Raw genomic sequence first — 71479 nt, 5'->3', positions numbered from 1 at the left:
AAAATAGCAGGTGGGAAGAAGGTAAAGTGTTGGCGAGTCTCTTCAGGAGGGTGCTTCCAGAAATTAGCTGATTCCTGGAAAAAAAGCGTAGGTCTGTAGATACGGTCACACAGTCCATGCACTCCCTTTTTTGATAATTCAAGTCACAAGTAACATTGAACACATGTACAACCAAAGCACTTTGTACGCCTGATTTTTCTTTATACATGCATTGTCATGTCACATTCAATAAATGTCACGTTTATCCAGGTATTGTTTCCTCATTTTCATTTATAAAATGAATATACATTGGCACTTTATCATATATATTCATTGCAATCTTAACAGGGTTATAGTTTATTTCTTCCCCCTCCCCACCCACTAAATTATGCACTTGAAAATAAAAGTCAAATTACCAGAAAGCATTTGTGCATACTGGTGTATCAGGGAACGGATTTTTGTGCATGTAGGGCTCTCTGACACCCCAACCCCACACATAGTAAATGGATTACTGGAACAGCATTATGGAACTAATAATACAGAACCCAGACCTCCCTTACCAAGAGAATACATAGGAAACATTTTGGATATGCTAATATGAACATTATTGTTACAGAAATTAGTATAAGATAACATTGAAAGATGGGCAGGAAGTGTTTCACTAAAAAAAAGGTGGGCATTGCATATCCTTTATTTTTTTTGGAAAATATCCAGTTGAGGGAGTATGCCAGCATTAGCAACAGCCAGAGAAAGTAAAAGTTTATTGGCTTATTCTGCATCCTGATATAAAGTAAAGCTAGGGTGGAACTCCCTGTTACACGTAGCTCTGTTTTAAAACAGAGAGAGAACAAAACATGTTGTAGCCATAGCCATGGCCAGGTTGTTACTTAAAGCAGAGACTGGCATGGTGATAGATACTTTGACATAACTTTCCTCTCTTGCCATTCTCTTGCTGAAAACTGCCACTGCCCTCCCCCGCCGTTTTTTAACCCCCTGGGGAAAATTTATGGGTAGTCTATTTTTTCCTTAGTGCAATTTTTTTTAAAGCCTGCCAATTTCTCCCCAGTGACACGAGAAAGTCTTAAATAGATCCTCTTTCCCCTGTGCCAGTCTTCTCCACATCTGTAAAATGCTTAAACTCGTTGGGGAAAATAACAACAGGGTTTACACTCAACTGATCTTAAATTAATATAGACCTTCAAGAGGCAAAACCATCTTGCACAGTTTCAGGTACAGTTTTATATAATTTATTAACGTAGAAGGAACATCGATTAGCTATTACCATTCAGCATACTTTGTAACTGTTCTTCTGGAGCTGCTGATACTGCATATCCACCGGTTTCAATTTGGGAATTTATCTGAACATTTGGGACATCTGTGCTTTATCTGAACATTTGGAAGTTTTCGAGTGAGCGGGTTGGGTTTCATGGAAAATAGCTGACCTTCAGGTTTATACGCAGATGATGATAATCAAAATCAGAACCAAAACACACCCGTTATTTAATATAATTTAATGCACTGAATCTGGCCAAAATAATTTCCGGCCCTCAAACTGCTGCAAACCTTTTGATCTGAGTTATTCTGACACATCACTGTCTGTTGTCATTTTCTCAGGTAAAGAGAGAGGGTGACAGCTACACTGTCCAACCAGAGTAGTTGGCTTATTTTCATACGAAATAGGATCTATCCCAACTGGCATTTCTGGACACAGTGTTTCCACCTTCTCACTGGTTTTCCTAATTCTATACAAGCGCACGTTTTGTTTGCACAAGCAAAACCTGGTCTTCTTCCTTTATCCTCCTCCTTCCCACTTCGATACCGCTTACCAGATACAGCACTGGTTAATGGAATCGCTCACGGAAGCAAGAACCATGCTATTAGAGAATCAGAAAGCCCCTCCCCACCAAGCCACTAAAATTGGTGCGATGAAAGGAAATGTTATACACTAAAATGCCGATCTGGAATATAATCAATAACATTTAATTGTTTTGGTAAGGCAATGACCCAGTCAAGCACATTTCTGCCGAGTCACTCTCTTCCCAGCAGCACCTCTTGCTGACTAGGGAACTGGAACCAGAGTTTGCCTTCCGGGCTTTTGATCCTATTTCCAACTCCTTGTGACAGAATTTTCCAGCGTAGTCTTTGGCACTGGACAAATTGCTCAACTGTGGCTTTGAGCCTGTAATGATATGAATAAGTAAATAGCCTCCTTTACTATCTATCAAACGGTAGATGTCTCCCTTTGCTTGTGATTATGATGCGTCTCGCATGTGTATGTTAGGCAAACATCGGCAGCCAGTATTAATTTTCTTTTCCCAGGCTAACGTTCCCATCATGCTTTGTAGAAAATCCACAGGGGAGAGAAGATAACATTGAGTACAAGCACAGAGAACAGAGCACCATGAAAGCAACAAATTAGAAACTCCACTGAAGAGAGAGAAGGGCGTCTCCCCCCCCCTCCCGCTCAGCAGCAGGATCAGAGGCCTGTTTCCTCTGCCAGCAAGTTTGACAGACTCGTCTGCAAGTGCAGAGCGGTTCCTTTCAAGCAAAGGTTCTCACGACAACAGCAACCAACCGGATTAAGGGCACAAACGCTGGGAGAAAAAGCCACTTCAGATAATGCAGCCCAGACAATGGGGTTACCGTTCCAGTAGCAACGTAAAGTACAGGAGGGGATTGCGATGAAAAGGAAGAGCGCAGTATTTGCGCACCTTGGAGAGCTCTCACGTGCTGCAAAATTTGGCAGGAATTGTGTTTCTCTTGCTTGTGGGTTTTACCTCCCGAACAATGAGGCTAAACCCCAGGTGTGTAAGAGCTGGTAACACACTGGCAATTGGCCCCCCCCCACCCCCAGCTAATCACTCTGCATACCAAAGCAAGAGAACAATAGGACCGAGCAAGGCTTCTTTTACCATTGGGGAGGTAATTAAGGATGAATGAAATATTGTTACGTGGCTTCGAAACAAATGCATAAACCTTCTTAGAAACAATTCTTTTGGCTTCATTTGGGTTTCCTTCGCTTATGCCATCCCACCTCCAATTTTTAGTGGGGGGGAAACATAACTGAATTCCCTGTGCAATGGCAAACTTTGCCTAATAAATGCACAAAACTGCTCTCTCCTTTTGTCCGTGATATAATCCGGTATCATATTTAAAAGGGACACATTTTAAGGAGCTAAGCTTCTCGATCCAAAATATTGCAACATATTACAGATGTGCTAGAGAATTTAGTAAGGCATTTACACACACACACACCCCATTTTGGTCCACTGTAATCTTCTGCAAGTGCAATACCAAAATCATTCTCAAAGTGGACCATTAATCCACACTGAACTGATGCTACAAATCACATATGAGATTCACTTCCCTGTGAACACGTGAAGTTGCTTTCGGCTGAGTCAGAGGCTAGGCCAATATTGCCACTTCGTGACTAGCCCGAGATCACACAACAAGCTTACATAGCAGAGTGGGAATTCAAACTTGGGTCTTCCAGATCTAGGGATACCAGATTCCCTACGCTCCCACTGGGATGTGGTGCTTACCCTTGTCGGCATTCCTTGCTGCTCCCACACCTATGCAATGATGCCACTTCTGGGAAGTGACATTCGGCCTATTTGGGGCAGGGGGCACTCTCAGGGGCGGTGTGATGATGTCACTTCCGGAGGTGATGTCGCGCTGCCCCAGGAGCGTACCTGGGACTGGGAGGCCCATTCTTCCACCTTTCCTCTCCACCGGCCAGGTGAGTGGCGGGGGGCCAAGGGCAAGGTGAGGCATCCCCCACTGGGGGAATCCCTACCCAGATTTTAGTTTGACACTGACATACTACACCATGCTGCCTTCATTTACATGAAGTACCAGTGGAGGTGAAACTGTCTCCTCACTGTCACTAATAAGAGAGAACTTTCTCTGATCATTCTCTTTTTGCACTAGTGTACAGTCATCTTTCAGGGTTAGTCACGTTGGGGTCGTTTCTGAAGTCCAGACACATAGTTTTTCAGCAGCATTCGGTGGTCCTGGGGCACCTACATTGGACGCATCTCAGGCCACTGCCAGTGCAAGGAACTGGCTCGCCTCTCCTAACCCCAGTAAGAAGGAAGTGCCACCAAACACACAGGAAACAAGCTTACCCATCTAACCCAGTGGTGGGCACACAAGACTAATGCCACAGGCTTGCTCTCCTAACCTCACAGGAGATAAATCTGGAGGTTTATTTTCCTCTGGCCCAAATGTCCCCATAACCCACCCTATTTATGTAACCTACATTTTGCGTGCTCCTCTCCCTTCACTGTCAGGTAAGATTAATGCAGTTGTGTGTTGTCTTTACATTCACAGCTGTTGCTACCATTTATTTATTTCATTTATACCTCATCTTTCTCTCCAACAGAAACCTAACATGGCTTACGGAAAAACATAATCAAAAACAAAAAAAACCCCAAAATAAATGACCTCCGTTTTCATATGGAAATCTACATGCTAGTAATAATGCTAGTTTGTGGAGAGGTACTTGAAATACCTGGTTCTACTTCGTAACTGCTTGAGATCACTAGGGTGTGCTAGAGCTCACGAAATGCCTCCAAAGAGGCCACTGTCACCTTAGCCTCCCCCCCACCCTTCATTTTTTAAATTCAGTGAAAACCAACTTCAGTTGAACAAAATGTAAAACTGAAAGCCATGCATGCGATCTAGAAGGGCAAGATGATACAACTTATTTATCAGCACAGACCACTCTGTTCATGGATTTTATTACAGAATATATACCACATTTAAGTGATCAAAGCATTTTACCAAGAGATCATCAGCATAGTATTTGTGCAGAATTTAGAGATTCAAAGAGGTTTAAATTTAAAATATTGCTAACCTTTACAAAGAGCCCTGTAAAGTAGGCTAGTATTATCCCTGTTTGGCCGGTGGGGAGGGTGGGGGAAGGAAAATGCTGAGAGAAAAGTGAGAAATACCCAGTCTTGTTCTCACTAAGATACGATACCAATTTTCTAACCTAAGCCACTTTTCAGGGGCTCACAGAGCAACAGGACAGCAGAAAAAAAGGCTAGCCTACAACTGCTCTTCTTGACAACTAGTTGTCTCTATGCAAGGAGTTTGTTGCCTTGATATACGCTCCTGTGGTCTGAAGAAGTACAGCACAGAGTCCGATTTACAACTTCAGTTAATGCCCGAGGAATAATGTTACATAGTCTGAAGAACAGATTGGAGAAAGCACTGTTCACAAAATTACCTGCTAACATCTTCTCCACACATTGACACTGAGAGATCTCTGTCTTTCAGTGCTACACTTCTGAAGATGCCAGTCACAGCTGCTGGTGAAACATCAGGAACTACAATGCCAAGACCACGGCCATACAGCCCGGAAAACCCACAACTAACGTTCTCCGGCCGTGAAAGCCTTCAACAATATACTGTTCACAAACTTCATCGAACACACTCCTGACCTCCTCAAGCGAGTGTGTGCACAGAATACAAGCTATAGTGTCGTTTCATTGCTCACTCAGCTTACAAACTAAATGACAACTGGAAGAACTGTGGCAGGAAGATCAACACAAATTTCAGCTGCAAGCTGGCTATGTGACAAAAGAATCAACGTTTTTATAAAGAGAATAGGGTTGTAGTTGATTGTATGTATTATCTTCTTTCTACTTCTGTAACCCACCTTGTATCTCAGGGGAAAAGGCGGACTATAAAGTAAATCAACGATATTATTTGCTGAATCCTTCACAAATATAATCAATCCATATTAATGAACACATGCCTTCTACAGCTGGCAGAGAAAAATGGATATGAACAATCCTTTCCACCCACCCAGGACGAACTACAGGGCTCCTCTCCACAAAATCCATTTGGCATCGATCCCTACCATGTGTGCTATTTAAAAATGAAAAAAAGTAGTAAGAATAATGATAAGGTCGCGAAATGCACAATGGAACAGTATCTAGAAGCAGGATGGAATACCTACAGTAAGATTTACATACAAAATTATATACATTTGTATGTGTATAATAACAGATTATATCTGTGCATATGTACATACACACACACACACATTTCATTTAAAAAACCACTAGATCGCATGTTCTTGGTAGACAGTGTGGAAACTTATGGACAGTTTATGGCAAATGATGAAAACCCAAATGATGTGTGTCAAAGATTAAGCAGCTTAAAGTCATGAGAGCAAAGGACTCTTGGACTGTTTAAACCCTCCCCAGTGTTCCTGACCACATTTTTTTAAAAAAAAAACAGATTGCTGCATTGCTTTGTTATGGTATTGCTCATTCTTCTTCATTTTTTAAAAGCCACTTTCTATCTTAATTTATTGGAAAGCTAAAGATGTTTTCTAAAAATAACTTTGGAACTGCTAAAAAATGCAGGCATTTCACTCACAAGCGTGTACCAGCTGGGGCCTGTCTGCTTTAGAACTGACACCCTCGAGAGTCACAAATCGGATTTTTTTTTTAAATTAAAAAAACGGTTTCTGCAAGAGTGACAAACGGATTCTTTTTAATCTCCACCGCACCAAAATATTGTACAGGGCCCCCTTTCTTTATCGAACACCTGCACTTTGATTGTTGTTGACTTTCTTTCCTGGATATTTTGATTGATTGATTGGATAGGAAGGATGCCACATAATTATGGTTTTGTATTATGGTTTTATTATGGTTTTATACAGTTTATATAGTTCAGTTCTCCAGCCAAAGCAACTGACTGGCTGTACGTTAAAAGACAGGTAAGAAAAAAATGGAAGTGTTTTTCACATAATGAATAATTAACTTATGGAATGCTCTGCCACAAGGCCAAGGTGGCTTTAGAGGTGGATTGGAAATCCATGGACTATCAACAGCTATTGAGCAAGATAGGTAAAGACCCTCTAGACTGAGAGGCCAAATGCCACAGCATGCTAAATGCCAGGGAGGGGGTAACAGCAGGGGATGAGTGTAGGTGGGTAGCCATATTGGTCTGCAGTAGATCAACAGGATTCGAATTCAGTGGCACCTCAGAAACCAACAAGATTTTGAGAGTGTAGGCTTTCTCATCTGAAGAAGGGAGCTTAACTCTCGAAAGCTGACACTCTCTAAGGTGCCACTGGACTCCAATCCAGCAGGGGATGACTTGCTTTTATTCCCTGCTCCTGAGCTTTCCCAGGAGATCTGGCTGGCAGCTGTGGGGACCAGGTCACTCAATTAAATGGACCTTTGGTCAGATCCAGCAGGGTTCTTCTTATGCTCTAAGCAGGGCTTATTATTAGCACGTCTGATGGATTGGCCACACCTTTTGTTTTTAGTGCAAAGGCTGAAATAAAGCAGAAATTGCCTCAGTACCTAGGCTGGTTTGAAATTTCCTTACCATTTATTCTTCAGTAGTTGGAGGTGGTATTCTAGAGTCCCATAATTGCCTATAGTACACATGCAACTCCCCCCCCCCCCGCCCGCTTGGCAAAGTGGTTTCAAATTATTCAAGCTGTACCTAAATCTTTGGGGCTGGTTCACTCACAGCAATGCTTATTCTGTGAAGCTAGGCAGATCATGAGAGGGAGGGCGGGAAGGGTTACATCAGTGCTTAGTTCTTGTGGCCCCTTCTTACACACCCAGGTAAGGCCAATCGCTTTCAGCTGTCCCTGATCACACGCAGAGAAATCCAGAGACGTATATGCATTTGCGAATCAGCCCTCACTCCCAAAGATGCAAGGAATGCCAATGCAGTAGGTCTGGAATGGAGTTTGTGGGGCACCATGTAGGATTTTGTGATACACCATGCTCATTCTCCTGGCCATGCCCAGAGCAGTTTTAAGGACCGTTTTTCCAGATCATAGTAGCAACACAGATGAGTCCTTTTCCCTTTGAACTCTTACATAGACTGATGAAAAGGAGAACAAGCTATTTACAAGAATGGAAGGCTAGGGTTTTTTCCACATGTGCCATCAAGAAAAAGCCTCATAGACCGAGTGTCGAGACAGCGAAGGCCCCCTGAACACCAATTAAGTGTATGCTAGTCATGAGAATAAATCATAACTACACCAATTTCTTCCCATCTTGCATAGAGTTAAACCTTCCTACATCCACTGCAGAAATAAATCAAAGACATTAGCGAGGATCCCGCCAAATGAAAACAGCAGAAGTCTTAACAGTTATCAGGCCAGTTAACAGAATAAACCTATTAAATAAATAAATTTGCTCTCCACCAATTTATGTCAACGCTGTACTTAAAGTGAAACCTTTTAAAGGAACAGATTTACTGTGCCTGGAGATCTCCATTGGGCTTGGGTAATTACATGAAGGCGAGGCGTTACTTTTAAAGGGGATGAATGGGTTGGATACTTTTTTGATTTACTGCTTGAAAGAGGGGGAAATGGTAATGGCACAAAATAAGCTTCTGTAAAATCCTTTTGGCAGAGAGAAAATGTTTTGATTTACCTAGGGCATCCATCAGGGTCCTGCATTTTAGATCAAGGCAAAGAGATACTAAGGCAAACAGATATTATTTTGTGTGCATGCATGTGCGAGGCAGGGACCTCTGCTTTTCTATTAACATTGCAAATTAAATTAAGGTTGGGTATGAAAAAAGGGGAATCCTATTGTGTTGATGGGAGGAAGCCAATCATGACCCACTGGATGGTCTAACAAATATATTTCTATAGCTCAAATTGGGGGGCAATCATGTAAATTAAGTACACAGCATCATTAGTTTTTCTTTGAGACTGATTTTAGGGGTATATCCAGAGTTTGGAAGAGGAATGCTCCTTGGGCAAACACAGAGGTAGAGCAAGCCCTCTACCTATGTCCCACACCTGTTTGCATGGCAGGTGTGAAAAATCCGGGGCTTGGTTTTGATGTTAGAGTCAATGTGACATTGTTATGAGAAACCCTGAATTGAGAAGTCTTCTTGCAGTTGGAATGAAACAGGGAGAAAAGCCCAAAGTTGTTAAGTATATTTAAAACTATCCATTTTGACGTACAATATCTTAGATCCAAATTTTTATGGTAATGTTTCTTGGGATGAAGCCCTCCTTATTTGCCATGCCCCAAGGATAACTAACTTTCAAAGAACAAGATCCGGGTTTAAGTCTTTAACATGCTATTGGACCTGTATCTTGCTCTTCGACTGCAGACCAACACGGCTACCCACCTGAAATTAATTTTCAAAGTAAATATCCTATCTATAAGGGAGAAGGCACTCAACAATACAATGCAGCTACCATAAAGAAGATCTGAGCAGCTAAAAACAAAAAAAAATTGCCATGGGGTGGCTTTAATATGTGCATCAGTCTAGAGTGAAAAAGAAGAAAACACAACCGTGCAGAGATCGATACACATTCCACTTGTCCTTGAATGGCTGTATTTTTGCATGTTCTACAGACTTGGAAGCAAAGCCCTCTTGTGATTTGGAGTCATGAAAAATTCTGCACCGTACCCAACAGATTTATGTAGTTGAACACGCTAACGTCCTTTGACCCGCTTAAAAATAAATATGATCTACCAAATTGTCATTTTTATGGGTATTTACAGCTGAGGCACTTTGTAAACTTAAGAACTAATTTTCCCCAAAGGAAATCTGTACTCTCAAATCTTGATAAATTGCTGGAAATACAAACCACTACCAGACCTGCAGTTTTTCTTTCCAGCATTCGGCATTTGCAACAACGTATGAAGTTTTGTGGGTACCAAATCTTACAGATTATGAATTTGTAAAGTTGGGTATCACTAAAGACATCGGCTGTTGATTCAGATGAAAGGAAACAATGCCCCATGTACTGGTAAACTACTGCATTTTGCAGCTATAAATTTCTTTAAGGGCAACACATGACAGCACAAATGCAACCTCTTCCCTCACCCCCAGCCCAAGAATTTCATTTCACTGGCTTGAAATCCTGATTTTTCTTTTATTCCTTTTTCAAAGTGCCTAGTTTTTGAGACTAATACAGAGACAAGTTGCAACTCTGGCTCCAGATTTGGGGACAGAGGACTTGAGTTAGGTTGTGCTCAATTTGCCCCAGTGCCTGAGATGGCTTCCCTTCTTGCCCTTATTCACCACTTTTTCCCTCTCCCTCTGGTTTTAAATCTGCTTTCCAGAAGGAACAGTGAGTAAATAGTAAGAGCAAAGAGAAATGGCAAAATAATAGGGCTGGGGGGGGTAGTCCCCCCCCCGTTAAGGTGCTGAGTCTCAGCAGCTCTCTGACAAAGCTGAATCTTGATACTGAGCTCTGACATCTTGCTCAAAAAAGCGAAGTAAACCAGAGAACAAATATGATTCTCAGGACTCAAAACTACATCTTTAGGTCAGGAAAGAGGTGGTCAGGATGCAGATAGAAAAAGTATTTAAGCACAAGTGGCCCTGCCCTTCTACATCTAAGGGGATTTCAGAACCACCAAGGAAACCTGGACTTCCATAGTCCTTGACTCATTGCACAGATGCAGCACCAACTGCAAGCAGGCTGCGACGCTATACATTCATGCACAGTTCATCAGAAAGAAGTTTGAAGACCCAAAGATTGTTGAGAGAATAAGGTTATTGGTTTAGAAAACTAAACATGTTGTGACACCTGGCAAAAGTTCCAATCATGTCCAATTTGGGATCCCTAATCTGCTAATCCCACAAAAAGAACTCTACACAGTATAGCCATGGAAACCTTGCTCAGCCTAAAAGAAACAAAAAAACTTCAGGATAAGGAGTATGCCTTGTTTGATGCTTTTACCAACTCCATCCATAGTAGGGAATCCAAAGATGAACCCCTCCTTGTCTAGGCCAGGCACCCATTGGCACCAAAACTATGGTTTGTGATCATTCGCACTTTTATGACTTAAGCCTGACCCTCTGATACCTCCCTTACCAGGTGTCTCACTTCAGTTTGGACCCTGTGTTACACTTGAATGGCAGCAACCAGGCAAGACTGAAATGCAAGAACCAGAACAGATCCTACCAGACAAAAGGCAGTTATCTGACATTTTAAAAAGGACAAACTGAACACAATCAACACCCAACTAAATACTGGGGTGATCGACTGAGGGCACTATAGCAAACCTAGCAAGTGCTGTAGTGTTTTAATATAAATTAACATGTTCTTTGCATATTTAAGCAATGCACTTCAAATTAATTAATACATATTTAAGAGCTGTCTCCTTCAACAGCTGTTATTTACTTCCAGAGTTTCTCCACATTAACACTGCTTTCTTTGTTCCCCTCTGAAGTTATTCTGCCTGCCACAGCACTTTTAAGAACATGCAATGGTGTAAAACTGAACATTCTTTTCTCCCAGAGAGAGAGGAGTCCTTCTGATAACTTAATATTTTAACATTAAACATTCAAGCAATTTTCCAAAACAGAAAGGTCAAATCCTACTTACAGCATCTGCTTCCAACAGACAAGCAGATGCTTAACGCAAACTATACAAATACTTGCAGCAGCAAACATGATAAAGGAGAGGCAATCAATCTTCCCCCTGTGGATTTTAAAATCAGAATTACTTTGATGCTAGCCCACTAAATCCCACAGTTACTGTTTTTGTGTGCACGCACCTCATAATTTAAGGCCAAATTATGGCCCTTTCTGTTGCTTCTAAAGTGCTAACATCCAATATGCGGAACTGCTGTAATGGAACGGAGATGCTGTGAAACATTTGAGGTGCATTCTAAATACCTTGCACGTCCAGGAGATGGATATTGTTCCAGGTGTTTCCTTTCCCCTCCCTTCACTGCAGCTCATGGAGATGTTGCTGCAACAGGAAAAGGCCTTAAGGAAAAAAAAACCAGCTTTACGCTACAGGTTTAGTCATTCTACTTCTACGGGAAACTGAAGATCTGTGAGAGGGAAGCAAGACTCTCCACGGTCACCAAAATACAGATTGTTGGCTTCTTTGGGAGAAGAAGCCATTTAAGTAAAACCGGAATTAAATCAATATAATTTGGCGATGGAAAAATGTCATGAGTGTAAAAGAGCCTCAAAAAGGATAACATTTAAAGCCCTTTACCATACAGGTCCCTCATACTTAAAAGACAGCCTTCCTTTCCTAATTTAGAAACAGACCTCAAGATCCTTACAAGGTTTTTTCTTTATCCTTAAAGGTGATATCCAGGGTTTTTTTTCTGGGAAAAGAGGTGGTGGAATTCAGTGGGTTGCCCTCGGAGAAAATGGTTGCATGGCTGGTGGCCCCGCCCCCTGATCTCCAGACAGAGGGGAGTGTAGATTGCCCTCTCCGCCACAGCATGGAGGGCAATCTAAACTCCCGTGTCTGGAGATCAGGGGGCGGGGCCACCAGCCATGTGACCATTTTCCGTTCCACCGCGTTCCAGCTAAAAAAAAGCCCTGGTTTTATCTGTGACTGCCAGTCTTGCCCCCATCCTTAAGCAGGCTGCCAACTGAAGTAAGAGCTGACTTTTGTCTCATTCAATTCAGGCGGGAACGTTATGTATTGTTTAGCTGGGCCTTTTCCTGATTAGTTGTAATCAGGGCTTTTTTTCAGGGGGAAAGTGGGGGAACGGAGTTCTGGAACCTCTTGAAAATGGTCACATGGCTGGTGGCCCCGCCTCCTGATCTCCAGACAGAGGGGAGTTTAGATTGGCGCGGAGGACAATCTCAACTCCCCTCTGTCTGGAGATCAGGGGGCGGGGCCACCAGCCATGTGACCATTTTCTCCGAGGGCAACCCACTGAGTTCTACCACCTCTTTTCCCAGAAAAAAAGCCCTGGTTGTAATGGTGTTTAATGATGTTTGGTCAGTGTTAATTTACTTGTTTTACTGTAAACCACTTTCAGCAGCAAAGAAAAGTGGTACAGAAATAATAATGAAATCCCAGCATTGTGCTCAAAGGTAAAACCCCTTCAATTTAACTTTCCTTGAGTTGGTTCCAGCGCAAGACAGACTGAAGAAGCAGTTGCGTCTCATAAGCAAATCTGGGGCACTATTGGGGCATGAGAAATTTTTGCCCAGTTTTTGAAGTATTCACAGAGTACTGAGTAGTAGAACAAATTTACACTTGCTTAGTCATCTCTAAATGGCTACAATAGCAGGTGATAAACTGCATGTGTGGAATTTGTATTACCAGTCACTAGATGTGAGATCTGGGGCTGGGAGGAATGAAAAATTCAGGACAATCTTTTTCTTAGACTTTTTCTTTAAATTTTTCTGATGAAAAAAACAGAAAATTTTAAGCAACACTGAAAAGAAACTCCTCTGAAATATTTTTAGAATTAATAAAATGCTTCCTCAGGCGAGGATTTTCATATTCACCATATACAGCAATGACAAAATTGGGCAATAGGGATAGCACTGGGGGGAAAAAAAACCTCCTATGAAATATTTTCTCTTTTTCAGAGAGAAAAGCTTTTTCCTACAAAGCATTTTATTCATTCCAAATGTACAGTGTGAAAAGTCTGGAAAAAAACTCATACTGCAGACATAAAGAATATTGACCATTTTTTCTTGTTTAAATGTAAATAATCTGGCGACAATTAATGTTATAATGTCTTTAATGATAATTCATTATTAAAGAGTTCAGTGTTTTCAATGTTGTAACATTTAATGTAATAGTCAAACAAACTAGCAGTCCTACCTATGTGACTATGAAAGAGTTTGTCCAAATAATACACTTTTTGTTTACTACAGAATTTGTTTTCTACTGTAACCTTTACTTTTTCCCAACCTCTTAGTGGGAAAAATTAAAGATATGTCATGTGTGCTATGGCACAGCACAATACTTTCCCAAGTGTTGGGTATAATTTCAATTTTTCTTACAGAAACTGCAGATATTTATACTTTTAAATTCCACAGATATACCAACCAGTACAATTATATATGCTGATGAGTAATAAGTAATGTATTTTATGTTATTAAATTAATAAGAGTCATTTTGGTTTGATAGGAAAGGTATTGCACATATTTCAGTTTTCTCTAAAATATCAATTTCTCTCTTAATCATTCTCTCTTAATCAGAATGCTCAAGCGGGAGAATATACAATTGAACATTATTAACAGTCCATAAAGTTTCCTCAGCCCAAACACTGGTTGTTGCAAGTCCTTTATGAGAAAATGGAACACACGAGGTCTCACAGTAAGTCAGAAATATACACAGACACACCCTGCACAAACGTTTTAAGTGCTCAGGCATAAATCTGCACATGGTTTGCGCTTGGATTACCAGCAACTGTCCATCACCTCTGTCATTTCTCTTTCTGGAAAACATCTCTAAAAAGCCCTTTATGCTCACAAAAATATTTGACTGCCATTTCTTTCACATATTTGTTATTCTAGCATTCAATAAACCCAACCATTTCATTGTCTTTTTAAAAGAGTCATATTTGGTTCTGCAGCGAGACACATTGCAGGCCCCTGGTAATATGTAATTGTATGCTAGGATTCCTGTAGTATTGGGGGTTAAATGATGAGTGGGATATAATTTTTAATAAATACATTATTAAAATTTGCAGCCCAAGTGAGAGCTCAGGAGACGGGCTGTATGCTGCACAGTGCCCTCCTTGATAGAGGTGAGCGGATTTCTGGACACCTGTTTATAATCAAAACTGATTAAGACACTGGGCTCTGCTTAAAACATTTTACCTTGACACAACTGGCACCAGCAGCGATGATACTTTTTTAAAAATTAAATGAGTGTAAAGGAGAGAATCAAGCAATCTTATTTTTCCCCCCTGTTAACTTGCATCACTGCAGTAACACATTATAGTTTCACCTTCCCAGTAATGAATGAATGCGACTCCTAGCAAGTCAGACTCCGTAAAAACACAACTCTCATCACCCCTGAACAGTCATTATCAGCGTCTCTAATGCACTTTCTAAATGCCTTCCTAGAATTGTGTTTGTAACACTTGAAAAACATTAGACTGTTTATTAGCCGATGTTCTGGGTTCTAACGGCATGGATTTCTTGAAATGCAATTTCAAAGCTGGTGATGATTTCATTAGAAAATGTGCAGCATGACAAGAATTAGTAACTTTGGAAGTGGCTGGAAAAAATCTCTTGTTGCAAAAGGGTGTTAAGTTCCTTATCTTAGAATGCGAAGACCAGTGTTTTAAAGAACACAAAACATTGCTGCTTTGTAAGCTTTCCTGATAATGCATTTTTTATTTAAAAGCACGGACTATACAACACAAGTGTGATGCTGGACTGAAATGCTTGAATTTTCTGTGTTTATAGGTATCTAACCATTTTTCATTTCAGTGGCTCCTCTCCAATCAAAGCCCAAAAAAATGTTTAAAAATCACACAGTAAAGTTAATCCCAAAAATTTAAAAGACAAACCAACAAAGGCCTAATTTCCAAAAGAAGAATCACACAGAATTGTCTTTACCTGCTTCTTGAATGACATGAAAGAAGGAGCTAAACAGATCGTGGGAGAGAATTTGAAAGTTCCAAGAGGACCAGATGACCCTCCTTAGTTTGGAGATCAATCTGGCTTCTGCTTGAGGTAAAATTCATTCATTCATTCATTCATTCATTCATTCATTCATTCATTCATTCATTCAATTTGCAGTCCACTCTCCCCACAAGCAGGCTCAGAGCAGATCACACCAACTTGAAAAACTTCAATGGTACTGTTCAGTACAACCCAATTAGAATATTAATGGCGGAAGATTCTAACAATTTCTCTCTCTGAGTTTACCGATATGATCCATAAACCTCTTCACGCGATCTGAGTCAATGTCATTTGCCCAGTAGCCTTCTTTCTTAAAATGTGAACCAATGATCAAGGCATTCGCATCCAAGTAGTCTTTCACGTTCTCCAGAGTCACTCCAGATCCAATCAATACTGGAATCTTCACAGCATGTCGGACTTCTAGAGGAAGTTAAATAGGAAACTTATCATCAGCCTTGTAAAGCAGGCAAGTCGGGGGGGGGGGCAGTAATCACAGTTTTTATAAAGTAACAAAGTGCACTGCATTGCCGCTAAGAAATTATTTTACATATATGCTTCAAAGATTCAAGATATAGAAAAGTGGTTTTATGACTTATAAGCCACCATTGAGCACTCCAAATCTTAAAATTAAAACCTAAAGAAAATAAATTTTATAACTCTGCAAATTCTCCATACATTGCTGAGGATAGCGGTAGATCCTCTATTGCTCATGTCCCTGAAGAACATATTGAAGAAGGTGCTGGTTTTCATCAGTCTTTGGAGGTAGAAGAATTGTTTTCTTCAAGGGAAAGGACGTTAAACAGATTCATGGAGGAGAGGTCCATCGATGGCTACTAACCGTGGTGAGCAGGGGTCATTTTGTAGAAAAAGAGCTGGAGGAACTCATTAGCATAACTCATTCGCATATGCCACACCCCTTGCCATCACCAGAAGTGTTATTAGCACAACTGATTTGCATATGCCACACCCCCTGACATCACCTATCCTAGCAGTTTTGGACCCAATCCTGGCCATTCAGGGCCGAAATTGGGCCCAAAATGGCAAAAAGGGGCTGAAAATGGCCCAAAAGGAGCCCAGAATGGTCAGGATCGGGCTGCTGCTGAGCGGGAGAGTGATCCACCACCCATCAGAGGCCTGATCTGGGGCGTTTCAGCCCCAATCCAGGCCAAAATGGGCCCAAAATGGCTGAGAGTCAGGTGGGCGGGGCCACCTGCCATGTGACCTCGTTGGGGAACTGCTGGAACTGCATTCCTACGCGTTCTCCCTCAAAATGAGCCCTGGTGGTGAGTAAAGGGAACTGCCATATGCAGAGGCAGCAACACTCTGAGTACCAGTACTGGGAGGCAGCATCTATTCTGGCATGACTTCTGTGCCATGTCTGTTGGCTCTCCAACACAACTGGTTGACCACTGTGTGAAACCGTATGCTGGACTAGATGGATCCAGCAGGCTGTACTTATGTAAAGTCTCTCCATCACAGAATACAGCTCTAGACATAATTCCTGATACTTCAGTGCAAAATACTGAGAAGTTCTACACAAACACAGTCGCCAGCCAAATTTACTTGACTGAATTCCACCCTGATATGGTTGTTCAACGAACAACTTCAACTCAAATGCCGTGTTGAGCAGTTTTGGACTTGCACAGAAGCGATGTGTTCTTGGGCCATACACAGCCTTTTGTGCATATCTTTCCCTGAAACTGAGTATGTGTGAGCTGCTGAGATGATGTTGGATAGCAAAAATGTTTAGCTCCAATGATTGCTACCTGTGAGCAGGATGTTAGCCATGTTGGATTGCAATCAAGCCACCTGGTTTAAAGTACCCAATCGATGCTAAGGAATTGTAATATGATGATCAAATAAGATTTTCAAAGATCATTCTGAGAAATGCATATGAATAGTGGCATCTTATACTGTTGTTAATTCAAAAGCTCTCTAACAGCCCCTCCCCCCCCCAAACAAACCACATATTCTTTTCAAGCAACTCTGAAAGCATTTGTAATAGACTAGCAAACTGGGACTCTTGCTGGTGTCCAGCATTTATTGGTTGCACTCTGCTGCTGCAAATGTTTTCTCTGCTGGAATGTCAGTTCACAAGCTAAATATCCTGCTCCCTCCCATGTTAAGAGTTATGTTTTTAATTTACCTTCATTAGTAATAACCTTTAAAAAAGGTTAGGAAGAATGTCATCATTCACGAGCTACAGCTATACAAAAAATGAAGGCTTTCCAACTTTTTAAAAAAAAATTGGAAATGAGATGTCAAAATGAGAAATATCATGCACATCCGCTTACACGATTATCTGCTTACTATGACAGCTACTTATACCAGACAGTGGTTAAATGGCAGTGGCACAGAATAGTACCCAATAAAGTCCACACGCTACACTACATGGAAAGGGTAGAGCATGATCAGTTTCACATGAAATGTTTGGTAGATTTCTGCAACCCTTTTGACACCGTAAAAAAGAAAGGAAAGCTCCAGTGAAACAAAAGGTGCAAGTGAACACCCAAACAAAACCTTGAACCGTGGGTTTTCAGGGGTTGATATCCCAGCTCATAACCCAAACAAGGACATCTCTTCTGTAATGACAGTGTATCTTTAAGCTCCCAAAGTCTCACCTTCCAGTTCTTTGGGATCTGCCTCCAATCCTGTTGCGGTTCCTGTCAATACAACTCCATCAGCCAGAAAGAATTCAGCAGCCTTCGCAGTCTCTGCTACGCTGACATCAGCTGTCAGAGCATGCGCACTGTAAACAGCAGGGACAGAGTTTGTGATTTGGGGCATTCATAGCTGTAAGTCTTCCGTTTCAGTTCACAGTACTGGCAGAGCAGCCTTAGGGTTCTGCCATAGTGCTTTGGGGATACCTGTCCATTAAGTGACAGTTACCTTCATCACTGTACTTGTAACAGGCATTCTTGTAGCCTAGTACAAAAGGAGTACAAAATATGAGGTGATACCCAGGGGGTATCTCAGAAAGTACTGTGCATTCATATGATTTATTTATTTACAGTCTGCTTATATAATCCAAGGCGGATTATATAATGTGAGTGAAAATACAATATAATCAACAGTTAGGACATCCACTGAGCAAAGTACAGTAATGAACAACAAGTTAAGACACTAAGTGAAGGAGATAAACTAGGGAATGGTAGCAGAAAAATTTGAAAAACAAGCATACAACCAAGCACAGAGATGAAATGTTTCTGAAACAAAGCATAACTAATTTACATGGCATGTAGAAACTTCCTAGTAGGCACATGTCTACATCCGAAGACAATTCCCAACAGAGTAGTGTATAGTCCCTGTCCCTACCAATGCATCCTCTGATCCACTTGAGAGCCAGTTTGGTGTAGCGGTTAAGAGCAGCAGGACTCCAATTTGGAGAGCCAGGTTTGATTCCCCACTCCTCCGCTTGAAGCCAGCTGGGTGACCTTGGGTCAGTTACGGCTCTCTCAGACCCACTCACCTCACAGGGTGATTGTTGTGGGGATAATAATAACATACTTTGTAAACCACTCTGAGTGGACGTTAAGTTGTCCTGAAGAGCAGTATATAAACCGAATGTTATTATTATTATTTCTTCTTTTGACACAGCCCCATAGAAAGCCCTCCTGAATAATTCAGTTTTGCATAGTCTAAGGAAAGCATTGGTGACTTTTTATCAACTGTGAAAAAATAGTTTGTGGCTAGGGAAAGTTGGATTGTTATTGCTGAAGCCAGCTTCGAATTTATCCCTTGTTGCTGTAGCATAGTGGTTAATGGTTGGACTGCAAATCAGCACTCAGCTGGTTTGACTCCCACTACTGCCATGAGCTCTGCAGGTAAGCCGCTCCTCTCAGCCCCAGCTGGTATCAGCACTCTGCTGGTTCAAATCCCACTGCCACCATAAATTCAGCAGGTGGACTTGGGTAAGCCACTCCTCTCCGCCCAGCTCCCCAGCTGTATTGTGGGGGATAATAACACTGACTTTGTTCACTGCTCTGAGTGAGGCACTGATCTGTCTAGAAGAGTGCTATATAAGCACAGTTATTATTATTATTTAAACTATGTATCCGATAAAGGTGTAAACCACATTTTAGAACAGCTTCTGTTTACCTGTGTTTCTTCTTAACATCAGCAAAAATTTGAATGTGTTCTGCTCCTATTTGCTTCCGGTATCTTAATAAATCTCCGGCACACGCATTTAGAATCCCTTCATCCGCCACGTGAGAAAAAACAAAGCCTTCAGCTCGGATAAAGTCAAGACCTACAAATAAAAATAAGCCAAGATTACAGTGATAACATTCAACGAAGGCCAGGGAGAATCCGTTAATCATGGTTCGCGACAAGATGATCCCTCAAAACGGAAAGGGATATTTTATGAAGGGTTAGTGGTGCGTGGGTATGTTGTATGTATACTTAAAAGATTCAAAATTTAAATGACTGCTCCACTACAGTGTTTGCTGATTGACCCAGTTGCCATCTTTCCTCCTAATTTACCATGCAGTTTTCTTTTAGGGATAATGCATATGCTAATTCCAAGGTCCTCTTTCCAATTCTAAAAAAGTCACTCCAGCATCTGACGCAATGATGCCACTCCTCTTGTTTTCCAAGGGAAAGTCACCCCAGATGAGAGAAATATCCCATCACTGGGATGTGATGGGCAAGTAAAAAGGAAAGGAACTGTGTAGCAAACAATGCCTTAGATGCAGGAAATCTTGTTGGTTTTTTCCACCTTTAGAGTCTCTGCAGGCCCATCGGCAGATTTCCACCCCCCCTACAACTGGCTACAGTTACACTTGCCAGTTTTTATGTTATATTATTATTCCTTGATATAATAGATGCTGCATTGTAAGAATAAGAATCTCTGCCCGGCGAGATTCATCTTCTCACTTCTGTTGTCATATTCCACCAGCGGATGAAGACTTTTTTGTTTCAGTTGGCTTTCTCTGAGCGATCCTTCCATTCTGCCCCATGCTCAATTGTTTAAAAAGTTTTAACTGTTGTTTTTATGTCTTTGAAGGTTTTTAGCTCTGGTTTTGATGATGATGATGATGTTTATGCTGATTTTAATTATTTTAAAATGAGATTTTATTATGTATTAATTTGTTAGCGCCTTGGTGATCCTTATGATAGAAAGGCAGAATATAAATTTTGTTAAAAAAATAAATAAAAATAAAAATAAAAAAGGAATTATTTTCTAAAGAGAGTCAGGCCATTTGTTCCATCTAATCCAGTATGGTCTGACTCGCAAAGTCTCTGCAGTTTCCCAGAATTGAGATCTTCCACTGGTGAAGCCAGGGATTCAACCAGGGGTCTTCTATAAATAAAGCATGTGCTCTAATATAGAGTTAGGACTGGAAGCAGAACTCCTTGGAGACCAAACCAATGACTTAGCTTTACCAGCAGCACACTACAACTAAATGAACTAACCAGCCATATGGGAAGCACAGTGGAAAGGGCTGAAAGGATGCAGAGCATTAACTTCCATGCTAACTGTTATATAAAGAAATTGGATACAAACGAAATAAATCTAGAAAAAATATAACCCCAGGCTCCATGTACCATGGACAGAGTGTTCCTGAATGCCAGAAGATGAAGCGATACCTGCAGTGTAAAAAGCACCCACATTTGTATCTTTATCACCTCTATAAATGTTCCAGAATGTCGGTAATATGCATCATTCGGTGCAGCCTCAAACAGATGCAGTTAATTAAATCAGGATCTATGCACAGGAAATTATGCACTACCAAAGAACACACGGTACACCTGTTAATAATGAAAGCAGTTGTGAACAAACCCTGGCAAACTGTTTTAGACGAGAACACTGCTCTTCTTAACCAGAGGAAAAAAGGAGGACACAAGAGGGCACCTGGTTCGAGCCAAGAGAAATTACATAAATTATTTGCTATGCCATTCACAAAACAAAGACATGTTCTGCTATAAAACAATCCCCCGAAATCAAGATTGTGCAACAGCAATGTGTCAAAGTGCTTTCCAACTTACAGACAGATGTTCATAAAACAGGGGGGTTCAGCTGTGCAGCACTTCTCATAACCGGTTTTATGATGCTAAATTTCAGTTTCTTATATTCAAAGGTACACAGCAGAAACATTCCACTAAGAATCATCCTCAGTATCTTTAGTCCCGTTGAGCATCATCAGCCTACAAAAGTATTGGCAATGGGTGGCATGGCGGTCAGTCCAAAATCTTTGATGGAAGATTGTATAAATAGAAACTGAAATGAAGTTGTTGTGATGGCTGTGTGCATGCCCCCGTGCTCCATGCGGGGCCGATTCTGCCCATTTGGGGCCAAAATCAGCCCCAAACGAAGTGCAGGAGTGCTCGTGCAGCTGGCATGACAACATTACTTCCAGGAATAACGTCACTGCACTTGCAGGGAGCACACATGCAGTGTGTGTTCCTGGGGTGCCTGCTGGTGGCAAGCAACCTCTGGGAGCTTGCCACCTCCTGCCAATCACTGGCGGGTCAGTGGGCAAGGAGGCAAACCCCCAGGAGTTTGCCCACCACTGGCGGGCACCTGGGAACCCTAGCCGTGACTCGTTTGTAGAGTATCTGCTTTGAATGAAAAAGGTCCCAGGTTCAATCTCCAGCACCTCCAGTTAAAAGCATCCAGCAGTATGCGATACGAAAGACCTTTGCCTAAGGCCTGTACGACTCCTGCCTGTCAGAACAGACAATACTGACCTGTACAGGCCACTGGTTTGACTCAGAAGGCAGCTTCAGGTGTGTCCCCACATGGTTCCTGTACACTTCTCTCCAGCAGAGCAAAGAGCAGTTTTGACTTGTAAAACTTCTCCACCCTCAAAGCCATCGTACCAATCAAATAGTTTCCTCTCTTTGGTCGCTCTTAATTTTAAAAACCATGAGAGATCCGATCAGAGATCTCCCACAGTCAAGCCTAGTTTCTCCCTGAGCTGTTATCCTCATGCCTTTATTTTCTTTCATTTTCCTCTGCCATCACAGTCCCTCATAAGTATTCTTGCAAGAGATATTTTTTAAAAAAGCAGATGTAAAGGTAATAAAAACACAACTATTTACTTTTATGCCCAAACTTAGAGCGGAACCACAAGTGACAAAAGGCACAGGTTGGACACTTGTCGGCTTCCCTCAAGTTTTGATGGGAAATGTAGGCAGCTTGGCGGAATGTTGGACAAGTGACAGTTGAAAAGTCCATTGGACAGCAGTCGGAGAGCCAAGCTGCAAGACCAGGACGCCTACATTTCCCATCAAAACTTGAAGGAAGCTGACAAGTGTCCAATCTGTGCCTTTTGTCACTTGTAGTTCTGGTGGACTAGGAAGAGTCTAACCAGTGGAGAAGCAGGATGTGCATCTGATCTAGGAGCACTAGAAAGAGCAGAAAACCAGACACAACCATGCTGAATTTGAACTGGGGGCCGATCTTCCTCCAAGAAACATATTTGCCTGCAAGAATGGTGCAAGCGTGGTTCAGGCTCTTAGCAACAGGCAACATCAACTAAGGCTGACATTCCATAAACACCTAAAGCAGTTTAAGTGGTACTTGAACACCCACAAGAAAACTGGATTTTTTTTCAGAGAAGATTTTTACAGCCGTAATAGTTTTACATTGAGGCTTTACTACAGCAATGAAACGGGCTTTGCTTGCCAGTTAACCAGACGGCAGGATAGCCTTTAAACAGGCCGTTTTGCATTTTAGAACCCTGAAAACAAATCATAGTTCAATAAAGATTTGTTAATACAAAATTCTCCTCTTTAAGGGAAAAAAAGCCTCAGTCAAGATTTTAAGACCCAATTTGAGCTGGCATTCCTGAGAGTAAGAGTAATTCTTCTCATGAGTCAAGTTTATACAAGTTTCTGTTAAGAGGAACAGTTTTAAAAACCTGTAATTTTTAGGTATTCTTTCAGAGTTAGGAATAAAATAACGCAGCTGCGCGTGGCTAAATTCATATTTAGAGACCATTGGCCCTTATACGCACATGCAGAGCTGAGTTATGGCAGACTCACTGTTTCTTTTCTAAAAGGGGGTGGGAAGGAACAGGAGAAAAAGAAGGAAAATGGCCATGCATTGCACAAAAGAATGGGCCCCATGCCTCAAGCTGGGGGAGACAGGTGGGCCCGACGTTTTGAAAGGTTTGAGGCTACAGGCTAGTGCTACCTAAGATCGGTTATGTAGCCTTAGAGCCAAGCTATAAGAGACACATTACATGAGGAGGAGCACATGAAGGGAGTCGCAATGTAAAGCTGAGTTTTAAAAGAGATGGGAAGGCTTTGTCAATTTCCCCTCTCTACAGAGCCAGGGAGATCTCTGCTCAGAGGGTTTGTTAATTTCCTCTTTGCCTCTGGAAGGATCTGTCAATTTCACCTCCCCTTCTAAGAGGCAAAGAGGAAATTAACAAACCCTCTGAGCAGGGATCTCTCTGACTCTGTAGAGAAGGGAAACTGACAAAGCCTTCCGATCTCTTTTAAAACTCAGCTTTACATTGCGACTCCCCTCATGTGCTCCTCCTCGTGTAATTCGCCTCTTGTAGCTTAGCTCTTAGACAGGCTCTGTTAAGGTTCCTATTTATTAGCACTGTAGGTTTTGAATGAAGTGAAAGAAGATGGAGTTGGGTGGCTTAATCCTCACACTTCAGAATAAAGATGTCACCCTACTTATAGGAAATGGGGCACGCCTTTTTCCAGATCTTTTTCACCTCCCTAGCCAGTGCGTACCGGATATGATACACAGGAAGGCTTATTGATAGCCACAGGCTGGGAGTACTTATACCAACAAATCTTGTAGCAATGGGTTATGGTTTGACTTTTGACACAGAAATCTAATGCGTCTACCAGACTCCTCCCAACCTCCGAAAATTCATTCTGCTTTTCTAACGGTTGCAGAGAAAAGCAGCTTTAAGTGACAATTGTAATCACTGCTTTAAAAAAAAAACTTCTGAAACAGGGTGGATTCTGGGTATGGTTTTTATTTATAGGAACCCTAGAAATATATCCAGAGGAGTTAGCTGTTAGTCTGTAGTAGCGAAACAGAAAAGAGTCCAGTAGCACCTTTAAGACGAACCCACTATACCGTAGCATCAGCTTTCGAGAATCACAGTTCTCTTCGTCAGAGAACAAAGAGAACTGTGATTCTCGAAAGCTTATGCTACAGTAAAGTGGGTTCGTCTTAAAGGTGCTACTGGACTCTTTTCTATTTTGCTAGAAATATATATAACAATATATATTCCTAGAAGTATATATAAAAATCCGAGTTATGAGAAACTGCATTGATATTGAGAAGTTATTCAGAGATCAATTCAATTCAAAATAATTGGAAACTAGAATGCTATCCCCGAGAAGAAAAAGGACAAAATCATTCAAAGAGTCTTTTCAAAAACCATAGGAAGAATGTTAAAGAGAGAGAAGAGTAAATACGCTTTAAATTATGGCGTGCTCCTTAATCTGAAGACAGATCTGCTGTCTAATCAATTTTGCTTATTGACTGAAGAGCCTGGTAGTTTAAGTAAAGCAAAGCATTCATCTGCAAAAGTGAAAGAAGAAAAAAAAATAGCATTATAGTTTTCTGAAAATAAAATATCATACGAAAAGTAGTGCCAACTCTACGAAATAGATGTTAGGCATATTAGGCCATTCATCTGTCACAGTTTGCATCTAGATGCATTAAAGGGATTGTATAAAAGTAACGTATTGTTTTTAGTATTAATTACCTATCTTTCTTAAATCAGACACACTATAAAATGAAACGCTATAACTTTTCAACCAGAATTTCAGCAGACTAAAACAAAACCCTGCTGGCATACTTTCAGAACAATCTTAAGGGGCGGGGACTGAACGTGCTCAGGGAGCCGATCAGCCTCTCCGTCGACATATCTGGTACTTCTATAGTCATAAACCGGAGTTATGCTGGGGGTGGGGGTTGGGGCTGCCATGACCTGCCATTGGTAGACTTGGAGCATAAACCCCTGTGAAGGCACAGGGATGGGCAGGCCAGAGAGTGGGGCTCGAGTTAGTCAGATCCCTAACCTGCTCCAGGCTGGAGAATGCCCCCAATTGTCATGGAAAGTTACTGTCCGAGGGGCGGCGGTGCCACGCCCTCGGACTCCGCGACCCCCACCCCCTCCCTCGCCCCCGCCCGCGACGAGGCCTACCTGCGGCCCCTGGAGACGGCCGGGAGATACGCCGGGAGGAACACCGGCGCGGCCACGGAAACGCCGCCCAGACGAGGAGGCCCCTTCAACCCCCCGGCGGAGCTGACGGCCGCGGCCGCCGACCCGCCGAGGCCAGGAGCCCGGCGCCGAGCAGCAAGCGGCCGCGGAGGGGGAAGGCCGTCCTCTCGGCCGCAGCCGCAACCACGGCAACCAGGGCCCGCGCCGGCGGGACGCCGCGGCCATGGGCGAGGCCGAGAGCGGCCGCCCAGGAAGCCGGGCCGCGGCGGGACGCCCACGCCGGCGCAGAGCCCCGAGGGGAACCACAACCCCCAGCAGGCCAAGGGAGGGGGCGGGCACAGCCAGCGGAGGGACAGCCCGGGCAGCCATTCAGCAAGGCCAGCTAGAGGGGGAGGAGGAGACAGGGGGCAGGGCAGAGGGAAGGAAGGGAGGGAACAGGGACAAGACAACCAATGGGGCCAGGGCGGATAGGGCAGCAGGATGTGGCCACGCCTGGCCCAGGTGGTGGGGATGGCACTGGGGGCGGGCACTGGAAGGGAAGGGTGGGGTTGGCCATAAGGGGCGGGGGTATTTAGGGAGGTGAGCCCCGAGGCCGAGGAGGAGAGAGTCGCATGTGACTGGGCCAGTTCATCCTGACATTGAAGGGTGACTGGCCGGGTGGAGCTAATTGCTGGCTGGCAACGCCAGACCAGACGGTGGCCGCCCATCTGAGGCCTTAAGGGGGACTCGCCCAAGGGCCAAGCCGGCCCTCACCCAGGGAAACCTCCCCCCCACCTACTGACAGGGACCCAGCACGGACCCGCCGGGGGCGTCCCGCGCCGACCCGCCGCCCCCCCCCGCCGCAAGGGGGCGCCCACACACCTGACAAAGTGGTGGAGAATGCAGGCACTGATCCTGCTGTGAAGCGGCCGGGGCCACGCCTACCCGCCCCGCCAGGGTGGTCCCGCGCCCGGAGCTACCTGCGCCCGTCGACTTTCAGGCCGTCCCCGCCAGGAACTCCCCTCCGGACCGACCCTCCAGAGCCCATGGATCAGGCCGTCGCCGGCGCTGCTGCGGCCCCTGGGCCCACCGGTCCGCCCGCCCCAGACTTAGGACAGCTGGGCCAATGGATGGCGGAACAGCAGGTGCGGCTCCTACGAGACCTGACGGCTCAACAGCAGGAGTCCCAGGCCACCCTCCTGCGCGGGTTGGCCCAAGCCCTGGGCGGAGGAGGGGCCGGCGCACCGCTTGGCCCGAGTCGAGGGACTCCCTTCCAGTTGACGAAGCTGGGAGAGACGGACGAGATCGATGCCTATCTGGAGGCGTTCGAACGAACCGCGGAGGCCGCCCAGTGGCCCCAAGCCCAGTGGGCCTTCATCCTCGGACCCTACTTGACGGGGGAAGCCCAAGCGGCCCTGCGAGCTCTGCCCAAGGAAGAGGGCGCCGATTACCGCGCACTCAAGGCTGCCATCCTCGACCGTTATGAAGTGACCCCAGACTCTTACCGCCTCAAGTTCCGCGCTATCACCTATCGGAAGATCGACCGGCCGCGGACCTTGGTCAACGCCCTCCGCGACGCTGCTCATCGCTGGCTGCGGCCCGCGACGGAGGGTGAGAAGGGGATTGTAGATCAGGTAGTTCTGGAGCAACTACTGAACATCCTCCCGCCGAAGGCCCGACAGTGGGTGGCCTGCAGCCGGCCGGCGACCCTGAAGGAGGCCACCGCGCTACTCGAGAACTTCACGGCAGCAGCCGATCCCCAGGACCCCCCCGCGAAGTGGGCAGCGGAGGTCGCCCCCAGGGTCCGAGCTTTCGGGGCCCCGAAGCCCCCCGTACAGGAAGGGCCCGACCGGGCAACCGAGAAGGCTCCAGCGGTCCCAGCAGGCCAACGCCGTCGGCGCCACCACGCGAGGGCACGTGGGGTCGCCCTCCACCAGGCCCCAACCGAGACGGGGCGCCAAAGACCGCCCGGGAAAACGACGACCGGGGTCCCTGCTTCAGGTGCGGCCAGCGCGGCCACTACATACGTGACTGCCCGCTGATGGAGTGCGACGCGGGCTGGGAAGAGGCCTTCCCGGCTACAACTCCGCCTCCCCGCCCCCCGCCGCTCCTGATTCTGGTGGAGGTGTCGGGACGGCGGCTGTCGGCGTTCCTGGACAGCGGCAGCTCGGTGTCCATGATCCGCACCCGGCTGCTCCCGGCCGGGCTACCGGTCGTCCGGACCGCCACGGTAGCCTGCTTCCACGGCCACTCCGAGACATACCCAGTGGTCCGCGTCCCCTTATCATGCCAGGGGCGGACCTGGGAGGTAGAGTTGGCCAGGGTCACCAACCTCCCCTACCCCGTACTCCTAGGCCGAGACGTCCCCGAATTCCACCAACACCTACAAGCCGCCCGGGGCCCCGAGGAGGCCCTCCCGGTGGAGAGACAGGACAACCATCCGGGGCCCGCCCCGCACCCAGGGGCCAACTTCCCTGACTGGCCTGCCGACCCAACGTTCGTCGCCAGCCAGACCGCCGACCCAACTCTCGAGAAGCTCCGAGACACAGTGGCGGTGAGTGAAGGGATCGTACGGGACCCTCGGCGGGCGGGGAGACTGCCGCGGATAGTCCAAGAAGGGGGCGTGTGGTACCGACTCACGACGGAACGGGGTAGAGAAGTCCGCCAGCTCTTAGTGCCCCGGGAGTATCGCGAGATCGTCCTGCGGCACGCCCATGATCATAACTGGGCCGGACATCAAGGACCTCACAACACGCTGGCCCGGGTGCTGACACGGTTCTTCTGGCCGGGGGTAGACCAGGCTGTCAAGAGCCACTGCCGGACCTGCGAGACGTGCCAACGGACTTCGGGGAGGCACCCGCCGCGGGCCCCCCTGGCCCCGTTGCCCGTGATCCACAACCCCTTCGAGAGGGTAGCTATGGACTTTGTGGCACCCTTGCCCCGGACCTCTCGGGGCCACCGCTTCATCCTCGTCCTCATGGACTACGCTACCCGATACCCCGAGGCTATACCCATGCGAACTATGCAGGCCCCGGGGGTGACCCGAGCCCTTATTCGGTTTTTCGCCCAAGTGGGGTTGCCCCGTGAGATCGTCACGGATTGCGGGACACCCTTCACGGCCTCAATCACCCGCCAACTATGCCGCACCCTGGGGATACGTCAAATCTTCACGTCGATCTACCATCCCCAGACAGACGGCTTAGTGGAGCGGTTTAACCAGACCCTGAAGCAGATGCTCCGGAGGCTCGCCCACGACCGACCCGCACAATGGGACCTGTTCCTCGATCCTCTCCTCTTTGCCGTGCGAGAGTCGCCCCAGGCGTCGACGGGGTTCGCTCCGTTTGAGCTAGTGTATGGACGCAACCCACGCGGGATCCTGGAGGTAATGGAGGGGCAGTGGGCCACGGCCCCGGCCCAACCGGGCCAGCCGGCCCCCGAATACGTCCGGGGACTCAGAGAGCGCCTGGAGACCGTTCGCTCCTTGGCTCGGCAGAACCTGGAGAAGGCCCAGGCCACGCAGAAGGCCCGCTATGATCGAGGAACCCGGGCCAGGACCTTCCTAGAGGGCGACCGGGTTCTAGTAAGCCGCCGGGTCTTTGGACCGTCCAAGCAGGGGGACCCCTGGCAGGGCCCCTTCCGAATCAATCGAGTGTTAGGATCCCATTCCTACGAAGTACAGTGTGGGCCATCCCCGCGGCAGGCCAAACGCCTGCACGTAAACGATCTAAAAGAGTGGTGCGAACGACCGGCGGGGGAATGCCAGCTGGCCGATGACCCGTTGGAACCAACAGACGGGGAGCTCCCCTGGACGACGCGCCAGCCAGAAGCCACTTCCCCAGGGATGGACGCTGCCCTAAGCCCCCAGCAAGGAGAGCAACTCCAAGCGCTCCTGGACGAAGTACCAGGCTGCTTCTCGACCCGGCCCGGACGCACCAATCTGGCAGAGCACGCCATCCCCACGGCCCCGGGGCAGGTCGCCCGAGCGACGTGGAGACCCTTGCCCCGGAAACAATGGGACGCCGTAGCCCGCGAGGTAGACGAGATGCTCCGCCTAGGGGTGATCCGTCCATCAACCAGTGAGTGGAGGAGCCCCATCGTCCTCGTGCCAAAGCCGGACGGGTCAGTGAGGTTCTGCGTCGACTATCGGGAGGTTAACAAGGTAGCGAAGTTCGACGCATACCCGATGCCCCGGGCCGACGTCTTGATTGACCAGTTAGGCACAGCCCGCTACCTCTCGGCTCTGGACCTGACAAAGGGGTACTGGCAGGTCCCCATGGCGCCGGGGGACCAGGAAAAGACCGCGTTCGCCACTCCCCAGGGCCTCTTCGAGTTTCAGGTGATGCCCTTCGGGCTGCACGGGGCGGCGGCCACCTTCCAGCGCTTGGTGGACCGGGCACTAACCCACTGTCAAGGATTTGCCACCGCTTACATCGATGACATCCTGATATACAGCCCGGATTGGACGTCTCACCTTCGCCACCTCCGGCTCGTGCTCCAGGCTCTCCGCAACGCAGGCCTCAAAGCCAATCCCACGAAAAGTCGTCTCGGCTTCCAGGAGCTCAAGTACCTGGGATTCCTGGTAGGACGCGGGCAGTTGCGTCCCCTACCAGACAAAGTGGCCTCCCTCGAGGCTTGCCCCCGACCGGGGACAAAGAAACAGCTACGCGGGTTCCTGGGGCTCGTCGGCTACTATAGCAAGTTCATTCCCCAGTACGCCAGCCGAGCCAGCCCCCTAACCGATTACTTGAGGAAGGACCAGCCGAACCGGGTCCGATGGACACCCCAGGGCCAACATGCCTTCGAGGACCTGAAGGCCGCCCTGTCCGCAAGCCCCGTACTCCGCAACCCCGACTTCGACAAGCCCTTCATACTACAAACAGATGCATCGGATGCAGGACTCGGGGCTGTCCTGTCGCAGGAGCACGAAGGTCAAGAACACCCCGTCCTCTTCATTAGCCGGAAGCTGCAGCCCGCCGAGCAGAAATACGCCGTTGTCGAGAAGGAGGCACTGGCAGTTAAATGGGCCGTCGGGGCCCTCCAATACTATCTTGTCAACAACCCCTTCACCCTCGTGACGGACCACGCCCCCCTTCTCTGGATGTCCCGGCTAAAGGACCATAATGCTAGAGTCTTACGGTGGTATCTGTCCCTTCTTCCCTTCAGCTTTACGATCCGCCACCGCCCGGGGAAGTTGCACGCCAATGCCGACTTCCTCTCCCGGATGTTCGCCGAAGACGGAAGGCTCGGCACGACGCTCAGGGGGGGGGTGTGTCCGAGGGGCGGCGGTGCCACGCCCTCGGACTCCGCGACCCCCACCCCCTCCCTCGCCCCCGCCCGCGACGAGGCCTACCTGCGGCCCCTGGAGACGGCCGGGAGATACGCCGGGAGGAACACCGGCGCGGCCACGGAAACGCCGCCCAGACGAGGAGGCCCCTTCAACCCCCCGGCGGAGCTGACGGCCGTGGCCGCCGACCCGCCGAGGCCAGGAGCCCGGCGCCGAGCAGCAAGCGGCCGCGGAGGGGGAAGGCCGTCCTCTCGGCCGCAGCCGCAACCACGGCAACCAGGGCCCGCGCCGGCGGGACGCCGCGGCCATGGGCGAGGCCGAGAGCGGCCGCCCAGGAAGCCGGGCCGCGGCGGGACGCCCGCGCCGGCGCAGAGCCCCGAGGGGAACCACAACCCCCAGCAGGCCAAGGGAGGGGGCGGGCACAGCCAGCGGAGGGACAGCCCGGGCAGCCATTCAGCAAGGCCAGCTAGAGGGGGAGGAGGAGACAGGGGGCAGGGCAGAGGGAAGGAAGGGAGGGAACAGGGACAAGACAACCAATGGGGCCAGGGCGGATGGGGCAGCAGGATGTGGCCACGCCTGGCCCAGGTGGTGGGGATGGCACTGGGGGCGGGCACTGGAAGGGAAGGGTGGGGTTGGCCATAAGGGGCGGGGGTATTTAGGGAGGTGAGCCCCAAGGCCGAGGAGGAGAGAGTCGCATGTGACTGGGCCAGTTCATCCTGACATTGAAGGGTGACTGGCCGGGTGGAGCTAATTGCTGGCTGGCAACGCCAGACCAGACGGTGGCCGCCCATCTGAGGCCTTAAGGGGGACTCGCCCAAGGGCCAAGTCGGCCCTCACCCAGGGAAACCTCCCCCCCACCTACTGACAGGGACCCAGCACGGACCCGCCGGGGGCGTCCCGCGCCGACCCGCCGCCCCCCCGCCGCAAGGGGGCGCCCACACACCTGACAGTTACACTGTGAAAAAGCCCATAGGTGCCCATGTAATGGGAAAAGTTGACCACTCCTCATGAATAGTTCCTCCTGAATAGCCTGGAGGAGCACAGGATGCTGACTAAAGCCGCGAGTGATTTGCTTGTGCCCTGGAGGCAGCCAAGCCCCCTCCCTGGCACCCAATCATGCCCCCCACATAAACTCCAGCTGGGGAACCCATGAACTCAGCAAGCAGGGGGTGTGGCATGGGGCTCTCTCTGTGGTGAGGAGAGCACAGAGTGGGCACTTCGCAAAATTGGGTGAGCCCTTTGCACTTCCACCCCGGGGGAAGAGCTAAGTCCAGAATATCTAACATCTTCCATTCCAAACCCCGAACAAGTACCCCATCTCCAAAGTCTTGGTTCGAAGGGGTGAGGATGCATGGACAGGTAAGGAGGAGCGGGGGAGCCAGCTGCCCCTGCTCGCTTGTCCACATCTACCTCCTCCTCATTGCACAAGGGTGGGAGCTGCCTCCAAACTGGATGGGAAGCGTCAATCGGATGCCACCTTCCTCTGCCTCACAGGGGTCTCTTGCCTGCCCACAGGGCATGGACCCTCATGAGGTGCAGCAGACTTGGCCTTGTCATCGCTACACCTGTCTCTGTTTTCCTTCAGGCAGGTGGCAATTCAACAGGGAGACATGGGAGCATGTCCATCACTGTCCTCTGTAATCAGACTGCATCTCCAGCCTGGCTCCAGGAGCATTCTCCCTCAGGCAGCCATTCAACCTGCGAGTCTGTTTTGCTTGCTCACTCGCAAACAGCACAAGGGACGGTTCAACCTGCCTCCGAAAGGCTCCTGGAAGCCATGTGCACAAGAACAGTCGCCACACGGGACGAAGGTTAGTTGGCAACCTGTGTCCAGACATCCCCTTCACATTTGGTAGTTTAATAAGCTCTGAAGTGCACAACTCTCTCCCTGTCTGTTTGCTTGTGTGGGGATTATAGCAGCTTCACAGCCCTCCTTGCCCCAACTCATCCCCCACATCTGTCACTTCCCTGTAGGCTGCCCCTTCCCACATCCCAGAGGATGGCATCTGTTTCGGAGCTGGTAATGATGGGGTAGCTCCTGAAGGTGTGCCAGCTACCGTTGGACCTCGGTTTTGTTCTGCTGCACAACAGAGCCGTGGTCCAGTGGCATCTTGAAGGCTGTGGCCACACTTAGCTTCCCACCTGCCCTTCTTCCCCCTCGCTGCAGGGAGCAGGGTGGAACTTGGAGGGTTGTCCAAAAGTGGCTGCCCTAAGGGGATCACACTCTCCCCACAGTACTGCTAGCACCAGGCAGATGGTTAACACGTGGGGGGATCTGTTAACACGGGGGTGTCGTCGCCATGTATAAGGCAGAGGGGGACTTGTGGAGCCACATACCAGCCAAAATGATGAATCTCTGGGGTGGCCCATCCTGCTTCCCCTTTTGCCTTTTAGAAAGTCAGACCTGGGGCTTTAGCTTTCCTCTCCTCCATGCCCAAGTGAGATTTGAATCAGGAGCCCTAGCCATGCCATCCCAGCATCTTTCCACTGAGCCATGTGATCTGTGTGACATTCTCTGCGTCCCTGCTGGCATGTCTCTTGGGAACCTGTCCTCCGGGCTCGGAGTCTTGGGGCTGGTCCTGGGCATCAGGGGCTGTGGGTGTGAGCCTGGTCTGGTCGTTCTGATCCCTTTGCCCTTCTTTTTTCACTTTTCTAAGGGAAGCAGGTGTGTGGCTCAGGGAGGGTGCTTGCAAGTGGATGGTACATTTGCTGCCAGTTTAGCCGTCACTCCCATGGGGTGGGCATCCAATCTGATGCTGGGGTGTGTCCCTTCAGGGCTGGGTAGGGGACCTCTCAAGCCATGTGCCTCTGTCGGGGCACTGCAGCTTATAGGGCTTTCCACACTGTCTGCTAGATCTGGGGGGCGGGAAAAGGCACTGAGAGGCAGCGGCTGTGCTCGCCCCTGGAGACTGGCTCCTCCTGTAGCTGTCACTCACAGAGCTGTCAACAACAGCTCTCATGTGATCGTTTGATGTTGTCAGCTTTCCTATGGAAACAAGGGAGCTTGCTCTGCTGCCTGTGCCTGGCCGGGCTCACCTGTTGCGGTTTCACCCTGTCAAAAGTCCTTTGGGAGTGAACTAACACTGTCAAAGTTACACAAGTTCCTTACACCTCCGCCACAGCATTCCTTAGGATTGCTCTGTTTGTACTGTTAATGTTTTCAGCTGTAAGGCAAGACAATTTTTTTTTGTTTCAATATGTTTTGATTGAAATAAACGTATAAAGCAAAGTGTTATTTTTCAGGCTCACAAAGAGGTTAACCAGAATCTACATACTTTTCTTAACAGCATGCATTTCCATAATCTTCTCAGCAGCCCTATAAATGAAGCAGGGTCACTTCTATTCCCATTTTACAGACAGGAAACAGACAAAACCCATCCCCAGTAACAGCATCCATGCACTCACATCTGAAACCAGTTCTAACCTGGACGTACTATCCAATGGGTCACAATAGCTCACAGTGTTCAGGTTAATTTAATTTAGTCTTAAATGAATTTCATTAATTTGACGGAGATATAATAGTTCATTACAGTAGATTATAGTGATATCCTGAGGTATAACTGAAATTAGATCAGCAGTCGTGAGTCAAATTAATCCCTAGTACCATTACATTGAACTAAATGTGGAGATGGGGGGGGGAACTACAAACGGGTATTTTTCATGAAGAGGGGTAAAGCGATTGTTAATGTGATTATGGGGAGGGAGCTCATCTCTAGATGGAACAAATACTTGTTTTCCTCTCCAAAACTGAAGATGCCTAATAGTAGAATCAAATAGTTTTTTTTAAACTTTCCCCACTATGATTAAGAGACTGAGAGCATGTTTTAAACTCATTTCCTTCCCCCCCTCCATCTCTCTTACATGGGAGTTCTCATCTTTATTTTACAGCTGCATCACTGTTTGCACTAACAATGTTATATATGCCATAAAGTGTCAGCAACGGCTTTCAACTCTCTATACTGGACAAACAGGTCAGTCCCTTCACAAAAGAATGAATGGACATAAGTCTGATATTAAAAAATGGAATGCTTCACGAATTTGCGTGTCATCCTTGCGCATATTAAAAAATGACAATATCCAGAAACCAGTGGGAGAACATTTCAATCTGCTAGGACATTCCATCTCTGACCTAAGAGTAGCAGTTCTCAAGCAGAGAAACGTCAAAGGAAAATTACAATGCAAGATTGCTGAAATTGAGTTTATTTGCAAATCTGGAACAATGGATCCCCCAGGGCTGAATCAGGACATTGGATTTGTCACACATTACAGATGCTAATTGCCTGCACTTTGCACATAGGATTCATCAAGCTAACTACAACTAGCTTCCTGACACGCTAATTTACAATACCCCTCCTACCTTCTGTCTGGATTATAAGGACATCTTCCTTTCTCCACTCCTCGAATCTGATGAAGGGAGCTCTGACTCTTGAAAACTCATACCTAGGAAATCTAGTTGGTCTTTAAGGTGCTACTGGACCCAAATCTTACTCTTCTACATGGCTACCCACCTGAAACTAACTGCAGTTATTTTCAAACTAGAGTTTGCAACAAGGGTAGAAGCTGCTGGTCAACGCTAGCCACAATTGGTGTTAACACTGGTGCATACGTAACTCTGCAGCATGGTTAGTTCCTAAAATGAAAGGGAAACTCACGTATAATAAGAGAGAGCGACTAGTGAATTGATATCATTTTGAAGCCTGCAACATGCCATTCAAGGCAGACTCTACCCTTCTGTCTTGGAATTTAATTCAAACCATCCTCTGAAAAACTTTACACATACTGCATTTGGAGTGCATTTCCATCTCAAACCAAACTTCCTGTTTATCTAGGGAGGAAATGTCCTTCTAAGTTTTGTTTGTGGTTGTCATGAACGGCTGCATCTCTCCAGGGCACTTATAAACGATTTCCTGGATCACTGTTTTCTTAATAGGGTAGGAAAAAATAGGGTATTTTTAGCACCCTAGGGAGTAAAAAAAAAAATGGGAAAAAAACCCTAATGTTTGGTTGTTGTGGATTTTCCGGGCTGTATAGCCGTGGTCTTGGCATTGTAGTTCCTGACGTTTCGCCAGCAGCTATGGCTAGCATCTTCAGAGGTGTAGCACCAAAAGACAGAGATCTCTCAGTGTCACAGAGAGATCTCTGTCTTTTGGTGCTACACCACTGAAGATGCCAGCCACAGCTGCTGGCGAAACGTCAGGAACTACAACGCCAAGACCACGGCTATATAGCCCGGAAAATCCACAACAACCATCGTTCTCCAGCCATGAAAGCCTTCGACAATACAACCCTAATGTTTATTTTCTACCTAGAGTTTTTTTCCTTTTCACAGAAAGTAAACTGTAAGTGGAAAGTGGCTGCGCTTTGGGGACATCCTTTACTTTGGAACAGGTGACAATGTCTTAAGAATAAAAGACTCTAGGGCAACTTTCCTCTAAATTCTACCCAAAAGAGTACAACTGAGTACAAAATAACTCCACAGGAACGCATGCCAACATATCCTTCTACAAAAGACTAATTTTAATTGATCCCACATATAAAAAAACCCCTAGATAGCAATGTAAAATTCGCATTGGTTTTACAAGATCTGTAAACAAGGGCTAGTATGAATCTGCTCATATCGGTTGAAGCTTCAAGAGTACAAAACATGGTCAACAGTCCTCAGTCTGCTCCACTTACCTGCAGCAAGAGCAATGGCTACAGCGTGCCGATTTGCAGCGCACAGAATCTGAATGCCCAGCGGGAGAGAAGGATGTGTCTGTTTCACGGTGGCACAAACTACTGCCATGGCTGCGGTAATTTCTGCACCAATGCAGACAGTGTATGGACGGTCATGCATATTTTCAACAATCAAGCCATCCTGTGGGAAGTCATATACAGAAAACCTATTAAAATTAGCTGTTCAAAAACAAATAGGGAGCTTTGCATACAGAGGATTGATTTGTAGATAAAGCACTAAAAATTTGCATTGTAATAATGTCGCTAAGCACCGAACCTGAACTTTTACACAGTTATCCAGAGACTTCTCAGATTTCATTACTCAAAAACAACAGTCCGCTTGGTCATAAGTATGCTTGATTAAAGACTGGGTTGCTTCACTTGCCTGTGTTTCTAGTCTTCAGAAATAAAATCTCTCTGCAAGATAACTCACTGAGGGATTTATCGGAGAAATGGGGAAGAAGGATAAAGAAACATTTCCCTTTCTCCTGCACTGTTTCCTTCACCTATAGACTTTCTTTTTAAAAGAAGTATTCCACTGTTACTTAACTATAAATAAACTTTATCTTCAATGTCTCTGACTGGGACAAGTTATAAAAAATACAGCAAGTGATATATGAACTTTGTAATTCCACTGTATTTGTGCTGCAAAACTGTTTCAGCACAATGTATAGACTTTATCCACACTCATTCTGGCTTTAATTCATCATCTCTAGGCTAGTACCAACTGTAATGGTTTAATTTCAGCAGCCTGGTTGGTTGATAAACCTTTCCTATGACTTGAACCTACTGCAACTGCAGCCTGTTGCAACTGGCATGCTTCAGGTTATAAGGAGTATCAATCACAATGCCGCAACACCACCACAATCCAAACATGCTGGCAAGTTCTATGCATGCATGGAATGGACTTTTAATGTGTTTGGGGCTAAGACTAATACTGGTATTAAACACGCATAAACACAGCCAAAACTACTTTTTCCTCACCAACAAAAGTTATTAGCTAGAGTATGTCAGTATAAATGCCTGTTTGTAAAAAAACAAAAAAACCCTTCTGATCAGCAGTGTGACTTTTGTAAAGCAATCATAAAATATTAAGCTTGAGTTCAATTAAACTAATTTTGAACAAATCTAAAGAGCAAGGAAACATTAATTTGTAACCTTCATTTTCAAGTACATGCCAGCTAGTCAAACCTTAATTATCCCAATGGAATATGGAGCAACAGTTTTCAGTCTCAAAGAAATTAATGCAGAGCAAGACAGGTTTATTTGGATTGGCTGAAATTTTCTTTCCCATCCTGCACTGCACCAACAAAAAGGCTGATAAATCAGGATAAAAAATATGTCTATAGCAGGGGTCCCCAATGTGGTGCCCGTGGGCACCATTGCACACACTGATACATTTCCTGATGCCCACCAAGTGTTTTCAGAAAGTGTGTGAGGACAGATAAGGCCAAACATGATTTCTGATTGGCCATTCGAGATTTGATTAGCCGTGTAGTTTTTTTTTTTTTTTGTAAAAAACACTGCTTTGGCAAAAAGCTTTTTCCACAGCACAAGGATCTTCACTGTGTGAGTGAAGGTAAGCTGTAGCAGCCATTCTGGGGCTGCTCTCACCCTACTGTGTCAGTGATATAAATCTGCCTGCAGGCTCCAAAAGGTTGACGACCCTTGGTTTATAGAATATTTGTGGGCACTCTTGGACCCAGAAGTACTGTTCTGTTTTCAGAGCACCAAGTACATTTTCTAACTTTCGCTAATTCACTAGTTGCAAGTGAGATTTGCCCAGTTACTAAAGTCTCGGTGACTTGGAGGCTGGACTATGGTGATGCTTCTCTTGTGTTTTAATATGGTGATTTTTAGTTATAAGCCACCTTGAGACGGAATCTGAAGAGGTGGCATAGCAATATTCTAAATAAATAAAACTGAGTGGAAGCTTGAACTGGTATAATGTGCTGCCATCAATCTTTTGACGATGATGTGTCATAGTACACTTCTAAACCAGATGCACTGGTTCCTGGTTTGCTTCCAGGCCCAGTTCAACCTGCTTTGACCATTAAAGCTTTACATGGCTTGGGACCTCTCTTCTCCTATATGGCTTTAAGTTCAGCTGGTCTCTCTTTTAGGAGCCGTTCTTCTAAGTGGTTTCCAGTGACATTGGGGCCTTTTCAGTTCTTACTCCTGGAACTATGAAAGGATCTCCCTGCTTGACCATTTCTCCAAATTTTGTTTTGCAGCATTTGAAAAGTGTTTTACTGTTTTGCTCTTTAAAAAACATGAGATATAGTTGAATTATCTGGTGAACCATCTTGAGGACTTTTTTTTGCTGAATACTAGAAATGGATAAACTAGCAGTAGTTATTTATAATCATTAGCTCAAATTTATGATCATTAACTCAGTTGTCTTTGTCCCCAAACTGTGAGGAAGCTCATCATATTTTTAAAGACTAAAATAAAAAAGAGAAAGCAACTTGTTCAAAGCTACATAGCAAGCTTACAGCTAAGCAGAAACAAGATCTTCAGTCTACAGATCCAAACTGAATAGTGTCTGCCAGGCCATTTTACTTCTCCTCATCTATACTCTCTCATACTGCTTCTTACTAGTTTTAAGCAGACTGTTAAAATACAAAAACTAGACCGTATTTAAATGGCAGCAAAAATCAATCACAAGGGCGTAAAATTTCACAACTGAAAGGGTGATGATGGGTATCATATACTGGTACCGAACCCAAGGTACCAGGAACATTCAGATTTGGATTCATGATTGCTTAATGGAGAGTCTGTGCCTTTTATTGACTTCCATAAGTCAGCCCTGCGTCCTGAATGATTCAGAGTACAGGCTCAGTTCCTACCGATGGAAGCCCAAATAGCGAACCATCACTATTTTCAAAATGTCTTTAAATTCTTCTGGAAGCACTTAGGTGAAAATATAAAAATGCTTCTTATCCATTAAAAAATTGAAAATGAAAGCCTCTGACATTATCCTTTTGAGTACAGCCAATTGTGTATACTATTTATAGACCCATTAGAAAATCAATAGGATTTTATGTTTCTTTTTGCTGCAGCACTTTCTTCCATCCGTAGAAAAATCCTACGCCACATGAGCCTAATCAAAAAATGAATGCGTTTGCTCACAAAAGTCCCTTTGCTCAAATATTTAACTGTATGTTGTTTTCAACACATTAGAATAGATTCCCATCTCACTCCACTCTAACTCAACATAGGATTGTCCAACAAAACTCTGATTATTGCAACCTCCGTCTAGTCTGGAAATATCTGACTCTAACAAATAGAGAGGGGGATTCTTCAGCTGGAGGAAAATGACCCAAGAGGAGCCTATATATTTATGGAGGGGTGGGTAAAATTTCCCAGTTGGTCTTACGTTGAGAGTAATCCCACTTTCCTGGTAGTAAGCCCAATGTATACATGTGGTGAGATTCTAGGACTGTACTTACTAATGCTTAGTGCATAATTTAAAAGTAATGATTCTATATTCCATATTTATATGCCACTATATTCAGGAGAAGCAAACCTCTGAATACCAGTGCTAGGAGGCAAATCAGTGGAAGACATTGGCCTTAGGAATGCCAACTCCAGGGGAGGTGTCCCTACCCGACCTTTATGTCTTGGTTGTTAGCTCTCCAGGGAAACTGGTGCATGTGAAACAGAATACTGGATTAGAGTGGTCTTATACAGCTAGGCTCTTCTTATGCTCTTATAACTTTTAGTATGACAACTACCATCTATTCCCTCTGCTTTCATCCTTTTAAAGAATCTGCATTTGGTGTCAGAGAGTCATTGGCTCAACTACAGTTTTTAGTATTTTCAATTGCAGGCTGCTATTCCATATTCTATTCTTCCAGGAAAGCCAAAAGTGCTAGTGGATATCTCTCTACCCATCACCACTCTATTCGCTTGCCAAAGGGGTCATAGAAGAGGCCAACACCCCATTTTCTTTAACTTTTCAGCTTGATGCAAAGTTCTGGAGAACCCAAAAAGGTTGTATACTGTTTTATGGTACTCAGGCTGGTCCTTAGAAAATGTTACTGTCGAGTTGTTTGACTGAGAGTGTGCAACTGGTCCAAGACTGCCCAGCGAGCTTCCATTCCAGAGTGGAGATTTGAACCGGCGTCTCCCAGATCCTCGTCTTACACTCTTAACTTCAACATCTTAGCTAGTAACCATCACCATATATTTTCATAGTGCAGTCTCGAAGTTAAATTGTGTATTATGTGAAAGGTATCTTCTTTTTGATAGTCTGGGACCTACTGTCAACCTACATTCAGTGATTCAGGATTCCAGTTGAGAGAGAAAGAAAAGTTTCCCTCTTTCCACATCAACCATAATTTTAAATGGAAAAAAATAGGAGACAATGAGGGCATTTAGGGTACCAGGGACCACCACGATTGGGGAAAGCAGGCCCCCCTGGGTGAAACCAATGTTTTGCTGCAAATATTTTACGCAAAGGGTAAATATGGAAGAAAAAGTTCATTCACTGTATAAAAGCAACCATGTCACTATATTTCTCCTCGATAAAAATGAAAGCAGAACACTGCAAAATTGAAAGGGTTCTAAACTCACCGAATCTGTCGCTGCATATAATCTTGTCATGGCAATTTGATTGTGTTTGGCAAAACAAGCATATAGCAGCTACAGTTTTTCAGCACAGATGGCATCATGTCTGAGCATTCACTTGTTTTCATTAATATGCTCCAACATTATAAATCTTCCATATTTATTATGTTTCCTTTTTTTAAAAAAAATCACTAATGCATCAGACAAGCCACCTTCTAAAAAAAACCTGAGGATTTGCTTTCATCAGTCATGTCTGCATAGCACTTTTGAAATGGGAAGATGTACTTGTAATCCTTTCTATGCTACTTCACGGTTTCAGCAAAAAATTTAAAGGGGCTAGAAAAGAATTACACCCACAAAAAGGCAGCTGTTCATAGACAAGTCCCATTACCATAGCCCCCCGCCCCACCCCCGGCCCCATAGTATGGGGAAATACACCAATGCTACACAGTGTGTCAACTGTCCAAAAGGACACTATAGAGACATGAGGAGAGTGATTTTTTCCTCATACTGGCCAGAACACTGTAAAGATTTTCCCACAATGGTATAAAAGTTCTAGCTCAATATCAGATGCCTTTTAGACCCTATGGTCTTTAGGTTTCACTTAAAAAATTCTAACCCTCATGGTTATTGAAAAAGTATTAGAAATTACATGGGTGTTTTCTTTTGAATGCCAGTTTTGTATATGGTCCCAGCAGTTGATAAGCAGAACTTCTGCAACATGTGGTCTCCTTTTTATGGTCCTTTGTCCTGTGCCCTTCCTACCCACATCTCTGCCATCTCCAGGCAACAGGGCACACAAAGCAGTATTTACAGTGAGATCCTAAGCAGAGTTACTCCAGTCTAAAATGAATGGGCTTGGACGGGAGTAACTCTGCTTAGGATTTCACTGTTAGAATAATAATAGGCAAAGCATGCGGGCTCTTTTCACCTGCTCCTAAGTTTTGCCTTTCCAGCTTTCATGTCCTTCTGCAGCACTGCAAGATCACACAAACCAGGGCATTGTTCTAATGTAGTTTAGTTGCTGCAGGCAGATATACCACAGCAAATGCTCTAGGGTCAGGGTTTCACTCCATAAAAAGCCTTCTCTCTGAAACGAAGTCTTTTGCAACCCGTAGTTCTGGGATCACATCTTACCACTACTTTTTTCAATGTTACCAGTAGTTGAAAATGCACAACACTGGGAGCAAGACTTTATGAAAAATATACAAGAAAAAAAAAACCCCAAGCAAACCAAGTTACCAACACAAGATGCTAATTCTGTAAAACGCTGACAGAGGCTGAGTGAGTGCAAACTCATGGCACGGGTGTTTCTGTTGTTGAAGGGGAGTCTAGCACCAAGCCGTGTCTGGGTGGGAAAATTCCTGGGAACCGTTATGTCCTCCTTAATTTCCGGAAGGAAGAGCAAGGCAAAACAACAACAAAATTGAACGGCAGTAGCCACATGTATTTGCAGAACTAAATACCTAAATATGCATCATCCTTTCTTTATCTGTACTTCATGGTCACATGCAAATTCATCCTGTTTCCAGCTCAGAGTTTATTCTTGATTTTTCCCACCTTTCCTTTTCATTACAGGCCATCTCTCTCTCAAGAACCTTTCTGGGTTCAACAGCTCTTATCTTTATCCTTCCCCCCTCAGATGAACTTTGTCTTTTGCCAGCTTTAAATTTAGACCTTTGATTCAACATGACTCCAGCTGTAAAGCAGTGTGAATTTACGAACCTGTGCAGAATACCTAATGACAAAAATAATCTGCTCCAATAAAAACCAGCCAGAAAATAATACCAGAAGCAAAACTGCTGGTCCATTTAAGTCCTACTGGAAGGCTAGTTACTAGGGTATCACATTGCTGCCATGCCAGCAATTTATATTTTCCACTGCGGGCAGGCTGGAGAGGAAAATGTGTGGCAACGCAGGGATATGGGGTGCAATGGAATGTGTAAAATGTGCCCTGACCTTTTAAAAGGACATGCACCTTGTTAAAACGTCTGCAGACCTATGGAAATTACTGCAATGACCGAGAACCAATGGAAATTCAAGTCGCTGGGTACCTGACTTCTATTGCCTCTGGCTGACAGTGGCCTTTCAGGTTTCACCTTCTATATACACACGGCAATAGAGCGCTTGCTGTCAAAAGACACATCATGGGAAAGCTGTCATTGGAAAACAGAAGATACAGGTCCAAGCTATACTTTGGGCATGTTGCTTTGGAATACAATAATCCCCTAGCTATCCAGATCACTGGTTCATTTTCTTTATTCTGACTAGCAGGATTGTGTTGTCTCAGGCTAAGAAAAGTATTTCCCAACATCTTCAGTCAGGGGTCCTTTCATAGAGAAAGAGCTGGAGGAACTCATTAGCATAGCTCATTAGCATATGCCACGCCCCTTGCCATCACTGGAAATGTTTCATTAACGTAACTGATTTGCATATGCCACACCCCCTGGCATCACTTATCCTAGCTGTTTTGGACCCAATCCTGGCCATTCAGGGCCAAAATTGGGCCCAAAATGGCAAAAAGGGGCTGAAAATGGCTGAAAAGGGGCCCAAAATGGTCAGGATCGGGCCGCTGCTAAGCAGGAGAGTGATCCACCACCCATCAGAGGCCCGATCCAGGCTGTTTCGGCCCCAATCCAGGATGAACCGGGCCCAAAATGGCCGAGTCAGGTGGGCGGGGCCACCTGACATGTGACCTCTTTGGGGAACTGCCGGAACTGTGTTCCGGCGCACTCCCCCTCGAAATGAGCCCTGGGCTTCAGTAATCTTTTAAATCACAGAAGCTAGAGACTGAACACAGAGTGTTATGCCTATAAATACTTATGCCGTACCAGAGCTGTCTTAGGATGTTTTTCTCCATATGTCTTCTGAACCCGCAAAGTAAAGCACTCAACTGCTCTATGAGAAAAAGAAATCTGTGAGAAAGGTAGAGTTGATCCCCTTGTAACTGAAGCATAGATCACTTGCTTGACCCATGTGAACTGTGTGTTCATATTTTAATATCTATAAGAAGTCCAGAAGGTCAGAAAGGTGAGCTAGACAATATTTAAGTATCTTCCAGCTTATAAATTCCATGTTCAAGAGTATGGAATGTCCCAGAAAGGAACCCAATACAACCTCTGATGGAAAGTTTTGTTTCCTAGATAGACGACAACATAAAAGACATTTTTAAAAAATCTGTATGAGAACATTGCTGGGAATATCCAGGTTGTTTGGGCTACTGGAAATCTGAGGCAAGCATCTTGGAACTAAATTATTTTTTTTTTAGCTCTGCTGAATATTATTTTACATTATCTCTGTAGCCTGAGAACACTCATGGATTGCAGAAATCAGCTGGAACATATAATGGCAACATCATAAGTCTCATAAAACAGAAAAAGAAAGCAGTCTATATGTAGTCCAATTACATCATACAATTTATAAACTCCCTTAATGATTCTGAGAGAAGCTGATTAGGAGTTTTCTCAGTAAGCACAGCAATTCCAGATGAAGGCTGTGACAGAATTCATGCAATACCTCCACAGGCAATGGCTTTGCACATGCCGTATTATCCATGCAAACAACATAAATTACATCAGAACACATGTAGCCTCGTGTGCTAACTAGATGCAGCCCTCAGGATCATGCCAAGCTTCCAACAAATCTTTTAGTTCTAAACTAGTTGACTGATTTCTCTTCCAGGTAATAATTCACAAAATATGGACCTATGTTCAAGCTCCTAGCATGTGATCATCATACAGAGATCTAGAATTTTCCACAAAGTTTAATCACAGTAAATATTGAAAGTAACACAAACATGAGGAGGGGGAGAGGGAGCAGAAAATTTCTTACAACTCCTGCAGCCTTGTAAATTTCAGCTTCCCGACAGGCCTCTTCGGTGATCTGAGCCACCGGCAATGTATTCCTGGGTGTTCCTGAAAAATAAAGATGTTGCTATGGACCAACAATCATATGTGTTGCAAAACCCAGCATGGTGTGGTGGTTGAGTAGGGTACTAGGATTTGGGAGCCCAAGTTTTGAATCCCAGTTCTGCCATGGAAGACCTATGGCTGGTCACTCTCTCACTTACTTCACAGGGTTGTTGCTGTGAAGATAAAATGGGAGGAGAAGAGAACAATGTTGTAAACTGCTTTGAATATAAATAAATATAATAAATCTACACAGAAGTATTTGGAGCCACCAGAGATGCTTTATAAAGGAATGGGTAAGAAGCCAGACTCCTGGTCTCATAGCCAAGCAACTACCTTTGCATGTTGCTTATCACCCCTTCTAGAAGCTCATCATAAGATAGACTTACAAATTAGCATTATATAAGCAGCAAATATAGGGGGATATGGAGAGAAGTGATAGATAAGGCCTTTATCTTAACAAATAGCAGTATGGACTACTTGCAACTTTAGTGTAACACAGAAAAACACTGAACTCAAAGCTAAATCAAAGAACTGTGTCCAGACTCCAGCTAGCTTTTTTTCACTCAACCTTGCCCAATTCCCCTCCTTACTACAGTCCCCGTAGTACCTCTATGTAGGCCATTATGATCCATAGCATAGGGTTTTTTTACCGGGGGGGGGGGATATGATGGTGGTCAAAGGGGACTATTTCTTTCTTTTTCATTAACAGAAAAGCTGATCGAAGTCAACCCAAAGCATTTCAACAGAAACTTTTATGTATTCTCTTCTATTACTTACTAGATAGTCTAATAATCTTGGAAATTGAACCCCAAATAAAGTCTAAATATATATTTTGGAGAGATATACATTAGTTAATATTTGGTTTATGTACATTATATCATCATAGTGATTTTATCATGGCTTATGGTTTCTGCATTATGATTATTTTTTTGCAGAATATGCTCATCATAATAATCAGTCTCTGCTCTAAAAAAAAAAGCAGTTTACCTGGCAGTGCTTTCACATGGACCATTCCAATGACAACAGACTGCAATCGCCCAAAAAGTTGCAAAAACTTCATGACCTATTGGGATGGGGGGGGGGGGGAAGAGAATAAGATTTCAAGTGAATGAGGACATGGGCATTTTTTGTTTTATTTTGAGCTTGTTTTTAAACACCATATCTATCAGTTTTTTTAATTTAAAAAAACCCTCAGAGTTCTCTTAAATGTGATCAGCTTTTTGTAGCATTTTTTTTCACCTAACAGCATCCTAACCTGGCCAGTCACCTATCCCCAAGAGTTCCACTCCCTCAGGGGACACCTGATCTGGAGAAGTGTCCTGGCCCTTTAAAAGAGGATTAATAAGCAGAAGCGGGCAGCTGAAACTTGTCAGTTCATGGAAGGAAATGACATCACCTGGTCAATAACATCCAGGTAAATGTCTGTTAAAAGGACAGGACATTTTTCTCTCCAGACCAGCTGACAACTCTAGAGAACATTATCTGATTTCTCCCCTTCATCTACATCCTCAAGGTGATCTCTCAAATCTTGTCCCATACACTCAAAATCCCCCTCAGGTGGCACCCATTCTACATCCCTTCCAAGGAACCACCTCTGCTCTTCCACTAAACTCATACATTGCTCCCCCTCAGGGTGGCCAACCGGCCTGGAGAACTCCATCCTGTCCCTTTAATACAGGTTTAATGGGCTGATGTGGGGCAGCAAAGCTTTTTCAGATCATGGAGGGAGGAAAAATTACTATCACCTAGCCAAATAGCATCCTATTAATCCTCTGTTAAAGGGGGCAGAACTTTTTTTTTAGTTGGCAGCCCCTGGGTACACTATCTGATTTTTTTTTCATCCCCACCTCCAATCTGTTATCTGAAGAAGGGAGCTTTGACTGATACCCTGGAAATCTTGGTTTCTAAGGTACCACTGGACTCAAATCCTGTTCTACTGCAGGCCGTCATAGCTATCTATCCACATGAAACTAATGCTGCCCAACATTCATTTCCATCAGAAGTACAATCCAACTTTCTGTTGCCTCAGGCTTATAGCCCCACAGTCCCTTCCCTTGGGGTACACCCCCATACTTTCCCTTTCCTCAGGAGTGCACCACCACATTCTCTTTCTTCAGGGGCACACCCCAGCATTCCTCAGGGATACATCCCCATGTTCCATTCCCATCCCTCAGAGATTCACCCTCACATCCCATTCCCTCAGGGATTCACCCCCATATTCCTTTCCATTCCCTTTGGGGCATACCCCAACATTCCCTTCCCTTTGCTCAAGCGTATACCTCCCATTCTCTTCCCTCAAAAGCATGTTCCCACGTTCCCTTCCTTCAGGGCTGGACCTCAACATTCTTCTTTCTCTGGGTTACACCTACATATTCCCGTCCCTTTCCTCAGGGGTTCACTCCACATGCTCTTCCCTCAGAAATGCATCCCCACACTCCCTTCCCTCAGGGGTAGGCCCCAATATTCCTTTCTCTCTGGGTTACACCTACATTTTCCCTTTCCTCAGGGGTTCACCCCCATTCCCTTCCCTCTGGGGTACACCCCAATATTACCTTCGGTTTTCTCAGGGGTTCACTCACATGCTCTTCCCTCAGAAATACATCCCCACACTCCCTTCCCTCAGGGATAGACCCCAATATTCCTTTCCCTTAGGATTTCAGCCCACATTCCCTTCCCCTCCCTCTGGGGTATACCCCAACATTCCCTTCCCTTGGAGACTCAACCTCACATTCCCTTCCCTGAGAGATACCTCCTCACACTCCTTTCCCTCAGGGGTAGACCCCCAACTCTCCCTTCCCCTCCCTCTGGGGTATACCCCAACATTCCCTTCCCTTGGAGACTCAACCTCACTTTCCCTTCCCTGAGAGATACCTCCTCACACTCCTTTCCCTCAGGGGTAGACCCCCAACTCTCCCTTCCCTTCCCTCTGGGGAATACCCCAATATTCCCTTCCTTTGGGGACTCACCCTCACATTCCCTTCCCTGAGAGATACATCCCCATATTACTTTCCCTCAGGGGTAGACCCCAACTCTCCCTTCCCTTCCCTCTGGGGTACACCCCAATATTCCCTTCCATTATGAGTTCACCCCACTTTCCTTCCCTCTCGAGTACACCCCAATATTCCCTTCCCTTCCCTGAGGAATACATCCCCACATTCCCTTCCCTCAGGCATAGACCCCAACTCTCCCTTCCTACTGGTGTTACCCCAATATTCCCTTCTAATAGGAGTTCACCCCGCTTTCCTTCCCTCTTGAGTACACCCCAATATCCCTTCCCTTGGGGACTCACCCTCACATTGTCTTCCATGAGAGATACATCCCCACACTCCTTTCCCTTAGGGATAGACCCCCCAACTCTCCCTTCTCTTCCCTCTGGGGTAGGGAACACCCCACGTGTTGAGGGCAAAACTCCCTCCAAAGGTGGCTCTGCATGCTCGTGTGTTTCCCCTGAGTCAGCCCCCAGACTGACCCCCAGACTCCCAACCCCCCCTCCTCAGGGGAGACCCCCCCAGGCCTAGATGGGGGAGGGGCGGCTCCTTCCCGCGCAGCGACGTCGCGCCGCGGCCCCGCCCCTCGCAAGCCCCGCCCCTCTCTCCCTCCCTCCCTGCGCGGGCCGGGCAGCGGCGCTCACCGGGCGGCGGGCGGGGGTCGCGGGGCCCGGCGATGGGGGCGGCGCGGCGGGGTGGGCCGGGAGGGGCCGGGGCGCGGGGGCGGCCGGGCCGGGCCCGGGATCCGGCGGGGCCGCCGCGCCGCGCTCTGAGGAGGCGCCTAGGCCAGGCCCCGGCGGCGAGCCCGCCTTCCGGAGTCCCGCCCGCCAACGCCGCAGCCGCACTCTCTCGCGCCGGTCAGCCGCCTCCGCCTCGGGGAAGCTCCTGGCCGGAGGGTGAGGAGGGGAGAGCACGGGGGGCTTTCTCTTTCCCCTCCACTCACGCCCCCCCCCCGGCCTTTCTGGGGGGTGGGGGTGGAATGTGATGTGGCTGCCCCCCCCATTCATAGGGGCACCCTATGGGGAGGGGGAGACTCTTATTGCCCAACTGGGTGACTTTTTCTCCCCCACCCCCCCTCTGCACACCCCTGCCCTTGCTTGTGGGATTGATTCCCCCCCCCCCCGCACACCCCCAGAGGTGCATCATGTGGAGGGGTGGGAGACTCTTTATTTCCCAAGGGGGTGACTTTTTCTCCCCCCTTCCACACCTCCCTGACCTTGTGGCGTGAGGCTTTTTTAGGGGAGGGATATGATTGCCCCCCTCCCACCTTCATAGGGGTATCATATGGGGAGAGGGAGACTCTTATTCCCCAGGGGTGGTTTTTTCCCCTCCCCCATCTGCACACCCCTTGCCCTTTCTTGTGAGGCTTTGGGAGGGAGGGATGTGATTGTTGCCCCCCCCCCCCACCCAGAGGGGCATAATGTGGGGAGGAGGAGACTCGTATTTCCCATGGTGTGGCTTTTCCTTCCTTCCACACCCATCCTGTCCTTGTGGGGTGAGGCTTTTTGTGGGGGAGGGGATATGATCCCCCCCCCTTCCCCAAACTCTTAGGTTTATCTTGAGAGAAGGGGCAAGACTTTTTTCTTCAGGGAGGGGTCTGCTCTCTTCCTGTCCTCGTTGGGTGAGGTTTTTGAGGTGGGGGGAGGGATGTGATTCCTCCCACCCCACACCCATAGGTGCATCATGTGGGGAGCAGAGAGACTTGTTGCCCAAGGGAAGGGTTTTTCCTCCTCCCCTCCCCTCTGCCCTTTCTTGTAGGGGAAGGCTTTGGGGGGAGGGTTGTGATTGCCCCACCCATATGTGCACCATATGGTAGGGGGGGGGGACTTATTTCCCAAGGGAGGGGAGCAAATAGATATGCCCCTTTGGTTTTTGTAGTTTTCCATTGCTTTTTAGAGAGGCTGTGGGGTCAACATTGCGGAGGACTTTAGGGTTGGGTGGAGGCTACATAGGGTCTCTGCTTTGTCGGGGTGTTGGTGTTTGGTGTTTTTTATTGCTTTTGCAGGGGAATAATAGGTTGGGTTTGGGGACGGTAGAGTGGGTATCTCATGCAATAATCTGGGAGGGGAGGTGGTTTGTGAAGCCCTCCTTTTCCAATTTGCTCAGTTAGTTGGTCTGCAGGACAACAGCAGGATTTGAGCCCAGTGGCATCTTAGAGACAAACAAGATTTTTCAAGGGTATAGTTTTCCAGAGTCCGAGCTCCCTTCTTCAGGTATACTGGGTGTTGCCTTCATGTCATGATGGTGGGCTTCCTAGAAGCATTTGACTAACCTCTGTTGGAAACAGTGTGCTGAGCTAGAGGGCTCCTGACCAAGGAAGCTTTGTCTCTCAAAAGCCTATACTCTGAAAATCTGGTTGGTCTTCAAAGTGCCATTGGGTTAAAACCCTTCCGTTTGTGTGCAAGTGTCTTACAAAATGTGGGTTTGTATATACAAGCCCACACTTGTTCCCCAGTTTTATCCATGCATCTTTTTTCTTCTTGGTGCTTAAGGTTTATTTAGGCCTGGACTTTTTTTCTTGTAGGACACTAATCATTGTTCTTTCTCTTTATACATATCAATACCTTCCACTGTTTCTAGTCTTCCCAAGTCTTGGCCAGTCCTAAATGTGGATCCTTTTTTCCTACTTAGTTGGCTGTCCCAGGTCTGGGAACATTTATCATTCATCGCTGCAACATTTTTTTTCCTTCCAGGGACTGAGTCTGCCTTGTTCTGACCTCTCCAGACTACCATGCCGAGCAAGAGGTAAGTTTCATGCCTCTCCATTAGCTAGGCCTGTTGTAAGAGGAGTCTGTAGACCTCTGGTGGGTTCCCTTTGGCAAATCTCAAAAAAAAAACCCTGAGGAGGCCATACCTTTAACTGTGTTTAATGTAGATTAATGGTGTTTAGCCACCATATTTGTTTATGCAGTTCATTTGGGCTGCCTTTCCATTAAAAAAATTTATAGTAGCTGTAAAAGGAATAAGTAAATAGTTATAAAATTATAAATAGTTATAAAAACTAGTTTAAAATTCTTTTTAAAAGCCAGGACCTTCTTCAAGCTTTCCAAGGAAGCTGGAAGACCTGTAGAGATGATGTTAAATGTGCCTTCTGTGGGAAAAAGTTCCACAGTCTAGAGTCCACAGTGGGGAACGCCCTTCCAATAGTTCCTAGTTCTAGCGTTTCTGAATGAAGCCTGAAGGAAGGCCTCCTTCAGTGATTCTAGGACTTGTCCATGTCGATATGGGTAGAACTGATCCTTCAGGCACTGTCCAAGCCATTTGGGATCCTTCAGGCACTGTCCAAGCCTGAAGGAAGGCCTCCTTCAGTGATTCTAGGACTTGTCCATGTTGATATGGGTAGAACTGATCCTTCAGGCACTGTCCAAGCCATTTGGGATCCTTCAGGCACTGTCCAAGCCTGAAGGAAGGCCTCCTTCAGTGATTCTAGGACTTGTCCATGTCGATATGGGTAGAACTGATCCTTCAGGCACTGTCCAAGCCATTTGGGATCCTTCAGGCACTGTCCAAGCCTGAAGGAAGGCCTCCTTCAGTGATTCTAGGACTTGTCCATGTTGATATGGGTAGAACTGATCCTTCAGGCACTGTCCAAGCCATTTGGGATCCTTCAGGCACTGTCCAAGCCTGAAGGAAGGCCTTCAGTGATTCTAGGACTTGTCCATGTCGATATGGGTAGAACTGATCCTTCAGGCACTGTCCAAGCCATTTGGGGCTTTGGAGATTTATAACCACTGGTTTGAATTGGGCTTAGGAGCAAACGGGAGGGCAGTGCTGTTGACCCAATACAGATTGTCTGTATTAACTGCATGTGCCCCTATTAGTACTCTGGTTTCTATACCCGTTACTGGCAGTTTGGATGGCAAGATGCCCCCCACCCCCGGCTGTAATTTGCATTGGGGTTGTCACTGGTTCCGAGCAAATTAACAAGGGGAGTACAAATGCATGAATTTCTAGAGTCCGCATGTGATGGTAAACCTTTGCTTTTTATCTCTTGACAGCGACCACAAGGACAAGAAAACTCCCAGTGAGGATGAAAGGGGTGCGGACTTGGCCGTTCGAACTCGCAAAAGGAAAGCTGATGTTGCAATTGTAAGTGCAAAGTTTTCGGGCCATTGATAGCATAGAAGCAATTGAGGGAAGGGTATAAATCTGGAGCTGTTATTCTGCCTCTAATTAGTCGGCTGCATATTTTAGCCCTGAGTTGATTCTTTTTTTTTTTTAAATATAGTTTTTACAGGATCCAGATGAAGAAATTTCTGCAATGGAAATGTCCAGGAAGAAACAGAATGAAAACCAGGTAATTCCTTTGGCACTTGATCGGTACCTAATAATGCACTAATTAGCTCTTATTGCTTCTTTGAGTCCTAGCTGCTCTAATGCAGTGCTTAAAATTTTGACCTGGTATCTAGGAACCCATTGTTCACAATATTGCCTCCAGAGTAAGGTTGTATAAAATAGAAACCCAAAACACCTCTAATTTGTTAAGACACTCTTGTGCATTTCTTCACCATGCACAAATACATGGGGCTGTATGGGTTTTTTGTTTGTTTAAAAATGAGTCTGTAGAATTCTTATGAATAAAGCTGAGGCATGGCCAATGTTAGAAAGAATATATCTGCTTTATTCATGGAACAGTGCTCTAGACACTAGTTTAAACTGCAGAGGTAAATGATCAGGAAGTAGTTTTGTTTTTTTAATACAGGGGCTAATTCAAAATGCAGTAGGTCTTCCCAGTTCTGGCAGTGACTACTATGATAGCAGATGGGCTCCATTTATCTGCTCTGCTTGTTGTGAATTCCTTTTTCAGTTGTTAGTCAGCCTTTAAACTTTTCACTTTTTAAGCCCCCACATCCAGTGAGGAAGACATTTCTTTCCATTGTGTCCTTTTATGTGAAAGGAATTTCTCAGTTTTGACAAGAAAGGCTGCCTAGCATTCACTCTGATTTTTTTTTTCTTGCACCTGAGCCATATTGTGAGTTTTCTCGCATTGCATTTTGAGATGCGCACATTAAAATGTCTTAGGTGTCCTCTGGCAAGAGGATAATGTGTGACTAGGAAAAAAAAACACATGGATTTTGCAAATATGTTAGTTCTATCCAGGGCTTTTTTTCAGCTGGAACGCAGTGGAACGGAGTTCCGGCACCTCTTGAAAATGGTCACATGGCCGGTGGCCCCGCCCCCTGATCTCCAGAGGGGAGTGTAGATTGCCAGTCTACAATCTAAACTCCCCTCTGTCTGGAGGTTGGGGCAGGACCACCGGCCATGTGACCATTTTCACCGAGGGCAATTTAAACTTTTAAAAGCTCCCCCCCTTGTTCCAGCTGACCCAAAGTGACATCATTGTGCGGGTCCTGAGTTCCACCACTGAGCTCCACCACCACTTTTGCCAGAAAAAAAGCCCTGGTTCTATCTGTACCCTAGGCAGAGAATCAGATTGCCATTTCTTCATTAGGGTGCTACATGGTAACAGGTTTTAAGGTCACCATTATTCGTTACTAACTTTATAGCCCACTTTTTTTTACTAAACTCAAGCAGAGATTGCACAGTGTATGAGACAGTGCGATCAAATGGCATGAGGCATGCCACACCATCAGGTGCGATTGTAAAAGAAGGGAAGGAGAAGAGAGATGGGCCTTGGAGTAGAGCTGTGGGATGCTTGCTGGTGTTACTTTGTCTCCAGTAGAATTACCGTCTTTGTTAACCTTGCAGAATGTTTCCAAAGATCATCAGAACTGTGGTGTACAGTAGTATATAACCTTAAGCGACTTCATAGTTAGGTTCCCAACACCCTCATTTTTTTAAAAAAGCATGAATTTGTGTAAAATGTATTGGCTGTACAGCACATTTTTAGAAATAAAGCCGATAGCACAGCATCTGTTGCTATACAGAGAAAATGGTAACACTGTAACTTATTAGGTAGTTTGAAGGTCAGCTTGGGTCCAGTAGCACCTTAAAGACCGACTAGATTTCCAGGGTATGAGTTTTCAAGGGTCAGACCTCCCTTTGTCAGATATCTCAAAAGCTTGTACCCTGGAAATCTAGTTGGTCTTTAAGGTGCTACTGGACTCTAATCTTGCTTTTCTATTACAGAACACAGCTCCCTGTCTGAAACTGTTTTTGAAGGTCAATGTTGCCAAGGTTTTGGTAGCCCAGTAGAAACTCTTAATCCTGTAACATCCTGTAAATGACCCTTCGGCATAAATATTTGTTAGCCGTTAATTAGAATGGGTCCCATTCTGTCAGCAGCATGCTGAAAGAAGTAAGAGGTATAAGATGAGCACAAGTTACTTTAGTGTGCAAAAAAGTCTGCACCCACCCAAAACTCTTCCACTGAACAGATCATCTGATGACTGAGCTTTTCTGTACATCAGCTAGACAGCTATACCTCAGCTTCCTATACCACATGCAGGCTGTTCATTAGTGGCTTCGGTTTAAAATACAGCTGAAGCTTTTAATTGTGAGGCAGTTACCCTCTTTTATGTGATGAAACGGATGGTTATGGTGCCCAGCTGGCAGAAGCAAAGCGTTTCAGCAAGTGCGTGTCTGGCTCTCAGGACGGTTATGGTGTAGCTAAAATTCTCATCATGTTTCCTGAATTTGCTGTGTTTATGTGTAGATTAGTAAAATGCAACTTGTACATCAGAATAGACAAGCGAGGAGGGACTTGCAGGGGGCGTCTTACTTTCCCCTTCTCCACTACTACTTCTCCCTTCCTTGCAAGTCCCTGTAGCCTCTCCCCTTTTTCTGCTTCCTTCTCTCCTCCATACCCACCAGCCAGCCTACCTTGTCCCTTTGTCTTCAGCCTTCCTTGAAAATGCCATAGCGCACACTGACACTCTTCCTGGTGCTCTCCAAGTGTTTTTAGAAAGTGGGCAGAACCAGGTGAAGCTTTTTAAAGTTTCTGATGTTTATGTTAAAGCAGACAGTGGCTTTGTGTGTGTGTGTAAGGTATTGTCAAGTCGCAGGCGACTTATGGTGACCCCATTGACTTTTCAAGGCAAGAGCTGAGCAGAGGTGATTGGCCATTGCCTGCTTACTCTGGACTTCCTTGGTGGTCTCCCATCCAAATACTAACCAGGGCTAATTCAGCTTGGTTTCCAAGATCTGATGAGATCGGCCTAGGCTGGGCCATCCAGGTCGAAGCTGAAGTGCTTTTCCTGTGCGAATAGTGGAGTGAAAAACACAGTGAAACTTGATTCTGACTCAATACAATTCAGTTGCATGGCTAAAGTGCTTCATGCACCTGACTGGAACAGAAGTCACAAGTTAGGTGCACCAGCACATTTATAATTTAGGTGGAACTTGATAATAGCATCGCTACATCAAATTTTCTTCACGTTTCAGAAACCAGTTATGTGCTTATCAAAATCTGGCCAGAATCTCTCTCTGACTGTACATGTACAAGGGACTCTCACCAGCCCTTCAACACCAGCTGTTATTGCTACAAGTACTAGCGCAGGTTTAAAGTCTCTTGGCTGTTGAGAGAGGGGCTTGTATAAAAGGATAGCCAGAAACAGCAGCAGCGTTTTTCTTTTTGCAAAAGGGTGTTAGATGCCTGCAAAACGATGACATGCTGCCAGATGAGGGGTTTTCTTTATTTTGTTTGTATGCAAGAATATATCTTTAAAACTATGTTCATTTACAAAGCATTCCACTAAACAGAACTGATGGCTGAGATCAATGTTAAGCATAACCTTACTCTTTGACATTTTGTGGTTGGCTCTGTTTCCAGTGGCCGCCATTTTGTCGTTGCAGCCACCACCCTGTGTCAGAATTCCAAAGGTGCCTGCTGGCTCGGAAAGCTTGGGGGGCCCCCCTGTGATAGGTGTTCTAGCCTAGGAGCAGATGGGAGCACCAGCAGGTGCAGCTTCAACAATATCAGCCTCTGCTGTTGCGTATGGAACAAACTTGATTTATCTGGGACCATCGTGGAACAGCTTTGCTCCCCATTATGAATGATGCCAGTAGCAGAAGTAGACTTTCTTTTTCTGCATTGCGTGTGCATCTTAATTTGGGGGCAGAAAAAAAAAGAAGTAGAGCTGTGCTGTATTTTTTCACTTCCTGCTTTCTTCTTATTACTATTATTGTAGCTTCCCAAAGTTGGATAGACTAAAGAGCGCAGTGTATACTATGAATCCTACACTGTGATTTTTTTAAAACTTCTTTGACGGTGTTTTAAGACCTGGCTTCCTGACATTCAAAGAAGAGAATATGTTGGGTTCAGGTGGCTTAAGGAATTGGATAATGATACAGCAGAAGGTGAAAAAAAACCTTATGCTCCCTGGCATGAGGGTGTTTTGCTTTTAACTCCTAGTATTTACAGGGGAGTTTCTGTGCGCTAGTCTCCTGCAGTAAAAATAAACAGGAGGTTAGTGGCACATCACAGACTAACAGTCTTATGGCGGTGGTTATTAAAGGTTCTGAGCCCCGTTCTGGTAGAGGTCACAAGGACAGCATCACTGCAATCACATTTTGCTAGTCTTCAGAGTGCAACAAAAACAGGGATTGTGAATGAATTGAATGGCAATTAATAACACTTAATGTATGATTAATACTTCGTATGAAACTGACTTGGAGTAGCTTTATTTCGTTAGGTGGTCTTGAATTCTGTAACTGTCTTCAGTGTGCAGCTAGATGCCTGTTTAACTCCTAGCATGGCTGCCCAGAGACCCAAAGCGCATCACGTAATCTACCCTCTCGGAAGGCTCTGAGAACCACTCTTCCAGTGTTGCTAGGAAGCATAGTGTGCACTGTCAGGGCACAGGAGGCTTCGGATGCCGATCTGTCTCAGAATTCAGTTTTTACGGTGTTCAGGGATGCTCTGTGCGCTTGAGTGCTTGGGTCGAGGCTGGCTAGACCCTCTAACCTCCATGGATCCATTTTGACACCTGCACAGATCAGCTAGTAAGATGGAGGGTGAGACAAGCAAGGTAGAAAAGTATCAGAAGCAAGCTGGGGACAAAACTTAACTGGCCGAAGGGAGAGCTTGATAATGCTGGACAAATGGAAAAGAGGTATTTTGTGTAGACAAGAGAATTTTTCAAGTGTCATTCTACATTTTTCCCCTTCTAGTTTTTGTTAGAAAATAAGATATCTGGATATCTGTTCGAGTAGCAGTCTGCAAAAGGTGGTGGTTTCACATTTAGTCACTGTTCGCTGATCACCTCAATGGTAACTTTTCAGAAGCGTTGTCTGCAGAAATCAACACAAAGCATGTTTTCTCAGTTATTTACCTCTAAAAAACCAGGTGGAACAAATAGCACAAAGCTAATTTCGCTATGATTAGACAGGGGTTATTTAAAGGTTCTGAGTCTCATTCTGGTAGAGATCACATTCCTGAACAGGCTTTTCTGTAGTCTTTAACATGGTTACAGTATTGTGTGGGTGTGTAAAGAGGGGAAAAAGAAGCTTGAAAATAATGTTTGTGTGTACTGCAGGTTTATACTCTATTTTACAGCCATGTTATGCAGTGCATGCATCTTCAGGTTCATACTCTGTTTTATAGCTATGTTATACAATATATTGCCTCTTCCGATATCTGCTTGATGTTCTCCTATGGTTAAAATGGTATCTTTTAGTTATTTCTTCGCAAACTGTGGGGATGTTAGTATACTGTGAGGTGGGGGTTATGCTAGTTTATCTTCCACAAAAGTTTTTGTCTCCCAGCAGTTGATTATCTCAGGTGCTCAGTTAACCAGCATTGCCCAGAGAGCAGGCTTCCCCCCCCCCCCCCCCGAAACCATTGTAGCTGTGCTTCTTTGGGCAGGTGTGCGCCCGCGCTGCTGCTTGCCGTCTTGATGTCTCTCTGGCCATTGCTGAGCTTTTGACAGCTGGCCCCGACAGCCGATTTTATCCTTGGGTTTGCCCTTCCCCCTCAGCCTGCCTTGAGTTGTTGGGAGCCAGATGTGCTGGGGGGCTTCTGGAAAGAGTGGAGGGTGCTGCCATGGTGTCACCAACAGGGTGGGGTTTGGTTCCTGTCTGCAGGAATTTAAAAAAAAAAAGCCAGCATTCTTTCTGGTTTTGTGTGTGCGCGCGTTTATTTCCACAGGAATTCTGAGAAAGCAGGATATTTTTTTGGGAGTCCCATCGGTTTCCTCTACACCCGAAGTCCTAATCCCCTTCTTTCTTGGTTTCTGCCATCATTAGGTGGACAGTAAATAGATGGGATGAGAGCTTGGCATCTTCCATGCAAAACATATTTGCCCAGGAAAAGCAAATACAGTGTTTTAGAAAGACTGCTTGCTGCCTTTGTGGCCATTTGTTTTTTTTCCTTTGGCAACTATGCCTCTTCAGAAAGCAGGGCAAAAGGTAAATGGTCATATAGACAAGAAGATGGTCCTTAATGCCCTCCCCTTTGTTTTTCTTTTAATAGCTGTCCTTAAAGTTTGATGCGCATCCACAGCCCCATACGGTGATCCCCACACCAGACAAAGATGATGAGCTTGGAAGTCCAGACTTCTCTTCCATGCATCAAAGGCTGATTTCGGCTAGAGCGTCACCGTTGCCTGTATTGGGGTAACATTTTTTCCTTCAGTTCATAGTCTAATGTGATGGTGGTCTCAGATGAAGCAAAGTTTAACATAACTTACCTCCTTTCCTCCCCTTTTTAGCTGGGCGAATAGGGATGAAGTATGGAGAAACATGATAAACAAGGAACAGGCATATGTGAGGGACAAGCAGTATATGCAAAGGCACCCGCTCTTGCAACCTAAAATGCGGGTAGTGCTCCTTGACTGGCTAATGGAGGTGAGTTTTACTCTTTGCTGATGGCTTGGTGCAAGTTTTGTTGGCAGCAGTCTGGCCCTACAAGTGATTGGGAGCGGGGGATGGAGGGGGGAGGTTGCGGTTGGGAGTATCACAAACAACTGAGGTTTCCCTTCCATGAATAGCTAACATATCTAACATCTCAAGATAGAGTAATCACTTCTACCTTGTCCTCAGCATTTAGTACCAATTGCTCTGTAGCGACAACTGCTGAGACTTGTGTGTTGTTAAGTGCCATCGAGTTGCTTCCAACCTATGGCGACCCTAGGAATGAAAGGCCTCCAAAACATCGTATCGTTAACGGGCTTGCCCGGATCTTGCAAACTTGGAGGAGTCCAGCCATCTCATTTTGGGTCTTCCTCTTTTCCTACTGCCTTCAACTTTTCCTAGCATTGTTGACTTTTTTTCCAGAGAGTATTGTCTTCTCACGATGTGACCAAAGTATGACAGCCTCAGTTTTGTCATTTTAGCTTCTAGGGAGAATTCGGGTGTGATTTGATGTAGAACCCACTCATTTGTCTTTTTGGCCATCCATGTTAACTGCAAAACTGCTCCAGCACCACATTTCAGATGAATCCATTTTCTTCCTGTCAGATTTCTTCTCTGTCCAACTTTCACATTCATACATAGTAAAAGGGAATGCCGTAGTTGGAATTATCTTGATCTTTGTCCCCAGAGAGGATCTGTTCTAATTCCCTCATCGCTGCTCTTCCAAGTCTCTAACCTTCTTCTGATTTCTTGGCTGCAGTCTTCCTTTCGGTTGATGATTGAACCAAGGAATAGAAAATCTTTAACAATTTCAATTTCTTCATTGTCAATCTTAAAATTGCTTGATTCCTCAGTAGCCATTATTTTTGTCGTCTTGATGTTCAGCTGTTTTTTCCTGGCTTCATCTGTTTTTCTAGCAAAACAAACTATATAACCGCACCCTACTAACTACGCTATATCAATAAAGAACTATTCAACAGTTTTTTTAATCAAGAGCTTTCATGAAGCAAATTGTGCCCAGTTGATACAAGTATATACATAATACAATTTCACATCACCTGAGGATAATCATCCATCATAAGAAAACTTCATAATATGTATAGGTATATACAATTGCTAGTTCATTTTGCTAGTTTGCTCCGCACCTCTCTCTTTTGTTAACTTCATCTGTTTTTCAGCAAAAACAGAATTTGAAATGAGTTGGGTAATGTGAAAATGAAAACATTTTTCTCTCCTACTTCCCATCCCCTTACTCTGAGAAACTTATGCTGTATTTTCCCCAAAGTTTATTTTTTCTGTACTCCTGTCCGCTTCTTGCTCTTGCAGCCTAGACTGACATGAGAGTTGCATAGCATCATGCTGATGGCACAGAGGAACCCCCCCCCATAAGGATGGGGCCTGCTAGGGGCAGTTGAATTCCTCTAAAACAAAAGCTTAAGATAAGCCAGATTCCTAATAGCTCTGTGGTTAATTGGGAGGAATACTTGGAGGATTCACTAAGCAACTAGAGAGTGCTATTTTGTACAGCAAGAGATAAAAAATATCTGTTAGGACAGCAAAGTTTAGCTGTGTTGTCAGCAAGATGAATGCAGGTACCATTCGTCTTCTGAAAAAGCAGCCCTGTGAAATGTAAACAATCCTGAATTGATGTGAAGAGGCAGAATAACGTTCTTCCGTCTGTCTGCAGGTCTGTGAAGTCTACAAACTCCACAGAGAGACGTTTTATTTGGCACAAGACTTCTTTGATCGGTTCATGGCAACGCAGCACAATATTGTAAAGACTCTTCTGCAACTTATTGGGATTTCTTCTTTATTTATAGCCGCAAAGCTTGAGGTGAAGTGAATTTAGCATTCAAGTTTATTTAGAAGCTGAAAATGCCTGGTGAACATCTTGTACGTAGGCCACATTTAGTTGAAACGTAACAGAGTGGCGTTTGGAACTGGAGAAAATACATTGTACATCATTCGCCCAGTTCTACATGTTGTCATTGTTACTACACAAAATGGCTTCCTTAATGGACTTCTGTAATTTGTACAAGGGCAAGATGTGATGAAACTCCAGGAGACTATGAATGAATTTTCCAAAGGGGCGGGGTAGTTAATTCTCCCATACGCATCTTTTTAAAGATGTCGAATGATGCCCAAACTGATATTTGTCCCATTTGGGGGAAACCTAGAGCTCTGGGGGCCTGTTTGAATTGTGGGAAAGCGGGAAAATCCTCATATGCTGTGACTGTGACACAATTGTGGGTGAGGAGCTACTATTTACCAATTTAAAAATTCTCACACTCGGTTATGGATTTTGCAAAGTCTGGTGTTGGTGAACCCTAACATTGAAAATCATTACTTGCTTAAGTTGATGCCTGACTATTCAAAACTAGAAATAGCTTCTAGGTTATGTGGCAAGGTAGCTCAAGTTGGCAATATATTATTGCAATTGTAATGTTTTTTACATTATAGCCCACTCTATTCAAAGTGTTAAAGGAGAACTATTGAATTGTACATCCACACAGTGCGGGGGAAGACTGCTTAACTGTTAGTAACAATCCAGGGTCTCATTCCCCCCCCCCCCCCACCTCCAATCTTCTGGAAGATAAGGACATGTAATCCTTGAATAGTCAGTTTGGTGTAGTTAAGAGCGGCAGGACTCTAATCCGGAGAACCAGGTTTGATTCCTCACTCCTCCTCTTGAAGCCTGCTGGGTGATCTTAGAATAGCTCAGTCTTCTTCTTGGGCAGATTTATATTGCCAGCTTTAATTAGGTGTTTTTTTTTTAAAGACTCTGCTTTTCTGTGTAAAGTATTCTTGAATTTGGGGTGTGTGTATATACACACACTCACACATACAGTAATTGCCTGTCTGCTTGCGATTACATTTGCTCGTATTGAAACACTAAGAAAGAACGGTAGGTTGGAACCCATCAACTTTTCCACCGGCAAAAGAGGAAAGAGGAGCAACTTTTGCCAAATTCTCCACCTCAACAAAGCCCCCGTTCGGCATGGCTGTTTTTTGCCCATATGAATCTAGCAATTGCTGCCATAGCCCTTCACGGATCAGCCCTTCCTCTCCTTTGCTCCCCTGGGAAAGGTGGTAGGTTCCAACCTCTTCATAATTTTATTAAAGAAAATTATTTTTAAAAAGAACCTTTTTATTTATGTATTGATCGATATTGGTGTATGTAATACGTAATGCTTACTGTATACGGTATGCACGAAAGCAAGGCCCGGCCTCCTTGTATTTTTGTCCTTTCGCTTGCCCTCCCCATTGCAGTAGCCTAGAAACTGATGTTGCTGCAGGCGCTTCTGTCAGGTGCCTGTCCTCTTGTTCGCAGATGACATGGTTTTGTTATCCTTAACTAAGATCGGCCTGAGGAGGCTCTTGAATAAATTGGGCTAGTACTGCGATGCGGAAGGCTTGCGAATAAATTATGCCAAGTCTAAAGTGCTGGTCTTTAGGAAACGTCCAAGGAAATCTATCTGGAGCATTCTTGGCAAATGCAGCACGTACAAATATCTGGGTATAACCTTTTCTGAAACCCTGTCCTGGCGCCCCCACATTACATTATTAAAGGCTACTTCCATGAAGAACTTGGGGGCACTACTGAAGTTCTTCTTCTCCAAAGCTGGAGGAATGGTTGATCCAATTCTTAAATTGTTTGGGAGCAAGGTAATCGCAGCTATGTTATATGGCTCAGAGATCTGGGGATGGGAAGATCAGATACTATCTTCATTAGAAACAGTACGGAATTACTGTGTGAGACGGATCTTTGCTCTGCCCAAGGGTTCCCCCGTGGCAGAGGGCGGAATTGGGAATTGTTTCCCTGAAAGCCAGGGCTCATGTAAGAACTTTGGAGGAAAAGTATAAATCAACCACAGGATTCCTTGGGTGCCCAAAGTTTCTGTTTGCTCTTGAAATCCTCCCAAGAGACTAGGTGATTACTGGACTTCCATCCAGTTGAAATATTCAATCCCTGATGACCTAACTGAGCGGGCACTTCTGTCAATGAACTGTCTGCAAAGCGTACCATGGAAGGAGATGGGTTAGTTAAATTCTGTTCAAGCTGGATGAGAACAGAGAGGCTTAGTCAGCAGTATAAAGGTTGTTGCTACTATGAATGCAGAAGAAGCCAATACGGGGTTGGAAACTGGGCAAGATGATGTGTTTTCACACCCAAACTTAAGTGATACTCGCTGTTGCTTCCCTTTTTGGCAATTTTGACACAGGAGGGCATGATCCTTGACGACTGATCTCTTGTCTCTGACGTGTGAAGCTGCTATCGTGCGATACGTGCAGTTACCGCTTGTGCTGATTGGCATACAGGGAGGTTTCCAGCGCTCGGATCGATCAGAATAGTCTCGTTACCCAAAATTGTAGACTGCGATAGTTATCGTCGTGTCTGAAACCATCTGGCTTTGCCATTACTGTGATTCTAAATGCCACTGACAACATACTGATGTCTTCATATTTTAGGAAATCTATCCTCCGAAGTTGCATCAGTTCGCATATGTTACAGATGGGGCTTGCACAGAGGACGAAATCCTTAGCATGGAACTCATCGTTATGAAGGTAGGGCTTGAGTCTTCGCGAGCTTTTTTTGCAAGGACAAGAAAGGAAAGGTGTCTTTCTGTTCTTAAAAGCAGCAGTCTCTAAGGCCCTGTACAAAGCCTTTCATAAGCCACTCAGTTCACATGTTACACACATACCCCTTTAGGGTTAGATAGCCTTGCATGACGCTGGCTGTATATTTTATTTTCCCTTATCATTACTTCTTCTTTAAAAGCAGTTGGTGAATAGAACCTTCTCGCTGTTGATGGTTATCTTGAACAGTATAGCTCAACACCCTAAGATACTGGGCTACTAAAAGTTCTGGAGTTAAAACGTGGTTATGATGGATCCCCCCCCCCTTCAGTCCCCCACTGTTCCTAAGAGATGCTTATAAATTCATTCAGATTGTTGCAGAACCCCTCCAAACCTACACAATTTTACGCAAAATGGTATCCTTTTTTGGACTTTCTATCCCAGAATTCATGGCTGGTCTCTAAGCTACCTTATTATACGGTTATAAACCCTGAGATTTGAATTATAGGCTTGTTATGTGATATAATGGATTTACTTGTTTATCATTCTTCCTACAAAGCTGCTGCTTACCTTATACTGTATTTGAACGCCGTTAATGGTGTACACTTCTTATCTAATTGTGTGTTAACTGCTGTTATTACTCTCTTGCCTGAGCATAATTACGTATAGTACCATGTTATGTGTATGTAGTTATTGTTACTCTTGTTATGTGTTAAAAATTTTAATTAAAAAAAAAGAGAGATGCTTATAAATTCATGAACAGGCTTTAGAACGGTCGTCTCCAACGCTTATTTGTTTAACCCCGGTGTAAAAGTTGCGCAAGGCAAGAGCTTGCCACGACAGGCCACGTGGTGACTTTGCGTGAAGGTTGTCAAATGCCGCCGCTGTGCTTGGGTGTTACTGTGTTAGCGAAAAAGAGCCAGCGACATTGGCTTAGATCCTGAAGAGATCCCGTTTATGCTTTTATTTTGTAAGCCATGAGAACTCTTTAATTCAGGGTGAAAATATCTTTTAAAAAGTGATAAATATTCCAGTTTCTGTGCATATTCTTTTTCCTAGGCACTTAATTGGAATTTGAGTCCCCTGACAGTTGTATCCTGGCTTAACGTATACATGCAAGTCGCCTACCTGAATGAGATCTGTGAAGTGCTGCTACCACGATATCCCCAACAAGTATTTGTGCAAATAGCAGAAGTAAGAGTGGGTTCTCTTCCTAAAGTTGACAGGAAATACTTAAGAAATTGCCTTTGGCCAACCCTTCCCCTTCTTTCTGTAGCTTTTAGATCTTTGTGTGCTGGACGTTGGCTGTCTGGAATATACGTACGGCATTCTAGCTGCTTCCGCCTTGTACCACTTCTCTTCTTGTGAGTTGATGCAGAAGGTTTCAGGTAAGCTGCCCCCCCCTTTTTTTTTTTAGCTTGACAGCTCTAATATGTTGGCGGAGTTGAGTCACGACTTTACATACAAAGCTTCCTTTCTAACTTTCTAGGTTATGAACTGCGCGACATAGAAGAGTGTGTGAAATGGATGGTTCCTTTTGCACTGGCCATCCGGGAGGCGGGGAGTTCTCCGCTCAAACATTTCAGAGGCGTTCCTGCAGAAGATTTGCACAATATACAAACGCACATAAATACCTTTGATTTGTTGGTAAGCTTCACACGGTGTCGCCTGCTAGCGGCAAAACGCACCTTGTTCTTGCAGAGTTCAAAAATACTTGAGCGCAAGTGAATTCCAACACGTGTGTGTGTGTGTGTTTCTCAAAAGGCAAGATGAGAGCTTGTCTAGAAGAGCAGGTGCCTTCCAGACTTGCTAGCAAAAGTTATCAAGAGCCATCGTGGTGCAGTACAATACGGTTCTTTATTTACTGTCATTTGACCAATCATAATATAACACATTTACACTGAGAAAGAAAATCCAAAGCATACAATGGAGCAAATAAATCAATGTAAAATTAAGGTCTAATTGCTGTACAATATAATTTCCGAGGTCTGAATATCACCAAGCAATATCTGATGGGTAATCTTGTCATTCTTATTGGATAGGAGATACTCAAGTCTGACTTTTTCAGTATGATCATCTCATCACGTGCTTCCTTATAATATGAGCATCTAAAAAACTTGTGCTCTATAATTTCCACCTCTCTCAGCAGACAGGAGCAAAGCCTTTCCAGATAAGGGATTTTATTATATCTGCCTTCCAGTACTGCAGAGCCCAAGCAGCTTGAGCCACTGTGGTGTAATGGTTATAATGTCAAACCAAGACTTGGAAACACCTAGGTTCAAATTCTCACTCTGTCATAAATTGACCTTGTGGTGGTCATTCTGACCTACACAGGGTGGTGGCGATGCTGAAATGGAGAAGGGGAAGTCACAGTACATCAGACTACATGTTTTTAGGAAAGTACAGTTCCATTCAAAGAAGTGGGAGGGGGAAATGGAAATAAATACAGACGATTGATCTCTGATTTGGTCTGTATTCCCTAAGCCGCACAGGGGCTGTCTAAAGTCTTGGAACTTACATAGGAAAGAGCATTTTCAAATCAGAACTCTGCAAGTACTGGGGGGAAAATAATTTTCCACTGTAGACCTATAAGACCATTGCCAAGCAGAGTAGGCAGTATAGCAGTGACTTAAGTGAACTAATGGTCTGACATCGTAAATGGCAGTTTAATAGGTTCAAGATATAAAAGCGGGGAAAGTATGCATTCGAATGCACGTCCCTGAAATGTGTGCTTGGCTGTCCTCATAAAACACAGGCAGAAAAGAACAGTAAAACACACATGTAGATTGTGAGTATTACAATACATGTATATGTAGGCATTTCACCTTTGCAGCTCTTGTATATCTTGTGCTCTGGCATTTCATAACAGGGTTTCTCCTAAAACATGAGAAAACGCAAACCTGAGCAGTTGAGTAAATGGTGTCTGTGCTGTCCAGATAATGCCCTCTTGTCATTCTTCTCTTCTAGGATAAAGTTGAAGCACAACGGGCCATACTGGCTGAGAAAAACCGGACATCACCTTTACCTACCGGTGTCCTCACTCCACCGCAGAGCAGTAAGAAACTGTCTTTTACATCTCAGCAGCTGTGACCGCACAAGCTGCCCGGACTCGAGGACCTTTTTTTGTGGCTAAAGTGCCTCTTTGTTTGTCGATTCTTGGTTCTCTACTGTGAGATGCTGCCAATGACAGAGAAGCCTTATGAATTCTTAAAAGGAAAACTTGTGTTTTTTTTTTGATGGATGAAACTTGCATTATGAGAATTATTTTTACTGAACACTTTTTAAAAAATGACCTGATCAAGTCCACCAACCACCTAAAAAAACAGGCATTTGCTTGATTTTGCTGCTAAGGAAGGTGATACTTGATGTGCTGGTAGGTTGCAAGACGGGCTTCGGCCCCTGCTGCTTTTGGAGCGCCGAACTGGAGATGCTCTAGCTTGGGACTAACTGTGGAAAGCAAGCATCTCTTCAGACCTTTAGTTTACAGGTTGGTACTTTTTAAAAGAGAAACACTTTTTGTAAATTCTATGATGTCTCTTGATTTTTAAATAAAATGCTATCTGCTGAGTTTTATGCAAATATTCAGTGCTACATGGGGTTTTTTTTTAAAAAAAAGGAAACAACTCAAAGGTAAAAAGAGGAACGAAGGTTTTGTTTTTCCAAGAACTACTAAGAGGCGAGAAGTAACTTCCATTGCGCTGTTTCCGCGATTTACAGATTGCCATGGGCACGGCCAATTTCCAGCAATTGAAACTGGTAGCCTGACACACGGGCCTCTCCTGCATTGCAGTTCATGCTCCAAACTCTGTATCTATCTCCCTTCCCCTTCCCATTTTGGTGCCTTTCCAAAAAAAAAAAAAAGCTATGTTCAGGGATGCTCTCCACAGGACCCTTGTTGCTGCTCTGCTCCATAAAGCAACATCTGTATGAAAACAGTAATTGGATTAGTTGAACCATATTCGGAATTTGTTCTGTTTATTTTACCCCAAAGATTTTCTGTAGTATTCAGCAAGCAATGTACTGGGCAATGCCCATGCCCTCCCAATAAGTCTTTCATGCAAGGAATACACAGTGCCAGTGGGATTAGATCGATCCATGGAGAAAGAGGTCCGTCAGTGGCTGCTAGGCTATGGTGAGGAAAGGGAACCTCCATAGACAGGGGCAGCAAGCCCGTGCATACCAGCGGTAGGAGGCGACATCAGGAAAAGGCCTCGGCTGCTTTGCCATGTTGATCGCGCAGCTGGCTGGCACAGCGTAAATCCGGATGCTGGACTACAGACTGCTGATCTGATCCTGCAGGCGGTCTTATGTCTTAAAGAGGAGACTTTCTACACCATTTGTGGTGGGTGTTTAAAATACTGCATTCCTGAAAGAAGGCTGTGAAATGTACAGTAATAGAGACCTCTCTGCCATGTAAATAAAACTTAAAGCATGGCTTGTGGCTTAGATATTTGCAAGGTGACATCTTGAGGACTGACATGCATCTGACGAAGAGAACTGTGATTCTCGAAAGCTTATGCTACAGTAAAGTTGGTTAGTCTTAAAGGTGCTACTGGACTCTTTTCTAGTTTGCCACTACAGACTAACACGGCTAACTCCTCTGGATCTTGAGGACTAAAATCTGAGTTGTTCTTTTTTTTAAGCGGTGAAGCACCTAGCAGAGATTTTGGCGGGCCACCTAAACCGCTACAATCACTATCTGACATAACGGATCATCTGCATGCAAGACAGACTTTCTTAGTATGCCACAGAAGTATTCTGCAACAGCCACTACATATATTAGAGCCAGATTTGAGTCCAGTTGGCGCCTTCGAGACAAGATTTTCGGAGTGTAAACTTTTAAGAATCAGAGCTCCCTCCATCTTCAGATACCTTCTGCTCTGAAGAAGGGAGCTCTGACTCTCGAAAGCTTACACTCCGAAAATGTTGTTGGTCTCTAAGGTGCCCCTGGACTCAAATCCTGCTGTTCTACGGCAGACCAACACAGCTACTCGCCTAAACTATATTCATGTATTAGGTGGCAACTATCCGGTGTTTGCCACTATTTACTGTGCACCAAAAAGCCATGTTTAGTCCCAGTTCAGTCATAAGTCCACCTGCTTAACAATATTTGCGAATACACAAGTCCTGTTTACTGTTTTATCACATTATGCTGCTGTAGCATAGCAGTTAAGTGGCTGGGCTGCGAATCAGCACTCTGCAAGTTCAAATCCCACTACTGCCATGAAGGCAGCCTTGGGTAAACCACTCCTCTCGGCCCAGCTCCCCAGCTGTATTGGGATATTGTATTGGGCAGTATATAAGCACACTATTATTACACATACTGTAGACTTCGAATTCTCAGCCTGCTGTGCTTTCCAAACTAGTTCCCCCCTTAGCAATCATGCCTTCTGCCAGCAGAAAACACATTTCCAGACAATGTATCTACAGGCCTTTCTGACCATTCGGATCTTTCTCTTGTCTTCAGACTGAACGTTTTCTGGATAATGTAAATTTTGCCCTGGTGCTGCTTCTCCCTTGTAGGGGTATCTTTCTCCCTGTGTTTCTTTTGTGACTGCAGTCTGTGCTGTCTTGGCTTTTGGTACTCGTCGGAAGCAGCTGGGGTCTCTGAGATGTGTGGGAGAAGGCTGGCATAGAACTAACTATAGCTTTGGCTGGGAATTTAAATCTTCACTTGGTGCAGTGATAGTAGGAGCTAATCAAGCTGGGCATTTTTAATGCCTTCTAAAATAGAAAGGCAGTTCCAGCTGCTGTGCCAGAATTTTGCAGAATTTTCATGTCCCAGTTGCACAAGTTAGGATAACAGAGACTGCTCGTGAATCCTGGGACGCGAAGCTCCAAGAGGCACATTTGACTCCTGGGTTAAGCAGAAAGGGAAGTTGTTTAATCCTTGCTCTTTCTGTCGTGTTACATGGCTTTTGAATAAAATTCTGCAGACTCTCATATCTTGCCTTCAATGCTTCCAAGGTTTGCTGTGTGCATTTTTTTTAAAAAAAGCAAATTGGGCATGCAGAAGCCATTTGTTCTGAGATCGGAATGTGCCATTGAAATGCATAATTCAATCTGGGAAGAAGAGAGGGAATGCCGTAGATTGGGATTTGAAAGAATATCTGGGCACCTGGTTTTGGCGTGTGCTCATTTGGTTTGGATGGCAGACCAGGCCTGGCCTATCCCTGGGTCTGACTTCTTTCATTCATGGAAAATAAAGGAAAGACCTGCTAATTCAAGATGAAGTACTGTTTGTTGCATCTGTATCACGACCTAGGATTCTGTGTTCTTCCCTGCAAATTACAAGTTTAAAGGGAAGAGTGCAAATTGTGAGTTGTGACTTGGTTACAGTGTTAAACTGGCTTGAGGAAAATCGGAGGAAAGGAAACCTCTGATCCTCCTTCAACTCGTTCCTGTGGCCGTAATGATCACCGGAAGACGTTGATGGGCAGTAAATTCATGACTCTCCTATTGTGTGAAGATGTATTAATGGTTGCTAATTTAGATGGCATTGGAAGGGAATTCGTCAGACTCAGCCTCAGCGGTTCCATTAAAGGTAATACATTCCACTGGGGTCACCATATCTGTCGCAGTCCACCAAAGCTCATAAATCTTTAAAATGCCACTAGGCTCCTTGTATTTTTTTTCTCATCGAAAGCATTATAGCACTGGATACTCCCTGCTGGAGAACAACAGGGATGGGGCAGGTTATGGCTTCTGTGCGATTCTTGTGACCCTCCAAGAAGTCTCTGGGGGTCCAGGGTGGGAAATAGGGTGCTAAATTGGATGGGCCACATGATCTCTTGGGACTCTTGTCTTCTTTTATGGAGGATAGATTAACTGAATTGGATGAAAAAAAAATGGGCTCAAATGTCTGTTCAGCTGTAAAGCTCGTTGAGTGACCCTGGTCCAGTGACACCGATAGCCTGATCCATCTTGCAGATCTTGTTCTGAGAATAAAAAAGAGATAACCCCGTGCATGCTCCACTGAGCTTCCTAGAGGAAGAAAAAGATACAAATGCGATAACAGTTTTTGTGCAAAGGAGGTAGCGTTGAATTTTTCAGGCATAGTAGTCAGGGTCAAGTCCTTGATGATTTGCGTCTTCCAGTCATGCCTAGACACCTGTTCTAGAAACGAGCAAAGGCTCTCCCGGTTCAAACTGAACCAACCAATAGAAAGGAATCCCTAACCAGGAGAAAACGCACTTACAACAATAGAATCAATTTAGACAATTTAAAGTGCGCATGATTGAAGGAATCAGCGTCATCCTCCGGGTTGTAAGAATGAATTGCTATTGATATGGTGGACTATTGTTACGCCCCTGAGGAAGTCCGTTGGATGAAATCTGCGTTGTTGATAGCCGGCCCCAGTTTGGGCTTGGGATCTTCGGGTTCTCGTCCACCTAAACACCTGGATAAAAAAGAAAAGAAGACTTTAGAGCAAGAATTATAAGATCCTTCTAACCTTAACAGACTTACTGAAGGACTTTCTCCCGGAGACACCTCCTTTACGTTTCTTGTATATAATAGAACGGTTGGCGAGTGTAGTGTGATTCATGAGATGTGATTTGTATGAATTATTGTATTAATTGTATTTATTTGGATATATTGTATACGGCACATAAGCACTTGGGTCACTTTAAATTGTCTAAATCAATTCTATTGTTATAAGTGTGTTTTCTCCCGGTTAGGGATTCCTTTCTATTGGTTAGATACCATGTTCTGGCATAGTTCTATGTTGGGTTTCATATCTGATAAGGGAGATGGTTAGACCAGTTCATAACCACTGCAGTGTTGCATACAAGTAAGTGTGGGGGCAATTATTGGGAGATGTCACTTTTCTCGTTGCTTACAGGAGCACCTTTCTTGTGATGCTAAGAATCTCTCTGCGTGAGATACCTTATATGAGGGCGTGTAAGTGTAGGGAGACACAATGTCAGCAGGGAAGCATAGTTTAAAAAGAGCCAAAGTCTGTCAATTTCACCTCTTTTAACAGCCACCTCTCCAAAGGGGAGTTGAAATTGACAGCCATGGGGGAGGCAAAGATGAAATTAACAGTCTGAAGAGCGATCTCTGCAGGCTCTCTGTAGAGAGGTGAAATTAACAGCGCCTTTGGTTCTGTCTTTTTAAACTACGCTTCCTGGCTAACATTGTGTCTCCCTATACTTAAGCATCCTCGTCTGAGATGTCTCGAGTAGAGAGACTCTAAATTAATAG

General features: G+C 45.2%; 2 protein-coding genes across 3 annotated transcripts; one reads left to right on the top strand and one right to left on the bottom strand.

The window, feature by feature from the left end:
• Window positions 1-15037: 15037 nt before the first annotated feature.
• LOC129344176 (uncharacterized protein F13E9.13, mitochondrial-like) lies at window positions 15038-48659 on the bottom strand. The gene is made up of 7 exons (XM_055000702.1): window positions 48589-48659; window positions 45945-46020; window positions 44878-44960; window positions 36436-36616; window positions 19447-19597; window positions 17970-18097; window positions 15038-15768 (listed from the first exon to the last, which is right to left on the bottom strand). Exons 2-7 carry the CDS (start codon window positions 46015-46017, stop codon window positions 15569-15571), a joined length of 816 nt encoding a protein of 271 aa, XP_054856677.1. The 5' UTR covers window positions 46018-46020; window positions 48589-48659; the 3' UTR covers window positions 15038-15568.
• A 92-nt stretch (window positions 48660-48751) lies between these two features.
• CCNE1 (cyclin E1) lies at window positions 48752-66834 on the top strand. 2 transcript variants are annotated; one of them, XM_055000701.1, is made up of 12 exons: window positions 48752-48840; window positions 50638-50689; window positions 51943-52033; window positions 52182-52241; window positions 58317-58459; window positions 58555-58690; window positions 60384-60530; window positions 63167-63262; window positions 64334-64468; window positions 64551-64662; window positions 64764-64921; window positions 66242-66834. In XM_055000701.1, the coding sequence occupies exons 2-12, from the start codon at window positions 50676-50678 to the stop codon at window positions 66362-66364; spliced, it is 1215 nt and encodes a 404-aa protein (XP_054856676.1). In that variant the 5' UTR covers window positions 48752-48840; window positions 50638-50675; the 3' UTR covers window positions 66365-66834. The 2 variants fall into 2 exon arrangements, with proteins under 2 accessions (XP_054856676.1, XP_054856675.1); XM_055000700.1 differs by having other exon boundaries at window positions 52173-52241.
• Window positions 66835-71479: the final 4645 nt, after the last annotated feature.

The sequence above is a fragment of the Eublepharis macularius genome, chromosome 16, assembly GCF_028583425.1.
Source record: "Eublepharis macularius isolate TG4126 chromosome 16, MPM_Emac_v1.0, whole genome shotgun sequence".
NCBI lineage: Eukaryota > Metazoa > Chordata > Lepidosauria > Squamata > Eublepharidae > Eublepharis > Eublepharis macularius.
The sequence above is the reverse complement of the archived record's forward strand: the minus strand, read 5'-3'. Positions and strand labels throughout refer to the sequence as shown.

Excerpts from the sequence above, each read along its gene's own strand:
- LOC129344176 (XM_055000702.1), bottom strand. The coding sequence starts at position 46,017 with ATGAAGTTTTTGCAACTTTTTGGGCGATTGCAGTCTGTTGTCATTGGA. Across the intron at positions 44,961-45,944 it reads CCATGTGAAAGCACTGCCAG|GAACACCCAGGAATACATTG; the intron begins GTAAACTGCTTT and ends TTTATTTTTCAG. Across the intron at positions 36,617-44,877 it reads TTTACAAGGCTGCAGGAGTT|GATGGCTTGATTGTTGAAAA; the intron begins GTAAGAAATTTT and ends GACTTCCCACAG.
- CCNE1 (XM_055000700.1), top strand. Across the intron at positions 58,460-58,554 it reads TCACCGTTGCCTGTATTGGG|CTGGGCGAATAGGGATGAAG; the intron begins GTAACATTTTTT and ends TCCCCTTTTTAG. Across the intron at positions 64,922-66,241 it reads TAAATACCTTTGATTTGTTG|GATAAAGTTGAAGCACAACG; the intron begins GTAAGCTTCACA and ends CTTCTCTTCTAG.